General features: G+C 37.1%; 1 protein-coding gene across 2 annotated transcripts; it reads left to right on the top strand.

The window, feature by feature from the left end:
* Positions 1 to 27,909: 27,909 nt before the first annotated feature.
* Positions 27,910 to 71,240, top strand: ALDH1A1 (aldehyde dehydrogenase 1 family member A1). Of its 2 annotated transcripts, XM_010393066.3 has the most exons (15): positions 27,910 to 28,024; positions 40,043 to 40,116; positions 40,417 to 40,535; positions 47,737 to 47,841; positions 51,716 to 51,856; positions 54,879 to 55,008; positions 56,083 to 56,144; positions 58,159 to 58,287; positions 60,726 to 60,839; positions 62,460 to 62,562; positions 63,127 to 63,311; positions 64,798 to 64,962; positions 66,757 to 66,914; positions 68,409 to 68,483; positions 70,638 to 71,240. In XM_010393066.3, exons 3-15 carry the CDS (start codon positions 40,446 to 40,448, stop codon positions 70,708 to 70,710), a joined length of 1,530 nt encoding a protein of 509 aa, XP_010391368.1. In that variant the 5' UTR covers positions 27,910 to 28,024; positions 40,043 to 40,116; positions 40,417 to 40,445; the 3' UTR covers positions 70,711 to 71,240. The 2 variants fall into 2 exon arrangements, with proteins under 2 accessions (XP_010391368.1, XP_019137406.2); XM_019281861.3 differs by lacking the exons at positions 27,910 to 28,024; positions 40,043 to 40,116; positions 40,417 to 40,535 and adding an exon at positions 42,851 to 42,926.
* Positions 71,241 to 72,089: the final 849 nt, after the last annotated feature.

Here is a 72,089-nt window from a genome sequence, read left to right as displayed (position 1 = left end):
CAGCAGTAGTAATACCCACTTTCAGAAAGGCTTTGTCTCCCTCTAATACTGGGGGGTTTGTACTTCCTTCGGAATGAGTGGCTAGTGCGCACTTCACATTTTAACCACTTGAGTTTGAAACTAAGCACGTTCACCTAATGTCTATATACATGTATTTCACCAAACACCAAAACCTTTTCTTTTTAAAAGGCAACAAAAATAACACATGAGCCCACCTGAGGGAAAAATCTGCCAAGGATGCCGTATTTTAAACCACCAGCAAAAAGTGCTGTCCAGGCTGTTCAGTTTAAGGACAGCCATTACATATTTGATGATTCCCTTACACCTGAAGTACGACTTGTATTTATCAGAACTTGCATTTAAGGCCATTTAGATTGCTACAGAGAACCATGAGACTCTCCTCAGTAGAACCAGTCTGTTTAGCAAATTTATGTTGTTTACAGGAAGAGTTTGTTCCTTTCTAGTTTGAATGCCTCATCAGCTTTCTTTTACACAGATGTTCATAGATGCAGAAGAGTCTTCCAGGAAAAAACACTGCTGAATCTATAGGGACAAACTTTGATCAGACTGCAGAAGGATCAGATATTTGCTATGAGAAGTTAATTTGTGCACACCGTTTGTACTCTGACTTGCTACCAACAGTGTGTGTACCCTGAATAAATCCATTTTTGAAATGAGAGATATTTTAATAAAAGATTTATCTGTCACAACCCAGTACCATGGTTTTCCCACTTCATACTGCAGCAGGTGTCATTTAAGGAACAGAAAGGCTGACAAAAAACCGGCAACCTCACACAGGTAAATCTTGGCCAATCATAAGCACTAATAAATAATTGAACAGCATTCAAGCAGTTAAATTCTTGAATGGTGAGTTCTTTTGACACAGCTTTTCATTCTGGTATTGCAGCAGTAGACATGGCTGGCTGGAGCCTCTGACCTAGCCTCTTGTCTACCACCCTACCCATGCTTTTCATGAAGCAGGTTACAACTCAGTCCAGAGGTGTTTTTAAGATCTTATTTTACTTCTCGTTATCCTGCTCTGATTTTGTTAGCAATAAATTCAATTAACATCTCTAATTTGAATCTGTTTTGCCCATGATGGCATTAGATGAGTGATCTCTCCCAGTTCTTACCTCAATCCATGAACCCTTCATTATATTTTCTCTCCCCTGCTGAAGAAGGAAGTGAGAGAGCTGCTTTGGTGGGTGCTTGGCACTGAAGATTATATATTCAACATGCACCATGACATCCACTTTTTTACAAAATTTTTGTATGATGAACTTTGAATTCAGAGTTTTTCTACACATTTAAGTGTTTCATTCTTTAATGTAGAAACATTATCTTAGAGTAAACAAAGGTTTTCATCACACAGCCTAGTTCACACACGGGGCTGCACATGCAAAAAGATAGAAATAAATGCTAAAGAAAATGAATTGCTGCATCTATCAATGCAAAGCAAGGTACTAATTTGGCACAATTAAGAGCCCACAGTTAATTAAGGCATTCCTAAATGTCACAGTGTTTCTACTGAAAGCTGCCCTGACTGCCTGGGTGAAAGCCGTATTCCCAGGTGTACTGGACATCAAATCCTACCATGACCCTTCCAGATACTATGTCAGGTCATGATAAGTTTAATTTCATGCCTAGGCAAGATGTGATGGACTTTGGCCTCACCATTCCCAAGAAGCGTGATGACAATTGTATCTTCTAGATAGAAGTTCTGAACAGCTTCAGGAGAGATGAACAGAGCTGCATCACAGTATGTAAATATTTCCTGTCACAGTCTGTGACCAGTGCTAAAGGCATCAACAAGCAGGGGTTACAGTGATGCCTTAGGATTTTAGCTTTTATATTTTTCATGTATTTTTTATTCTGCAATTTTTTAGTGTATAACTCTAAACTCCATATAGACAGTGTTAGCTACTGCTCTCCCATTTTGGTCAGAAAAAACAGTTTCTCTCTAGGCCTGAAACTCAAGGGCACCTTGCTGTCTCAGGCCCCAAGAAATGTAAACAAAAGTGAGCTGGGGGGGAAACAAGCTTGGGGTAATGACTTAATTACCTGAAGTTGATATTGGAGGATTAACCCCTGATATGCAAATTGACCAAACTTACAAAAGTATGAAAAACCCATGACCTGTGGTCCATTTTTGGGTATAGCCCCTAGGTGGGCTTCATCTCCCCAAAGTGTGCCTGGAGGCCCTTCAATAAATATAATCACTTTTATTCTCCTAATTTTGTCTAGCCTCTGTTTTTAGGTAGTCCCAACAAGGCATCGACAGAAGCATTATGAATTTCTTTATCTGCAAGAGCAAGTTTTGCCATAGAACAAGTCATTCTCTGTATCTCATTGTTCCAACAGCAAAAAAGCTGGCTGTGGTTTGACAATGAAGGTGTGGCTATGAACATGAAATATTATCTGAAAGCTTTTAATGCTAGGCCATTTCATTCCTACTTTGAGCACATAGACTGATAATTCAAGGGAGCTCAAGCCTTTTTCCACCTTCTACGTTAAGCAAGTAGCGCTGTGGTATGCTTTCAATGGATACTGTTTCTGGAAATTAGGCTTTCCTCAGGTTTTCTGGCCAGGGAATGAGAAATGACAGAAAAGATCATTTTCAAAGCAAGCATTTCAGACTAAAGAGAATATAGAGGTTATGCAGGTGTTTCCTAAAAATGAACCTGTATTATTCACTTCTGCTGGAAAAATTGTTTTGCAGTATTTTTAAAATGAGGATGGTTCAGAAAAAAACAGAGGGAGTATTCTGAAATACATTCTGCACTTTTCCAGGTAACAATATTTAAGAGTAATTAAAGAAAAACATCTTTATTAATTCCTTATTTGTTTCCTAGTCCATGGAACTCACTTTCACGCAATACAGTTTCTATAAATACAGAAATCAATTTCAGATAATCAAAATTAATTATGTTAGATATATTTTATCTGAGTATAACAGAAAACAAGGAGATTACTCAAACCAAGAATATATCACAGATTTAAAAATAACTCTGTATGTATATATGCACATGATCTCGAGTGGAATAAGCAAGCAGAGAATAGACTATTGCCATGGTCTTCCTAGAGGTTCCTAACACAAGGATACATAAAACTTATATTTTAAAACTCCTTATTCCTTTGTTTTCTTGTTTGTCTTTGTCATTGATATTGTAATCTTTCTTCAGAGAACTGTATTTTTATGGAGTTTTTTCGGTTGGATGTTTGGTTTGTTTGGCTTTGGGGCTTTGGGTTTTTTTGTTTGACATTTTTGTGGGATTGTGGGTTCATTTCATTTCATTTCATTTCATTTTTTACTGATACACTTAGAGATCTATAATATCTATCGTTACAAGTGGAAATCCTTGATTTCCAAGTAGAAGATTCTCCCATACAGCTCCAGGGAAACACCTGGTTTGGTGCATATTGCTCAGGTTCTGCACAGAATAGAAAGGAAGTAATGGAGATGTCTTGTTAAATGTTTGGTTTGTCCACAGCTTGGAGGGTAAAACTGTACCAAAACCATGACTGTAGCAGATACAGTCTCTAAGGGAGAGCAAGGTAAAATTAGTAGTGGATCCTTGAAGATCCTAGGGATGCATAAGCAGCCCAAACATAACTTTGAATGCTCTGCAGTCACCTCTGGCTGGCTGTATAGTTGAACAATCCCTACCAGAAAGTCTGCTACAAGATATTTGAAAGTAGGAACAAGAAAAAGGAAGAAAGAGAACCTGACGTGGTGCCTTTGAAACGGGTCAATAGTAGGCAGAGGAGAGGTGTGGCCAGCATTTGGGTCATATTTTTATGTAATAATGACAGTATTTGGTTGTTGATTTTTATATATTTATACTGCTCAAAAAATATCCCTCCTGTAGGCCAATGCCTATGCAAATAGCCAGTAAACTACAGATGCCTATTTTATGTAATTTTTGCAGTAATCATAGAATTACGGAATGGCTTGTGTTGGAAGGGACGTCATTCCAACCCCTGTGCCTGCTGCTGTCATGGACAGGGACACCTCTCACTAGAGCAGGTTGTTCAAACTCCTGTCCAACCTGGCCATGAACACTTCAAGGGGTAGGGCATCCACAACTCTGTGCCAGTGCCTCACCACCCTCCCAGTAATCTGCTTCAGAATACTCTACACAGACACAGAACAGGAATACATCTCTGAATAAATGCATTTGGATTTTTTTATCTAATGTAATTTTAGAATATAAGCAAATAGATTCGTTGTCTCTGTTTAGGAAAAAAAAAAACCCATGTGCCTAAGACTCATCACTTTTTTCGTAGACCACAAGGAGGTGCAATTGATCTTTTTTTTTTTTTCCTTTTCTTTTTTTTTTTTTTTTTTTTTTTTTAATTTGAACTTCCGCATTTTATAGCAATTAATATCCTGTGAGCTTTGATGTTATTCTTTGGCATTTCGTACTTGGCTTTAAATGAAAACAGTACATATCCATTATTCTTGTTCTTTTGCTCTTACCTAAAGTATGACCTCTTCTTTGGATAGAACAGTTACAGTGTTTCTGTTTCCTTGCTAAACTCACCTCCTGTGTCCTGCTTGGGATGATGTAGGAAGAAAAATAGATCATGAGAAAATCCCTGAGCTACTGTCATGATACTGAGATGCTTTTGGCTTGCAGAAGGTGGGGAAGTTCCATTATGTAGGATTAGTAAACTTTAAGGATGAAGTTCCTGAGATATTTCTGCACTATATGGGGAGAGTGCTAGGTCAGTGTAAGGAGCATATCTGGCTGTTGGTTCCATTGAAATTATTAATAAAAATCTCCAATACATATTTTAGATCAATTGTCAGCCATCTTTCTTTTTGATAAAAAAGAAAAAAATATTTAAAGAATCTTTTCATTTGACCTTGGTAGCTTTCATCATCTCCATTATGCAATCAACTTCTGGTCTGATTTAGCACATTTGAACAGTACTTATATTTAAAAATCTTGTTGTAGCCTCCCAGACAAAATCAGTCATGTCAACTCACTTGCCATTTCTTCTCTCTGAAAAAGTAGTATTGCCTCCTTTCAACATGAACAGCTACCTAATCCTCCTGTTTCAGCAATTATTTGTTATTTTGCTCATGTTTTTCTGTAGATTGGAAACCTGAAGACAGAAAGAAACAGGACCCCTACAAAGGCATTCCTTGAGCGTATCTACAAAAGCTGCATGGATGCTCTGATCCCCTTAGAATTTAACTAATCATCCTTGTGCTCACAGTCCCTTCCTGCTTTTTGTCAGCACTTTATCCTGAATCTCTTTCTTACCTCTTCCTTTAAATGACATATTAACAACACTAATCTGACTGAGATGGTGATATGCTTGTCCCAAGCTCCCTTAAACAATGCCTTAGCCATTGCTTTTTTTTGCATCAGCATTTGGATCACATCACTCAGTTTCCCCTCACATCTCTTGCATGTTTGGTGCATGTTGCTTCCATTGTTTCAGCTATCTGTTTCCCCAACTGAGCTTTATTTTTTCTTCCATTTACTCTGTGTGAAAAGGCATGATTGTATTAACCTGTGACATTTCACTTAGCCTTTCTATACAATAAAGCTATATTTTCTTTTGTTCTTTTCATCTGTCATAAGTTGCTTATTCATAACCTTCTGGAAGTTAGTAGACTCTACTAATGTCTCCTCCCATGATGGGAAAATATTTGTAGTACCCTGCAGTTTTTAAATTTTATCTTTTGGTTAATAAAAAACTATGTAAAGCTGGTCACATTTTTCATTTTCTTATCCTTAAAAGACGAAAATGTACTTTGAAGAAATATGAATTTTTAATTGCATTTTTAAGCAGTATGTTGAGATTCTGGATGTAAAAAAAATTCATCATTTTTATGGTAAAGGTGGGACAAGAACTGAACTATTTCCATCTCAGTGTAACATTTTTCTCCCTGTCTCTCCATAAGAAATGCCACTCCGAAGACTTCTCTTATGGATATCATTTATTTATTCATTCTATTTCTAGGTAGTAATGCTGGATCCATCCTTATTACCTGCACTTGTATACAAGTTGAGTTGATTAATCTGTCTTAAAAATCAGTGCAAACCTTAGCTACTCCCTGACAGTGACAACTTCTAGTAATTATTGTAGTGATCACTTTGTCCTGCAGAGAAAAGACATCTCACCAGGTCTGTCTGCATTATTTTACTACTCCAGGAGCTGAAGATTAATTTATGTTTGTACTCAGTATCTCAGCAATTGGATCATCACCACAAAACAGCACATCTCCCACTTTCTTTCAGGAATTTTCTTGCAGTTCCTCCACTCAAAAGTGAACAACAAAAGTATCACCTTCAGCGAGATATGTAGCACAAGTTTTTTCAAGTGTTGTGAGGTTTTGGAGAATGCACATTCCAAATTACAGTCAGATTGTAAACCCTTTCTGTCAAGTGACCCGGAAGAAGAATGATTTCAAATGAGGCCCTGAGCAGTGACAAGCCTTGAGAAAATCAAACAGGAGGTAGTTCATGCTGTAGCCCTCTGGCCAGTCTGAACAGGGCAAGATGTAAAAAACATACTTTATACTGCATCTGAGGAGAGTGGCCCTACCTGGAGGCTCTGGCAGAAAACACCAGGAAACACTCAATGTTGACTTCTAGGTTTTTGGAGTCAGGCATAGAGAGGATCTGAATTCCTCTATAGTCCAGCTGAAAAGGAGATACTGGCAGCTTGTGAAAGTGTCTGAGCCACTTCAGAGGTGATGGGTACTGAAGTACAACTCCCCCTGGCACCCTGGTTACCCATGTTGGACGGGATGTTCAGAGGGAGGATCTCCTCTACACATCATGCATGCATACATACATACATATATCCTCTCCTACATACGTGGAGTAAGTAAGTCACACTGATCACACAACAAGCTTGGACAGGAAACCCCAGTTCTCCAGGAATCTCCAATCTTATCATGGACTGGCCAGAAGGCAAAGATTTTGGAATGCCACCAGAGAAGGTGGATATATATCTGAAGGGGCCCCACTATATAATAAATTACCAGAAAGTGATAAGCAATATGCCTTGTTTACTAATGGATCCTGCCATTTTGCGGGAAAGCACTGGAGATGGAAAGCAGCTGTGTGTAGGAGTCCCCTATGACAAGTCAAGAAACTGCTGAAGGAGAAGGTGAATTGAATCAGTTTGCAGAGATGAAAGCCATCCAGCTGGCCTTAGACATTGCTGAACAAGAGAAAGGGCTAATACTTTATGCTGATTCATGGATGGCAGCAACAAAGCTGGGGGTTGATTGCAACAAAGGAAGAAGAATAACTGGTAGCGTAGGAGTAAATCTGTCTGGTCTGCTGCATTTTGGCATGATATTGCTGCCTGGGTAGAGAACCTTGCTACAAAGATACATTGCAGAGGTGCTCATGTAACCAAGAGTCAGGCCACTGAAGAACGCTGGAACAACCAGCAGGTGGATTGGGAGGCTAGGACTGAAGTGGCTCAGCTGGATTTGGACTGACAAACAAGCATGAGTTATTCCTAGCTTGGTGGGCCCATGACACCTTGGGACATCAAGGAAGAGATGCAACATACAAATGGGGTTGTGATCCAGGGGTGGACCTAACCATGGACACTATCTCCCAGTTATGCATGATCATGAAATGTGCTGCAATAAAGCAGGGCCAAGTGGGTAAAACCTCTTTGGTATGGAGGACGATGGCTGAAATGTAAGTATATGGAGGTCTGGCAGACTGACTATGTCACACACCCCCAAAACCATGATGGCAAGAGCTATGTGCTTATGGTGGTGGAACCTAGCACTGGATGGCTAGAAACATATCCTGTGTCCCATGCCACTACCCAGAGCAGTATCCTAGGTCTTGAAAAGCAAGTCTTATGGCAACATGGTACTCCAGAAAGAATTTAATCAGACAATGGGACTCACTTCCGAAACATTTGGGCCAAAGAATGTGGCATTGAGTGGATGTACCTCATTCCCTATGATGCACCAGCCTCTGGCAAGATCAAATGATGTAATGGACTGCTAAAGACTACACTGAGAGCAATGGGTGGTGGGACATTCAAATGTTGGCATACATGTTTAGCAAAGGCCACAGGGTTTGTTAACACCAGAGGATCTGCCAATCAGGCTGGCCCTGCCCAATAAAAATTTTTACATACTGTAGAAGGGGATAAAATTCTTGTAGTACACATTAAAATCATGGTGGGGAAACTGTCTGCATTATTCCTGCCCCAGGTAAAGATAGAGCCATCTGTGGGATGGCGCTTTTGCTCAAGCTCCCAAATGCAGTTTTGTGGGTAATACGAGATGATGGGGAAGTCTAGGGTGTGCCCCAAGGGAATTTTATTTTGGGTGAGAATAGTCAATGAATTAAATTGCATTACGTTAATAACTACAACACTGTGTATTACCACTTCTGTGATGGCTACATGTGCATCACCTCACTGAGCACCTCATGGTATTGTTCTTAAAACCACAAGGCTTCAGGGTATCTGAGCCTGACTTCCCTCTGATCACACCAATGAAAAATTAACTTTGATAAAACTGAACAAGCACAGCAGTATTGGAATCAGAATTGACTTAAATGTTCAACCATCCCACACCTCACAACATTTTTACTGCCCAAAAGTTAACTAGAATGAAGGCCAAAGTCATGGGCTAAATGAATTCAACAACATTTTGTGGGAGTTTTTGATTGATTTTTTTGGTTTTGGTTTTGGTTTTGGTTTTGGTTTTGGTTTTGGTTTTGTTGCATTTTGTTGGGGGTTTTTTTGTGTGGACATTTTATGAACATTTGACAGAAGTGTTCCATAGACTAAGAGAATGATATGTATGTGTATATCTATCAAAACAGGTAAGTAGGGAAGGTGATGGGATATTGAGGAGAGTGGAACTTGGCATGACATGTATGGTATGGAATAAAAAGTGGCTCCTATCATTACTGTCCTGGTTTCAGGTGGGGTAGAGCTAATTTCTTCTCAGTAGCTGTTGCAGTGCTGTGTTTTAGATTCAGAATGAGAATGAAGTAGATAACACACTGATGTCTTGGCTTTTTGCTAAGCTGTGTTTATTCTAACTCAAGGACTTTTTTCCTTATCTGCCAGTAGGAGGTACACAAAAGATACTGGGAGAGAGCATAGCTAGGAAAGTCGGCCCAAACTGACCAAATGGATATTCCACACCACAGAACATCATGCCCAGTATATGAACTGGAGGAGTTACCTGAAGGATAAGCTGATCTGGCTTTGGGAAAGGGGGTCTGGCATTGATCAGTGGGTGGTGAGCAATTACATTGTGCAGCAGTTGCAGTTTTTTCCTTATTATTATTATTATTACTATTGTTATTCTTTTTCTTATTATTATTTACAATTATTACTGTATTTTACATTATTTTCAATTATTAAACTGTTCTTAACTCAACATACAAGTTTTACTTTGATTCTTCTCCCTATTCCATTGGGGTGAGGAGGGAAGAGAGGAGGGTTTGAGCAAGTGGCTGCATAGTTTTTCATCTCTAGTTCAGTTTAAAATCACAACAATCACTTATGGAGGCACATTCTGAGGAAAGGGTTGGGGAAGGAATTGGTACTTCTATCTCTTGCATTTGCCATTTGATCATTTTTCAGCTTGTTCAAATAGATACTAATTTTTGCTTCTCATTTAAAATTCAATGTGTGAGTGGCAATCAGTTCTTTTATAGACAAACAAAAACTAGAAGGATTAACCAGATCATGAAAAGTCCAGCTTTCAAGGTAAAATCATTCTGAGGCAGAGGTTTAATGTTTTGAAATAAGTCCTTCGGTGTCATATGAAAAAAAAAATAGGGTGAAAAATATGCGCTGAATTAGGACACATATGAAATTCATATTAAAGCAAATTTAGGAATATCAGTGGTTCAGAAAAAAGGACAATAAGGCGTCCGTGAGCCATCAGTGTGTCCAGATTGGCCAAGAAGGCCAATGGTATCCTGGGGTCCATCAGGAAGAGCATTGCCAGCAGCTTGAGGGAGGTGATCCTGCCCCTCTACTCAGCCCTGGTGAGGCACATCTGGAGTGCTGTGTCCAGCTCTGGGCTCCTCAGTACAGGAGAGACATGGAGCTCCTGAAGTGGATCCAGGGGAGGAGTATGAAGATGATTAAGGGAGTGGAGCATCTTTCTTACAAGGAAAGGCTGAGGGAGTTGGGCCCATTCAGCCTCAGGAAGAGACAGATGAGAGGGGCCTTATCAGTGTCTGCAGGTACCTGAAGGGAGGGTGCCAAGAGGATGGACCAGGCTCTTCTTGGTGGTGCTGAGCAATAGGACAAGAGGCAAAGGGCAGAAACTGATGCAGAGGAAGTTCCATGAGAACATAAAGGAATAACTTGTGTAGGGGACCATGCACTGGCACAGATTGCCCAGAGATGGGGTAGAGTCTCCCTCGCTGGAGATATTCAGGAACTATCTGGACACAACCCTGTGCAATGTGCTCTGGGATGACCCTGCTTGATCAGGGAGGTTAGACCAGAAGGTGGTCCCTTCCAGAATGACCCATTCTGTGATTGTGTCAAATTCTTTGGGCACAACTACACTGCCAATGATCTCTCTCATTTACTGGGAGATGCCAGGCCACTGTACTTGTTCAATTTGTTTTCAGTGTCTCTTGTGAAGCAAATTATTGAGCTGCTTCTGACAAAAAAAATCCAGCTGGGAATACATCCTTCAAGGGAAAACCTTGTAGGCTTTTCAAGAAACTGTGCTTTCTGCAAAATTCTAGCAGGCTTCTCTCCTTCTCAGCAGTTATCAGTGTTGCAGATACTCTAGAAGAGGAAAAAATCATGACATTATTTCAAGAAGTTTGGATTGAAAGGGTATGCTTAGAAAATGTCACCTTAAGGGCATGGGGGAACCAACCACAGGACATCTCAAACACCTCTGCTCTTTAAAGGCTAATCTTAAACAGTGTGGTCAAAACTCCCTCTGTATCATTCAGTCCCGGGGACCAGGATCTCTGGAATAGGTGTCATAACATAGCATGGTGCTAAGGAAAAGGAGGCTTGATGTTTTATGGATTGTATAATTCGGAAGTATAGTGTGAATTACTCTATTCTCTCTTCGGCCAGAAAAAACTATTGACTACAAATGGTAGACAGTGGGAAAAATAGAGGAAGGAGTGGGAATCCTTCAAATTCTCTACAAAACATATTAGTTAAACAGACAGACTAGCCTCCTGACTGAAGTTTTGGACTGAAGTCACAAGAACCAGAGTTTTCAGATTTTTAACAACCTTATATATTTTTTCAGCTTTTACAGGGGTTTTGGAGATTGAATCCATGGAGAAATTTCAGTACTGCAGCAAACTAACAATCAGGACTCCAGTCAGGATTTTAGTTTTCTTTTGCCTTCTAAAAGAACATTTTGATTTACATTCCTTCTTTTCCCATTCTTTCCCAAAAAAAAACCAAAAAACAAAACAAAACAAAACAAACAACAAAAAACAAAACAAACAAAAAAACCAAACAAAAAACAAAACAAAACAAAACAAAACCTTATTGGGCCAGTGTAGTGCTGTGGGAAGAACTCTCTAGCAGGAATTTCACCTCAGGCTAAATTCCAGCCCCTGAGCTAGAAATGTAACTCTAATACTTCCAAGGTCAGGGCGTACTTCTTCCTGTGTATTGAAAGCCCCATGTCAACTGTGACTCTGTTGCAGTGGGGATCCTGCAACACGCATATATCAAACCAGGAGTCCCGTGGAAAGGAAATATATATGGACAGACAGATTCTTGATAGCTGTTTCAGAGATGTTTATTTCTCCAGCCGCATGGCCGGAGCTCTGCCCAGGAACTGTTCCAGTCACGGGACCAAGGGTCCTTCTGCCCGCGCAGGGAACACAAACCAACCAATGGGAACGAGGCTGAGCAGGGGCAGGGAAACCCCGTGTCTGTGCCCTCAGGGCCCCTCTCCCAGGGCTACACGGCAGGGGAGGGACCCCAACACCTCACCCGTTTTATTTTAATAAAAGGAGAATGAAAACAACTGGATAAACATAACAAGAACAGTTTCAAAACAAAACAAGCCACCCTCCTGAGTCTTTAAATGTCCAATCAGATTCTGTGGAACATCTTAGGGCTGACAGAAGGGAGAGAGAACTCTGAGCATGCTTTGTGGGGAAACTGAGGCAGGAGAGGGTTTAACTTCTTCCCTCCCCCTTTTCATCCCCCACTCGGCATTGGAAAGGGATTTTTGGGGAAACAATTGGCAAAAGCATGGTTTTGTGAGGGAAACCATGGGTGAAAAAACGGATTGGGAATACACTGGGGGTAATAGGACATAGGGTAAAAGGGAAAGGTGGGATTAGGAAAGGGAGACTGTAGGGGGGTTTACAAGGGAGATATTGTCTAACATGACTACGATTTTTTGCATATATACTGCCTTTTACAGGAACACCATCAGGCCCAGTGACCTGCGATGCTTGTAACCCTTTTCTACCTTGTATAATTTTGAATTGCACCACCTCTCCATCTCCCAAGCTTGGGATGCATTTTTCAGGGTTATTCTTTTTAATAGCAGTTCTATGCACGAATATGTCTTGCTGGTTGTCACACCTTGTTATAAAACCATAATTTTGCTTAACATTATACCATTTTACTATCCCTAAGGTCTTAGTTACTATGATCTTTTCCTTTTTCCGAGTGGCTGCTGTTTTCTGTCTCGCTGCGTCTTTGCTCTCTCCTTCGGTCGCTCCCGTGTTGGAATTGTCGGGGCTGCTCATGCCTGCGCGCTCTTCCCGGGGTCGCGTTCGGGGCTGCACGGGCCGGGCCGGGCCGCGCCGCTCAGTTCTCCGTGCGTCGCCTCCTCTGGTCGCAGCTTCGCTGCCGCTGCCGGGCGCTGCACCCACGTCTCGGCCGGGCCAACGAGCGACGACTCCCCCGCGCTCCGCTCCAGCGCGCCTTTCGGCTGGGCGCGGCTCAGTTCCACCGCCACCGCCGCCAGCCGCCACCCGCGCGCGGCCCCTCTCGGCTGGGCATTCACGGGGCTCGCTCCGCCTGCGCACGGGAACTGCCTCGCTGCTGCTCGCAGAGCACTCGGTGCACGTGGCCTGGGCCGCACGGTCCCTGCGCCAGGCTTCCCTTAGCCAGGACACAGCTGACATTGCTCAACAGTCTCGGTAACTAAATAATATTCACGAAAATATTCTTCCATCGGCATATATTTTGACTCCAGTATTAACTGTGTCCAAACGGTTTTCCAAAAGCCCTTCATAAGAATTAAATCCCAAGAAACATAGAAAAAGTTCTTAAACAACCATGCCAGGAAGTGTTTCAGTTCTTTTTGAGCTTGAATCAAGCTAAAATTTACAAATCGTTGTTCAAGAATCATTTTAAGTTTAAGATAAATGTCCATATGCGGCTCTGAGAGCCAAGAGTCTTCCCACCGTTCCTCTATAGTTTAGATATGGAATAGCAAAGCAAAACCAAAAAGAGGAATCCAAAGTTTCCAGGGTTTACTCACACAAATCAGTCGCTTAGGGATCGGGGATCGTTCTGCTCTCAATTCTCCACCATTTGTTGCAGTGGGGATCTGCAACACGCATATATCAAACCAGGAGTCCCGTGGAAAGGAAATATATATGGACAGACAGATTCTTGGTAGATGTTTCAGAGATGTTTATTTCTCCAGCCGCATGGCCGGAGCTCTGCCCAGGAACTGTTCCAGTCACGGGACCAAGGGTCCTTCTGCCCGCGCAGGGAACACAAACCAACCAATGGGAACGAGGCTGAGCAGGGGCAGGGAAACCCCGTGTCTGTGCCCTCAGGGCCCCTCTCCCAGGGCTACACAGCGGGGAGAGGAGACCCCAACATGAGTCCTTTAGCCCTTACTCTGCATCTTTAAATATTACTATGCTACTGTGAATGAATGCTGGAAATGTTAGTAAATTATTTCTACTTAATTCTGCAGTCATCTTGGTAAAAAGAGCACAGTATGCTGTGTCACCTGGCCTTCATTGAGGTCTGCTCTAACACATCCTCTGTGAATGCATTCCAAGGTGTTCTTATTCTCTAACTAGTTCAAGTATGTCTAGTCATAGTGCACTTTTTCCTCACCCCAGTGCAATATAGATCACTGAAATGAAGCATTTCTTGCTCTCACATTCTGCTTACACTGAGCCACTATGCAAGAAAGTATAAAAATTCCTTATAGCCCTCTTAGCATCATTCCTGGAGAGAAGAAATAATCCAGCTGTCATATTTTTCCCTTTGAAATCAGCCATTCAAAGTAACCAAAGTCACTCCATTTCAGCAGTATTCAAAGAACAGACCTCAGGGTTGCATGACTGCATGTTAAAATAGTAGTAGATATTTAACTTTGCCTTTTAAGTACAGATTGTTTGAAATCTCTGGCAATGTCTTCAAAAAAACTGTGTTGCAGGAGTCTTAGTCTTTATTGACTTCTATGTATCTCATTATCTTAGTTTCTTATTTACTTTGCTCTGCCAGAGATCTCATCTAAAGTTTTGATTCTCTACAGTGTTACACTACTTTTTTACTGAATCCACCACAAAAATGGGTAACACAGTGATGCTATTAATGTATAATGAATTTTTAATTTCAAATTATTGAATAATATTATTATCAAGTCATTTAACACAAATAAAATATAAACACTCAGAAGGATTGTCCTGAGTTTGAGTCTGGAAATGCAACACCTTTTGAGCTGAAATTAGTGCAAAACTTTATATCTGCTACCTGTATAATAAAAAGCAAATACAGAACACAGTCCAGCAAGACAACTAAATCATTAACAGTCTGGGAAGTTGAAATTGCTTTATGAAAAGAATAAAGAACTTACAGACACTGATGAATAAAACACCAATACAATTTTACTCTTAGCAGATAAAGAACAAAGTTTGTTCTTATTTATATTTCACCTGATCTTAAATTGCAGTTAAATTCATCACACAACCACAACATCAGCATCACTTCACTGATCTATTGTTTATGTAAAGGTCTAGCTAAGAGCATGATTCCCAGATATCCCTGCTAAATACAGGCAGTGTTTAAGCCACACAACACACAGAAGTAGCTTTATAGTTTGTGATGTGGTTGTATACTCTTGAATAGGACTCTAGACATTTCTCATACAGATGTAATAAAGACAAGCCCAGTAAGAAACTATGAATAAACAAAAAAGAACCTGTTCAGATGAAGTCTCAAGGTAAAACTGACAGTAAAATCAACAATTTTACAGAAAAGATAGAAGATATTTTCAGTAACTGCCGCCTGGTCCATCTCTGTTCTGAACTTCTAGAAAAGAGTGTTTTAACAGCTCAGAAATACATTAATGTTCCTAAGATGGTTGAGCAAATTGAAGCTTATGAGAATTCCACAGTCAAGCTTCTTTTTCTGGAGCATGCTTGATCTGGTACCCATGAATTCAGAATCCAGACTGAACTTTTCCTTGGTTCTCTCTTCATTGCCTCCTTCATCGTTTCTCCTGCTGTGACTCCTTACAAAGGTAAGGATCTCATAATAATGAAAACCTGACCATTTTAAACAAATTTAAAAGCACAAATATGAGTGGTATGCTGCTCTGATGTGTAGGAACTTTTGTCAATGATGGGACAGTCCCCTTTCCTTCCTCTCTCAGTGAATTCTAGGAACCAACAACAATCAGAAGCATTGTTGCAAGCAATAGAAAAAGGTATCATAGGAGCACTTTTGACTGGAAAAATAGTAAATAACACAAACAGCCATAACTTGAAATCCCCAAATTATCCTTTATTTTTATCATGTTTGATTGCAGATATTAATTTTCTCACTTAACTTTTATCTTCCATACTGAGTAGAGAATGATTGTAAAAATTCAAACAATAACCTTCTAAATCAATCACAACAAAATATATGGCAATATGACTTTGGACAATCTTCAGAATTTTATGAACTATCCTCCTTAAGCACTATACATTATGTTTCAGGCAGGAAATCATAAAGAGAGACACCTGCATACAGCAGAGATGTCAGGTTTCTGTGCCCCAGAATTAAGGATTTCAGTATCAATAAGCTGAGGGTTGGAAGGAACAAGACACCCATTCAAAAGTGCTACTTCAGGGACTCAAGGATTATGGAGTTAGAAAAACTGAGAATATGTTATTCTTCAAGTTGTAGCGATGGCTGGGTGGGTGGAAATGGGAATTAGGAAACAGGTCTAGAAATCTTTTCTAACACTCTATGTCCCTGTCTCCCTGCCTTTGGTCATGAGAGCTGATACCACCTATCTACTTACATATGTTCAGAAAAACTCCACTTTCAGGCTAAATTAGCTTTGCCTGTGCTTTTTAATGAGATGGAAAGCCCATCAGTTATAGTGTGTCACATGCTTTAGTACATGGGAAGTTCTGAAAACAGAAAATGGTTAAACAGGAAGTAGTGTGCCTTAAAAGTGTGGATATACAAGTTTCATAGAATGAAATAAACATTATAACAAAAAAAAAAATCTTACTATAAATACAAAAATAGCCCCAAATGTGAATAAGAAGAAATTATAAATAAAAGCACAAGACATTCTAATACTAATTTTGAAAATAAAAGTAATCTGTCTGATAAAGCAATCACATTCTAGTTGCTGGTTATGTGTGAGGGTTACAGTGGGAAGAAAGAAAAGAGCAGAACTCTGGTAGTGCAAGCTACTCATTAAAGAGATAAATATTTTTAGGATATATTGGAACTTGAAGACAAATGTTGTTTCTAGGAACTAACCCCAAATTCTGCTGAATAGTTTAAGCAGCAAAACAAGCAAGAAAAGTCAGTTAAAATAGGTTGTTAATGTTTTTTCTACATTTTGCTATAAGAATTAGTTTTTCAGTTAAACACTGTGCAACTTTTATCAAAAGTACCTCAATGTCTCACTAGTTAAAGAAGATATGAGCAAGCCTTGCTTAAGCATTATTTATAGTGCAGAAACTGGAATAGCTCAATTTTTAAGTACAATATTAAACCTCACAGTAAGTTAAGCATTATTAGTCTTTCTGCAATAGCTCTTATTCTAAATTATATTCCATACTACAGCAAACTGACCTCTAGGTCCTGCTATTGGATGTGAAAAACAAGAACTTCTTTCAGGTTGTGTACATGCAACTGATTTTTTATAATATAGTTAATTTCTACTTTATTTTATACTAACAATTCTAAAACAACTATGGGATTTATCCTCCTGTGCTACTTTGGTTTTCTTTTTTCAATGCCTAGCTCTCACTCTCACTAATGAACACAGGCAGAGTTGTATACATCTACATCTATGTGTTTAAAGGAACCCATCAAGAATTCCCCTCAAGTTCAGTCAAGTGCTCGCATCAAACCCCCTAGCATCTCTTAATGGGCATGGTTGCACCTCGAGGAGCATGTGTGTGTTGGGGCAGTATCAGCTGAGGCCTCATCATCAGTGACAGTTTTACAAGTGTTGCACACAGGAGAGCTGGCAAGCTCCAGGAGCCATCCCGCTGGGAGGAGGGTGCTTTCACAGGTCCTGCGGCTCAGGAGAGCTCAGAGGGCTGCTCCCATAGGAGAGCTTGGACTGCTGATCATGGGGTTGCTTTAGTCACCTGTCAGTCTCCCTGCTGGCCAAAACCCAGGCTGGGGAGATAACTGGGCTTTTTCCCCAGACCGTCCAGTAATGGTGGTACCCTTCCACCTGGGCTACAATGTATTTTTCAAAAGATCTTGTAACACTGGCACCATTTCTCTTGGGTTACAATTAAGTAGGAGTACCACGAAACTAACTTTGCTAAAGCAATTGCTTTAGGAAATTCCTGCTAGCACAGTGTGATAGAACACAAAATAGTAGCCCAATGGAATATCTTGTGATCCAATGATTATTACAAAATTGAAGGTACTGTTTTTCATGCCAACTTGATTTTTAAAAGAAAGGTTAGATTTGTTATCTCCATAGCCTCAGCATTTGTAAAATACCACATTGGAGAGGGCATACTTCAGATACTGATTTTTTTCATGCTCTCTGAAAGCTCAGAGAGGTGCATATGCATACAGACTCACTGGGCTCCAGACTGCAGAATTTTCAGAACAATATTTTTTCTAGTAAAATGTAAAATCCAATGTGCATGTGCTTGCTGATGAATCAACATATCTATGGGATATTTCTTACCATGCAGTAAGGTACATGTTGAAGGCATTTTTCTATTATGATGGGGGGGCTTCAAAAATTGATTTCCAGATAAACTTTTAATACAGTTAGAATATTTATTGTCTTTTAAAAGGAAAATTTATTTCTGAATTTACTTGCCCAAGAAGTCTATGATAATTATTATGCAGAAAACATTAATGGCTTGACTTTGCACCTGTCTTCCCAAAACAAATGTTGATTCAATAACTTGATGATAATTGCAGACATTAAAAAATAATACTTTGATATGAATGAGAAGAATGAGAAATTCTTTATTATTCACTGGAAGTCAATCTTTAATGAGGGACTGCTACAGATAAGTGCGATACAAAGTTTTAATCTGATGTAACTTCACTGATATCAGCAACTCGAATTAAGTTTTTCATTATTTATACTGTGTGATATAAACATTTCCCTTTTTCTTCTATGTTAGGATTATAACAGAAGTCCACATTTTCACTTTTTTTTTTTTCCCCCTCTTTGGGTGTTGGATGTTATTTTGTGTAAGCTGATATTTGGGGCTTGCACCTACATACATTTTGGAAAACCTTTATTTCTCCAAGCAGTTGATTTTAATTTTTCTGCATTCATTCCCATTACTAAGTCAATTTGGAAAAGGAAACATTCCTTTTAGCAAGCAGCCTTGCAAAAGGTGCAAGTGGGAGCTGTATCCCGTCCTTATATGCTCAATCCATTTTCAGACTTCCTGAGAGCAAGACAGGTCAAATACTTGATGTCTAATCCTATGGCAATCTAGTTTCCAAAGTCTCACAGCAGTTGAAGAACTCCATTTCTGGCAGTTTTTTGTGCAAGATTATCCATGGTTAAAGCAGACTGTTACAGCTTCACTTAGCCAAAGAAGAGTTATACACTGGAGTAACCTCATGAGACAAGACTGTCTGCATTAGCTTTGTGTAAATATGTAGTGTAATATGTGTGTGTAACAGTCCTCCACAGAGCTTTGCCTATTTGTTCTGGGACTTTGGCCAAATCGTCATCACTTTTCCATTTTCTCCTGTTTTTTCATGGATGCAATTTTTCAGCTGTCATAAAAAATTCATCTGGATTTATGAATGAGTGCAAAAGTCTCTTTGATAAGGGGAAAAAAGATGATGCACACGGTAGAAAACCAATTTCAGAAAGATAGGTTAATTTAGAACTTTGTAAATTTGATGTTTCCCATTTACCTATGTGTGCACACAGGTGCAATACAGAAGGATTTGCCAATTAAAACTGACAAAAGCACAGAACAACTATTTTGGGTTTTTTGTGTTTTTAATGATTTCTGACCTGTGTATTTTCCAGTAAAAAGAGACAGGATGCTGTCATGTATGCGCAAATATCATATTCTAAATAATGGTGTCTAAAACTGGTAAAACAGTTGCCTTTTTGGTATCCTGCACCCAGCTGTCTTTGACTACAATCAGTGCTGTGTGCTAACCATGATATGGCTTCTGTAAAATATTAATCCCAAGTGTGAGATTGCATGATGAAATGCAGCAGCCTAAACCTACCCACTGGTACAATTTATTCTTGTACGTTTGAAATGTCACTGTGAGATGAAAGTCACAGAATCACAGAAGCACAGAAGGGATTCCACTGAGTTGGAAGGGGCCCATAAGGATCATTGAGTCCAACTCCTGGCCCTGCACAGGACACCCCAAGAGCAGCACCATAAGCCTGAGAGTATTGTTGAAGTGATCCTTGAACTCTGTCAGGCTTGGTGCTGTGACCACATTCCTGGGGAGTTTGTTCCAGTACCTAACAGCCCTCTGTGTGAAGAACCTTTTATTTAAGATCCAGTCTAAATCTCCCTGATGCAATTTCATGCCATTCCCTCAGGTCCTGCCACTGGTCACCAAACAGAAGGGATCATGGTTGGCCGTTCTTTGTTGCCAGGGCACTGCTGACTCACATTCAGCTTTCCACTGACCAGGACCTCCACAGCACTGCTCTCCAGCATCTCATTCCCCAGTTTATTAAACACAGCCAGGGTTGCTCCATCCCAGGTGCAGAATCTGGCACTTTCCCCTGTTGAACTTCATATGGTTGGTGATTGCCCAGCTCTCTAAGTTTTGAGGTCTCTCTGCAGGGCCTCCCTGCCTTTGAGGGAGTCAACAGCTCCTCCCAGATTTGTATCATCTGCAGGCTTGCTTAGTATCCCTTCCAGTTCTGCATCCAGGTCACTCGTGAAGAAGTTGAAGAGCACAGGGCCTAAGGTGGAGCCTGCAGAACCCCACTGGTGACAGGTCACCAGTCTGATGTCACCCCATTCACTATAACCTTTTGTGCCCCACTGCTGAGCCAGTTGCTCACCCATCCCATGATGTGTTTATCCAGCTGTGTGCTGCACATTTTGTCCAGAAGGATACTGGGAGAGACAGCATTGAAAGCTTTACTGAAGTCCAAAAAGATTACACAAACTGGTTTTCCTTTATCAGCTGGCTGGTTTACCTGATCACAAAAGGAAATCAGGTTTGATAAGCAGGACTTCCCTCTCATGAAGCCATGCTGGCTGTGACCACTGACTGTATTGTCCTTTAGGTGTTTTTCAACACCTTCCAGACTAATCTTCTCCATACCTTTACTGGGTACTGTTAGTGACACTAACAGGCCTGTAGCTTCCAAGGTCATCCTTTTTGCCATTTTTTGCCAAATTAGGAAAAAGTTAGCCTACTTCCAGTCAACTGGGACCTCTCCTCTCTCTTTGGGTCAAATCTACCTTACTCAGAACAAAAGTACAATCTACTGGCTTTGCATTAGCAAGAGAAATAAACTGTAGTAAATATGCTTTTTTTTCTCTTCAGTAATCATTCACAGAATATTCTGAGTCGGAAGGGACTCACAAGGATCATCTTGGCATTATTAGTACCATTCTCTAACTGAGTTAGTCTGTTCTCTCATTGTTTCCTTTTCTTTTAGGAAATTATGATAGCACAGAATGCAAAACACAATTGTTCTATACCTACACATGTACTCCTTCACATCTCTGTTGGCTAGCTTTTAAGCCTTGTAGCAGTACATCTGTAGTTCTCATGGGAGGAATTGTTCAAAGTAACCAGAATTTTCCCTCCATTACTTTAGATTTTAAAACTGCAATTCACACTCTTCCTTTTTATTTGCTTTGTTAAACAGCTAGTGTTACATGAAGGTTAAAATAGAACTGCTCTCCACATACTACAACAGCTTCTCCTAGAAGTCTTCAAGTGAGATATATTTGTAGGTAAGTAAATCCTCTGGCCCATGTGGATCTGGACATATACACATATCTGCAAAAAGAATATTCCCACAATTGCACTGTCTACAACATATTTTCTTATGATTATTATGGCCATACCTGTTCACCATTGCAGTATGTTAATTTCTATGCATGTCCAAAGTCACTTAGTGATTGCAAAGATACAAGTGCTTATATATGTATGGCACAGAAATCAGGCTGTTTTATCCCTTGCTTGTGTTGCAGAACATATTTCAAAAGCTAATTTTTGTATCTCTTTTACAGGACACCCCCTGCTCCCAGGAAAAACAGAACCTGAAAAAAAGACAAACAAAAACCCAAGCGAAAAAAACTACTCTGTTGTTAATGAGATGAAGATGTTGGAATTTTTAAAGTTCTTTTTCCCTCTGTGAAAAAAATGTGCCAAAAGTTTCCTTGAATAAAGAAAAAAATAATCTAAGAAAACCTTGGTGCAAAGTTCTGTCCTCCATTGGCTGAATTTGTAATTAAATTGCACTTGTGTTCAGTCTGAAACAAGGTGTTGTAGGACCCCTTTTCCCATCCTCCTTACCCAGCTCCTTCTCCCCAAGCCCAAGCCCAGGCTGTGTCCCAGCACCCTGCGCTCACACCGTCTCTCTCCTCGCTGTCCTGAGGATGTCCAGGGTGGTTAGGATTTGTCAGGTCACACCTCAGCCTGTCAGGATTTTGTGGCACGTCCTTTGCCCTGCTACAGCCCATTGCTTCATTCCATCTGCGCTCAGCCTGGCAACAACCTGGCCTTGTTAGATGCAAATAAACGCAGCCGGCCAAAACGAGCTGGCTATTTTCTTTCTGCTTACCTGTCACATGCCATGGCTTTTGCTAAACTCATCAGTGCTGCTATTAACCCCAGTTGGTCCACAGTAAAGAAGCAAGCACTACACACGTTTGTGCATGTGTGTATGCAGGCACACACAGGCACAGAGCCCAACAAGAGCCCCTGGTTCTGGGCTGAGTGGTGGGGGCTAAGCTACATCCCCAGCCATTGCGTCTCCCACCTCTCTCCTTTCCCCTCTTCCTTTCCCCTTAGCACATTGCCTCCTAAAACTCCTCCTCAGCCAGGTCCTCACTTTTTCAGCCTCTCTCACTGCTTTCCCAGTGTTTTCCTCATTTTCCTTATGTGAAAGTTTGACTGATTTGATCTCTTCCACTCCCTTGGTCTGACAATGTATTTTCTTCATGGCACTTCTTTCTTTCAACCTGATCTCCAGTGACTTCCCCCCACCAGCCTGCCCACCTCCCTGTCATGATCTGCTCTCCCCTTCTACCTCTACTTCTCACGTTACTTTCTACCCCTCTTTTCTCTGGCGCAGCCTGAATGAATGGAGCAGGGACATCCATTGAAAAGGTGAGGTCCCACTCCAGGCAGTCCTACAATCACAGCAAACACAGCAAACACAGCAAACACAGCAAACAGACTCCTGTTGTCCTCTCTGCCTCCTGCAGGCTCCCATCTTGGCCCCGAGAGAAAGGAGAACTCCGGCACACAAATGTGGGAGCTTTGGCCAGAGTCTTCCTCTGGGCCTGGGGCAAAAAGGTACTCTTCTAAGCGTGACATTTCACACAGTACGTGCACATCTGAAAATTGATTTTTACTTGCTTTTTCCCAAAACTGGTTTAATTACAGGCTGTGCTATCAAGCCCAGCAACTACTTACTGGTAACAGGAGAGTGAGAGTAGAACCAGGACAGCAGTGGGTGCTGAAGTAGTTTCTAAAAAGAGGCAAGAATCTAACATCAGTGAAATATTGGATTGCTTACATTTCTTTGGTGTTTTTGGAAGACATCTTTGCTTTTTGTTGGAAATAAAAGGCAAATCTGTTCTCAGGCAGTTGTCTCCCCTACTTTTCAGCCTTAATGTTATTTGCATATCCTCCCCCTTCTTCCTTTTTCTTTTCCTTTCTCCATCCTCTTTAAGTTGTAATTCAATCTCTTCCAACTCATGATCTCTTTTCTTTTTTTGGCACTCCCTCTACCCGCTCTCTCATTAGTTTGAGTTAATTAGGAATAGTAGGCAGCCCTCAATCTGTTATGTGTTAAAACAGAACAATCCAAAACAGAGGCACAGACACAACTACGTGATTTCATTGTTTAAGGGAGACAGAAAACCAGTGGGGATTCTCTTATCCAGACTAACATCTTCCCAATGGTTAATCTAACTGGCTTTAAAATGTTCCGCAAATGCAGACCTGGGATAACAATCTTTCCCTGTTTCCTTTCCTTTTTTTTCTTTTTTTTTTTTTCATTTCATCATTGGCAAGAATGAGTGAATTGGATTGACATGGAGGTGATAGAGGAAGAGAAATAGTCTACATGTCAAAATGACAATGTATATTACATGGTTAACAGAATGAGTGGTACGTGCAATGGCTGCGGGTATTTTCATCTGCTGTGTTGTACAATAAGGTCCTTTTTTTTTCCCAAGTGTATCATCAAGATCACTCCCAATTCAATGCAGATTGTTTGCTTGAAGGATCTCTTTCTAAGAGCAATATAATTTGATAAATGTCGAACTGAAACAAGAATCTAAGTATTCACTTGTTTCTATTACTGAACTGCGTATATGTAGAGGTCATGCCTGCTGTTTTGTCTGTAGTGCTGATCACAGACCTTAGGGCAGAGTGTGCTGTGGAAGTGAAATAACACATCTAAGAAATCAAGCCCTGATTCTGAAGGTAAGGCCTTACATTTTTTGACTGACTACATAACGGTGCTCTTTGGATGAAATGTATGCTTAGGAAAGACAGGTATAGATAGCTATGCAACTAATGCAAAAATACATGCCTGCATTAAACTTATATGTGAGTGCTTTTGAGTGTTTATGAGGCTGTTTATATATGTATATGTAAATGCATTAATATGTAAAATTTGAATCTTCAAAGATTGTTGTGCAAGATTCATGAATTATCGACAGCCACATTTATAATAATTGTTAATTAAATTGCTAATTTGGTATGTATGTGCCTGCATGCATATGAAGTTGTGTGGCAGTAATTTGTGTTAATAATTTATCCATTAATTAGCAATGCTAATGAAAAAAAGCTTTAAAGTTAAACAACTTTCTATGGTCTTTTTTGAAATCTGATATCCAGGATATAGAATGAAATATCTATTGGAAAAAAGGAAACAGAGACATTGGAAGTGCTGCCATCAAAATGTCATTATACATGTTAAGAAAAATTAATTTCCTTTCTGCCAGAAACATCTCTTTATGACAGAGAAGACATCAGACTAATGAGTCACAAAAGGAATGCTTCATGAATGACAAAGTATAAGCTTGATTATCAGAACATACCAGAGTGCTACAGCACTGAAGAAGATAATATCCCCTCAAAAAGACATCCTTGGAGGTTTTATTGGGGGGTAGGGGGGCAAGCCGTTTCTTGCTGAACATAGACAACATGAGGCCAAACATCTCCATAAGGAGATGTTGCAAGAAGTTTAGGAGATTTTTACAATTTATTTTTAATATACTATTTATTTCCCTAGCTATCGGTACAGTTCTGTGCAAACTTCATTAAATCCTGAGAGGAGACAGATTCGGCCCTTATAATGTTCCTCTGTTTGATCTTTTATTTCTATAGTAACACAAAAATGTAGTGATCGTTGTGGGTCTACTTTACACCACAGATGAAAAATTGTTCTTTTTTCACTCATGGAATTAAAAGAATTTACAGTAACTCCTCTATTTCAGTATTCATAATTAAGACTGTTTAATTTATACAATCTTTCTCTTTCTACATGTGTCTTAGATCACAATATAAGAGTGGTATAAGAAAAAGGTATAAACACATACTTTAATAAAAATCCAGGACTTTAAAAATCTCTCTACTAGATGACATTAAAAATTTTATAGAGTGATGACATTAAAAATTTTATAGAGTGATGACATTAATAGTTTTATTAAGTTTTGACATCTGAGACTATATCACTTCCAGTGCTACATGGAAGCCATAAAAATTGTATGAACTCATATAAATCCCTCATTTAGTCAAAAATTAAAACATATGGGGAAAATAGTAAAACTAAATTAATATAAAATCTATCGAAAAGGTGTCTAGAAAGTAAAAACTTTTAGAAAGGCAGGAAATAATTTATACTTTATCACATATATAGTAAACATACTGTTGATTCTTCAAGAGTAAAGATATTTATCCCTTCACATGCCCAGATTAGAACCATGGTTTCTATAATGTCTTGTAGCTTTCCAAATGTCAAATTGATACGCCAGCTCCTTAAATTCTTCCATGCCTAAAACTGCACAATTTTCTGTGCAATGCACATAAAATCCCTGACTTCTATCAACATATAAACGGTATGGCAAGAGAAGGAGAAAGATAGTGCTGTGGTCTAAGAAGTTTACGTTTTAGTACATAATAAACCAGGGAAATATTGTTAACAAGTTGAGAGAAATGACTAGAAGATTGTTGTGTAATGCAAAGCAGAATCTACGGTCCCAAGTGTTCTCAATTCACTTCTGTCTCTGAAGTTGAGTTCAGACACAGTTTTGACAGCAAGCTCAGTTTGAGACACACTCAGTATGACACTTTGTGAAAGCTTCAGAATGCAGGATAAGATAATAAACAGCTACAGAACCAAGAGAAATACAACTTTTAAAGTGCACAGGTAATGCAAAGGTGTCTGTGTCCTGTAGGTGTTAGTGGCACATGGCAGTTCATACATGTGGTTGTCTAACCTAAGATATTACAAAACCTTAAAGCCAATGGTTTTACAAATTATCCTTTAAGAGACACTGCTTCTAGTGGATTAACAATTTTGATACTAAAAACTGCTCTAAATCAGTTTGGCACGAGGATAGTTTATCATGTGCTACTAATGCTTATGCTTGCATTGCAGTTGATTTTGACTTACTCTTGAGACATATAGAGATAGATTCACAGAAATAAATATACTTGTAGGATGAAACAGTGGCACTTTGACACTTGAAACAATGGTCTTTTTGGAATTGATATAGTACTTAAATTCACCTCAGAATTAAAACTCAGACTAAGAATTATTTAAAAATTCATTGCTTATATGTTTAGACAAATTGCTAAAAAGTACATAAAAGCAAATACTGCTAGCTAAAAAAACATATCCAAGAAAACAGAAAAGAGGTAATGAAAGCATAAAGGCAATGAAGCACGTAATGTTTGACCTGTAGCAGTAGAATTTGTGAACTCAAAGAATTTGTTTAGGTTACATATAGAAAAATACTAACTATGATCAACCAGAATCATCTTGTGCACAGGAACATGCAGAATATTAATTGGATTGCTAATTTCCTCAGAAGCCAGAGGTTCAGTAGGAAAATTTGATGATTAATAAACCTTAATCTGTTAATAGTGGTGCTGGAAAAAGATTTAGATAGTGAGTAAAGCTTGATGTATACAGAAATTTTTGCATCTTCATATAGCAGCATAAAAATCTATACAGAAATTCCTTTCATCTTTCATCAAGAGATATTTGAATGCTTTTCTATTTTAATCATGAAGAGAGATAACTGGTATTATTAGGACAAAAGTAGGCATATTCTTACTGTAATGGAGTTAACCACCCAAATATCCTTTCTGTTTTTGAACCCTGACCATCCTTTTTACAAACACTTCCTTTTTAATTCACTGCATGACATTACACAGACTCCAGGCTTCTGCAAATGCTCACCATCAGGCAAAGTACTTTCTATCATTAATAGCCATGCTGAATTATCCATATTGGTGGTACAGCTACAGGCACAAACCTATTTGAAAAAATGTCTTAATACTCAGGTTAGTATCTTTTCTTGGTTGCTCGTGTACTGCTTAAGCCTTAATTTGCGTCAATGAATTTGTTTTTTAACTTCCATTAGCATTAATATTTATTCCAAAATTAGTAAAGACCATTTAGAGCCCTGAGAAGTAATATGTTTTTAGTGCAAAGGAAGCAGCTTTTCTTATTTTGTGGTCAGGTCTGGGGAAAAACGAAAAATAACTCGGAGAACTTTTATTTGGAGGTATTTGTGAAGTTATGACGTTCTTGTGTGTTTGAAATTTTAAAACTTTTTCTGAAAGAAATTGCTATGACTAATTTTAAGAACTATACCTTGTGGTATTTGTATAAACTGAACTATGGAATATTGTACAAAAGTACATAGCCTTCAGAATATGTTGTCAGTGTATATTATTTAACTAATTCTATACTTCCGTTCATGATAGAATTAGGGATTGGGTAGGACAAAAGGGGATGGACTTGAAATGCCTTATTGAAACTTCACCCTTATTCACTTTTGCAGTTGCCACAGAGGTAGCATGGGAAGACAGCTATTTCTCTACCCTCATAAAAAACTGTTAGTGGATCAGATGTTGGCTTGTATTGAAATGCTTTATTTGTACCACTGTAGCTACGCTAAAACAAGACTTTATAGTCCAATAGAATAAAATGTTCATATTGTTTTGCTTTACATGCTATCACAAAGAAAAGAAATGGGAAAATAAATAATGAGAAAAATATTATCAAAGCAACTTTTGCATTTTGTCTTTCAGAACTTCTTAAACTGGTTGTCCTTCCATCCAAAAACTGCTGCCTATGATTAAATAGTTGTGATTGCATTAAGTGAACTGAAAATGCAATTCCTCAAGCACTGAACATTTCTGAACTGTGAGTACTAAAAATATTGATAAATTTACTTCCATCCTGTGAAAATTTAATATTTGACTTTATATGAACTTACTTGACTTTTCTAGCTAGATAAACTTGTTCTCATTTTAAAATTTTTCTTCCTCTCCACTGAAAATTACAGCACTTGAATGTCACATAATTTCTCCTCATTGAACAGCCATTCTGCAGTTTTTCTCAGAACACTCCTGACTAGCGTTTTGAGAAAAACTACTGAGTAGAAATTTTCCTCTCTTGTAGCAGAAATATGACAGTATTATTTTCCATCATTAAGTGCCCTTGGCAACGAAGGATAATTTGCAAAGGAATGTTTAGAGAGGTTTGAGTTTCTAAGAACTTACAATGCTGGAAAATATTACACAGGTATCACACAGGTACTACATAATTATTGCAAGTACATTTTAATTCTTTTTTTAAATTTTATTTCTCACAAGAATTTAGCTATGTGGATTTTGCTGAAAGGGTTATTATTGATGAAAGAATATAAAAGGAAAGTTAATCTTGGGAAAAATAGACAAGAAATTGTAAGGATTTATAGACAGTAGACTCCAAACTGATACTGCCATTTCATCAGTGCAACAGTTACTTGTGAGAGAAGAACATATTCTAGTGTGCTGTGTATCTAGCTGTCAGTTTTACCACTTAACACTTCTAGTGTACTGCAATGATTTTAAACAAGACATAGGGAAAGCAGACTTGTCAAGGAACGGTGAATGAAAAACTGAGAATTTTCAGTGTTAGAAAAGAGACTGAGTGCCCCTGTATGCCCCCAGCTACTGTGATTAAGTGACTAGAGTGCAATGGAAGAAAATGTACTCTGCCCAGAAAAAAAACCTGTCTCTGCACAGAAAAGTGGAACTGCAGTTTGAGCTCCAACTTCCAGCAGTTGAAAAATTGTAGAATTGCTTTGGGAACCTTTCTCTTCAAAAGGCACATCACAGAGGTATGGATGTTTATCCACTGCAAACAAACATAATTTCTGTGCTTTTGCTCTCACTGAGGTGGCAAAACAAGGATTTAGCCATCATTAAGCTAGAATGGAAAAATACTCAAGAGTCCGAACTACAAAACCAGTTTCCTATTGAGACCTTTCCTAATAAGTTTGCTTACATTCACTCAGCTTGTTTAGCTAGATCAATATATACAATTCTCTTTTTTCTAATTCATATCCTAGCCCGCAGGAGCTAAATCTTCATCTCATCAAAAGTTTATTTATTCATTAGTGTTCTAAGTTTTAGCTTGTATGTAGCTTGGCAATCTCTCCTTCCTCTGCTGCTTCTCCCTTCAATCTCTCCTTTTTTTACCTTCTGGTTTGGTAAAAGTTTTCATACTTGCCTACGCAAAATTAATACAAAATTTCAGGGGTCATTTTGAGAAAACACCAGAATTTTACTTAGTTTTAAGATGAAATTTTAAATCTTTCTTGACAATGATAGTAAAGGAGTAGTTTTATGTAAACCTTATCCTGAGCAAAACAATTGTGAATTTATGTTGATTATGAAAGATTAAATACTGTCTTGCACTGACTGCAAAACCTCTGTGTCAGTGGAGTCTGGCAAACTAACCAAATAAGAAAGAGAAGTAATAGCTTAATTTTTCAAGCCAGATGTATGACTTTAGCTATATGCCGCTTGTTTTTCATTTAAAAATTATAAGGAATAAACAGTAACTCTTCTTTTGACCAATGTCTCCTGCCTTTGATTTATTTTTGCATCTGATTTCTCCAGCATGATGTGCTGATCATCAAGTAAATTTCAGTTTATTCCTAGCATTATCACCTCAGAATACAGCTATCATCCAGGCAATGTATAATTCAAAGAACTTTTTCAGTAGTTAGTAGAATTATTCTGCATAACACCTAGCATTCTCACTACCTGGCAATATGCCGGATAGTATATATTTGGCACGCTTCAGCAACATCTCAAAAAATGCACTAAAATGTTATCAACATACTTATTTTTCTCAGAAATGGGAAACCTTGATGTTCTCAGCTCTCATAGTTTTTTCCTATACAAATTAAAAGAAACAAGGAGGTTTTAAATTATTCTACTGCCCTGTAATTGGTGCAGTTAAATCAAAATAGATATAATTTAATTTAGTTTTTTAAAAATATATGTAGCTCCTTAGAGATTTGCTTTAAAGGTCTGAACTTGAGTCTTTTCTTAGGACACTTCAGCAGCAGATGATGTTACACAAAAAGAATTTTAAAAAGAGGTTTACTTGCATTCTTAATTACCTGGATTACCAGGGCTGCATCCACAGATGATCCGAACATTAACTTAAAGAGGAAAAGTACTCTGAGACTATAAGGTTTAATGTGTTTACGGGAAGAGAAGCAGAACACACCCCACACTTCTTGGACAAAAAAAAAAGTTACTCCTGTTTTCTCAGAAATTCTGTAACAATCAAAAATTATTTGCAGGCATTTTTTTTCCTCAGAATTACAGTAAATCTGTTAAGTACTGTAACATTTTATTGGACTGCAGTGTTCCCATTTCAAAGATTCTTTCTCCTTTGAGCAAGAATTTTCTTTCTTTTCTAATTTTCTTTTTAGAAGAGAAATGAAATATATTTATTGAATCAGTCTCAAAAAGCAAATCTGGTTCTATCTATATCTGCAATAAAAACCAAATACATACCCAGGTAGCACACCCCTAAAACATACTTTTAATTTTAGATGAAAAGTGAATAATGCCACACACCACATACAGGGTTATGGTTTTCGCTGTAAGTATGGCTCCTTCTGAGATTTTGTGTTGCTGGGTTTACATTTGTAATTGTGGTGGCTAACATGTTTCTGTAGCAAAGCAGAAGATTAGTTCCCAAAGTGCATGTTATTAACCTCGTTTCCTATACTAGATTGTTATTATCTGTTGGATGATATGAAATGTGAAATATGATTCTGAAATGCATTCAAGGGATCTTACAGAAACTACTAATATATTTCAAATTTGTCACAATTCCTATTCCTGTTTAAATGCAATTATTTAATTAGATGACTACCAGGATTTAAAACTACTCCTTCTGAAGATTCGCAAGACAATGGGAAAGCTCTTGACAACGTTCAGTGGATGCTAGACTGATCACATCATCTTTTTAAAAGTCCTAGTCAACTGCTTTAAGCTGTTAGTTCTCATTCACCAGTGATGCTAATGAGTACCATACACACAGTAGCACAATATTTCTACCAACAAACACATGACAACTGGATTATAACCATTTGGACATTAGGAAGTTCTTCACAGAAAGGACAATTGGGCATTGGAATGGGCTGCCCAGGGAGGTGGTGGAATCACTGTCCCCAGAGGTGTTTAAGAAAAGCCTGGATGGGGCCTTGGTCTGGTTGAAAAGGTGTTGTTAGGTCACAGGTTGGGCTTGATGATCTCAAAGGTCTTTTCCAACCAAGCAGATCCTGTGATTCTGTGATTCTGTAACCATGACAAAGTAGAGAAAAATGGGAATAACAAATTACAAGCTAATGTGGCCAACTCACTACATCTAAACTTGAAATTAAGATTTTAACCACAGAACAGGGAATAACATTAATCTTACTAATTATCTTTAAAAGAGAGTAGATTCTATCAACTGAAAAACAAAGACTCTTCATAATGTGCTGCAAAAGTTTTATTCTAATTGGAATTTGAGTTCTGAGTCATAGCCCTCCAGACCAGAGATGCACAGACTTACAATCTGGTTAAAGTTCACTTTTCATTACAAGCAGCAATCTCTGACAGCATCCACAGAAACCTCCCTGAAATTTGCAAACAAAGGCAGGTCTTGCTTCATATAATTTGTTTGTTTGTTTAAGTTAAACTAAAAAGTTGGGAAACAGAGGAGTTGGAAATCCATTGAAATCCTCCATTGAGATTACAATACAAGGAAAGTACTTGAGTGTCACAGTCAATCTGGAAATGCTGTGTGATTAATTAAAACTTGTGCCAAGTTTTTTTATTCCTAATAAGTCACTTTCCTACTGCAAATACGGTTCTTTCTTAGCATTTCTCATTATACTTCAAGTGTTATAAAGAGGAGTTTTGACCTCAAGATTATTTACCTGATGCATGGTTTCTAGCCAGCTCTGTAGGAACTTCCTGGAAATAACAGTATAAATAAGAAATAGCAAGTTAGAGTGGGGAGTGGGGGGACAGGATGACAAAAATGAATAATCATGGACTTCATAAAAGTTTTACATCAGTTCAGTTGCAACTTCAGTAGACATCCTTTTGATGCGTTCTATTAACTGCAAGTTTCAAATCCTGTTCTAGCAGCTAACTACTATGATGTATGGAAAAGGCACTCAACTCTAGTAAAGAGATTTGGATTTTTTTCACTGCAGAGAATTCAGGACCCAATACACCCTATATCAAAACACACAAAAATATACCTTTCAAAACCACTGTAGTTATGAAGATGTTGATAATTAATATAACATGAAGATAATTAGAACTGATTAAAAGAAAATAAGGACTATTCATTCAGAGAATTGTTTCTAAATATCAAAGAAAGAGGTAGATGTTAAATATACCTCTGACATTTTTTCATTTTAGCTGTACAGAAACTTCTTTTAGATGTTCTTCAAAACTTTAAAATTAGAAAGAAGGTTATTTTCACGTGTGAGTCTTTCATAGCTGAAGAACACAATTACTACACAGAGGCTTAAAAAGCACACATAGCAATTATGTAAAATCAGTTGAGGCTGTCTAAAACTTGGCTTTGAAACAAAGGTTCATGGAGGAAATGCTGAAAATTACTTGGCAGTAATTGTTGCTAACAATGTAGGTTAATAACTAGTGTTGGGTCTGATTCTGATCTAACCCTGACCAGTTTTGCCTTTGCACTCTATTGATTTGCATCAAATTATTCATGAAGTTCACTGATAAGAGCTTTTACTGTGACCTGTGTCATAAAATCTTTCTCCTTATTCGTTATCAATTATTTGAGAAGCCTTCAAACTATGCACTACTTATTACTTGCTCCCTCATTTGAACTGTGTACCAAAAAATGGTTTAAAAAATTAGTTTAATTTTTAACAGGAAAAACAAGAATAACATTTTTTGGATCACAAAAAGATACTCTAAATATAAGTCATTCTATGCTGCCAAGACTGGAATTGTAGTCTATAATAAAACTGCACTTGTTTATTAACTAATGTATTGTTGTGATAATACTGTTCTATTAAGCGTTCTCATTTTCTCAGCCCAGATAATCTGTCCAGTATTGCAAAAGAAATATAAATGTTGACTAACTTTTATCATAAAATTAGAAAAGCAATTGATATTTATTTATTAACTATTGTCCTGTGGACAAGAAAACTAATTAAGCCTAATTGAAAAACCTATACTTTTGTCATATGATAACTTATTAATTGACTCTTTCCAAGACCTTATGGAAAATATTTGATGTCAGGATTGAATAATAATCAGGAATTAGGAGAGTACAAAAAATTCTATTGATATGAGTAAAATAGGATTGATTATATTCCATGTTTTAGGGCAAATGTTGAGACAGACTTTTACAAGCCAGTTATGGTTTTTTCCAGGTTTATCCCAGTTTTGTGAGAATTTCCTTCTTTCTCTAGAAATATAGATATATTTTTGTGGCATCAGAATATACTGAGTTCTTTTTATTTGTGTTTTGCTTGATTGCCTTTTTCACAGACTGTTACACCTTTTACTTTTGTATGATTTTTTTTATGATAAACTAAAGACAAGAAACAAAACAATTACAATTCATTTCAATTTAAGGAAGGAAAATATACTGCACTCTACTAAATAGTCCTACAACTATTAAGGAATGCTGCAATGATGACATAGATAGCCTTCTAATTTATATTATGAAGAATATTACTTCCTGTAACTGAAATGTGTTCTATCGATAAATACTTTTTAAAATGGTGTAATAATTCCTGAACCACTAGTCATTCTCTCATTGTCCCATAATATATACAGTTCCTTTTATTTTATTTTGGTGATTTTATGATCATATTTTAGTCATTATTTTATGTGTCAATTGTCCTATATACAAAAATAAAACATCTGCTCCCAAAAATCTATATATATTATGATGCATGCTACAAAAAAAAATAGACTACAATGAGCAGATAGATGTCCAACTAGCAGAAGAAAATAAATAATTCTAAAATGCATTTAGCATCATAGAATGATAGAATTATTTGGGTTGGAAGGGACCTTAAGTATCATCTAATTCTAAGCCCCTGCCATGGGCCGGGACACTTTCCACAAGACCAGGTTGCTCAGAGCCTCATCCAGCCTGGCCTTGAACACTTCCAGGGATGAGGCAGCCACATCTTATGTGGGCAACCTGTTCCAGTGCCTCACCACCATCACAGTAAAGAATTTCTTCCTAATATCTAATCTCTACCTGCCCGTTTTCAGTTCGACCCATTACCTCTTGTCACTACGTGTCCTCATAAAAATTCACTCTTCCATCTTTCTTGTGCCAGGCTCCCCCTTCTGACGGCTGCTGTAAGGTCTCCCCAGACCCTTTTCTTCAAGCAGAACAGCCTCAACTCTCTCAGCCTGTTTCCAGACAGGAGCTGCTCCAGACCTCTGAGCATCTGCGTGGACTTGTTCCAACAGGTCCATGTCCTTCTTATGCTGGGAACCCCAGAGCTGAATGCAATGCTTCAGGCAGGGTGTCATGAGTGCAGAGTAGAGGGACAGAAACACCTCCCTTGACCTGATGACCTCATTTCTAATTATGCAGCCCAAGATACAGTTAACCTTCTGAGCTGCCAGTGCAAATTGTCAAAACTGTTGATTTTCTCATCCACCAACACACCCAAGTCCTTCTCCTTAGGGCTGCTCTCAATCTACTCTTTGCCAACAGTTTTTGTGCTTTTTTTTTTTTTTTTTGTGCCCCAATCCACATGCAGAACTCTTGAAGTTTGTGAGGTTCTCACAGGTAAGCCTGACCAAGTCCCTCTGGATGGCATTCCTTCCCTCCAAAATGCATGATGAAATGCAGCAGCCTAAACCTACCCACTGGTACAATTTATTCTTGTACTTTTGACATGTCATTGTGAGATGAAAGTCACAGAATCATGGAAGCACAGAAGGGATTCCACTGAGTTGGAAGGGGCCCATAAGGATCATTGAGTCCAACTCCTGGCCCTGCACAGGACACCCCAAGAGCAACACCATAAGCCTAAGAGCATTGTCCAAATGATTCTTGAAGTCTGTCAGGCTTGGTGCTGTGACCACTTCCCTGGGGAGTCTGTTCCAGTGTCCAGCCACCCTCAGGGTGAAAAACCTTTTCCTGATATCCAACGTAAACCTCCCCTGACTCAGCTTCCTGTCGTTTCCTTGAATCCTGTTGCTTCTCATGAGAGTGAAGAGAATTCCAAGAAATTTCTTTGTACACAGTTATTGTCCATGTTGCAAAACGGAAAGACTTTTCACTAACAGAGTTCAAATTTCAAACTCAGATATGCATCTCTCTACTGCCTCACTCCATGAGTATATATCTCACAGAAATTTCATAATGACTGAAGAACTGCTAGTTGTGCTCAGAGATACTGGTAATTATATTAAAGGAACACTTGGATTTTCAGAAATGCAGGATAGTCAGCGTGCTGCAAAAGCCAAAGGAATTTGCTCTGTAGCCTTGAAAATGTTGTCATTTTGACTTCAGTGCTTTGCAATTAAAGTTATGAGAACTTGCACATCCCACCCAAATTTGAGATCTCAATTTAGATGGGAAAAAAACGTGAATTTCACACCAGTTCTGCTTCATTTCTGATGTGTCTGCCTTTCCACATCACACTAAAAAATGACCACTGTTTCTGTTCTACTGCCACTAATACGATATCATAAGGAAGATCACTAAAGAGCATAAAGAATTTCAGAACAAGAATCCAGTGGTTTCTCAAATCTCAGTGATTTCCACTTTTAAACCATATATTGGTTGTTTTCACCCTTAGATCTTTCACTCTTTACTTAATGCTCATTTCTATCAGTACTAATGGGGGATCTGCTCAAATCCCTGAATAATTCCCTTTCTGAACTCCATGTATAATTCCCTTTCTGAACTCCCTGTATATTCTGATTTGGAAGACATGTTTCAGTTAATCAGGATTTTTAGTTAACAGTGATATTGTCTAACAGATATTGTCCAGGGTTTTTTTTAATTGTGAGGTTTTATAAAGTGTAGGCATGTACTTCAGCATTCAAGACTCAGTCTAAATTCAGCACAGATGATAAAATACAGCTACCAAACGGTGGAGTGCAGCAGTGTATCTTGTGCAGCTCCTACCCCAGAGAACTTTGGACAGTATGGTATTAGTCCCCATGGAAGATTATTTACCTTCAATGTTTTAAATTATAGCAACTTTGTAGAGGTTACTTAGGTAGTTTTGTCCCCTTTTACAGGGGATAATAGTTGTGGAAGGTGTAATTCTGATTGATCATCAGGTGAGAGAGATATTCAATATGAAATGTTTCCAGAGCTGTAGGTGACAAAACCTAAAGGCAGAGAACATCTACTGTCTACCTGCAAAAAAATGCTTGCATTATCCAACATTAGGGGTGGTTCAAGCTAAAGAAATGCAGTCTTATCTGATCTATGTAGCTTTGAGCATCTCTACAACAAAATAAGTATTAGATTTCTTTAATGATCAAATGTATGAAGGCCAAGGGATTTTTTCCCTAGAAACCTAAGGACCAGATTTTCTTACTGCTATGATTACAACTTCAGCTTTATAAAAATATTAAGTCAACTGTCCCCTGTTGGAGAATAGAGTCACCTGGACTGTGGGAACTTGGAAAGTAGTTTGGCATTCGTTAAAAAAAAAAGGAAAAAGAAAGGAAATTGAAAAAACAACTGTTTAGAAAAAAGAAAAGCTTGTGCCTATGTTTGAGGTGTAAAATCCCAACAGTTTATGGCCTTTAGAAAAATCAAAGTAATTTCTGGATAAACGAAATTCCCAGAATAATCTTCTTCTACAGTACAAAGTAAATATTTCTCTATTTAGTGCTTGAAGGGCATAGAACAAAATAATGTCTTTCAGACAGTATTAACTCAGCATACACTAACATAAAAATGCCAAGGAGACTCAAAAGTTGCTCCTGGACCTATATCTCAGGGCAGCTAGGAAAGCCCAGGGCATTACAGATGGTACTAACACTGTGTTTAGGGACAAGAATCCAGTCACAGATCACATCTGGCTTGTTCTTCTGACACACTGGTTTCATCAGTTGGATTGACAGCTAGCTCAAATAGAAACTCTGCCTTCATCTGTACATTTCTGGTTCTTGAATTACATCTTATATAATGAATATGGGGTTGCAACAAACCTCAGTATAGGCCCAGTAGTTTGCCTACCTAGACTACAATGAACTCAACAAGAATGTTACAACATTGTTGATATCCCACTGTATGGTCACATGCGAGGAGGACTTGTAATACGGTATGCTGTGTTTGGTTATTAATTATCTTTTTTTAAATCTTTGAGAAGAGACACATAGACAAACTATTTACAACTTTTTTCTAGCATAAAGCTTTTACATAGCTTCCTGACGCAGGGTGGCATGAGTCAGACCTAAAGTTCATGCAGCCATTGCTCTTGTGTTTTACCACTGCCAGTGCCATTCAGTAAGGCATATAACAGCTTAAACACAACTTGCACAGTAGACCTCTACTCTTGTTCCTCCCTGAACTTGTATTAAACAGGGAACTCAGTAGTTTTGAACTGGAATAAATGTTATGCTTTGGAGTATAGAAAGCACTATCATGAAGTCAGAAAATACGTCACATAGTTCGCCAGGGTGTGGAGTAACTGGGTTTCCTTCCTTTAGTAGTGAAAAGATAACAAGTAAGAATCAAATTATTGTCCAAAAGAAAGGAAAAAATTAGCTAGAATACAACATTCCCAAGAAAACATTAACAACAAAACTATGTAATCTTCAATAGCTGTAATATCCAAGTGCACTACTTGAAATAATAATACAATCCTATAAATAGTTATAGTTCTTGAATTGCTCATCATTATTTAGGTGAAATGTGAAAGGATGTCACTCAGGATGGGGAAAAAGGTCCTAGAATGAAAATAGCAGAAAGGTACAATAAACAGGAACACGGCATATGAGGAAAATTAAGTAATTTCTGCACTAGGCTAAAAGCATTCCTAGGCTGAAAATAAATAGAAAAGTGAAAGTGATTCATGAAACCCAGGAGTGAAAGAGGGAAACAGAAAGAGAAAAGAGTTTGTCTTAAATGAAGAAATGGTGCGGAGAACAAAGCAGTGATTACCAGCATGTTTGGAAAAGTTGAAACTTTTCATCCAGGGCAGCATCTTTAAAGCTTACCTGCACAGATTTCAGGCTGTCCTTTATAGACAGGAAAAGAAGATAAATGCTAACATTTTCATAAGAAACTATAACAATGAACTTCTAGATTAAATCGTTTTTTTAAAAATTGGGAATGTAATGGTAACTAAATATGAGAATGCATTTAGAACACTCTCAACTGCGAGAAAGATCTTTTGCTCTACTTGAAACCAGAGAAACCCACTGATCTCCATTTTGCAAATCTGAGCAATTGGCAGGTAAGTTGACTAGAGACAAACTGTTTGTTGTTAATGGAGAAATTAGTGGCAAGAAGTTTATTAGAGTAGACTTTAGTGTCTAAATCAGAAAATTACATGGAAAAAAAAAACAGAAAAAAGATTGCTACACAAAGATAGTTAAAAAATTTATATTCCAAATAAAAATGAACAAACCCTATTTAGACATTCTGGGTTTTGCATGAGACGAGAGACTCAAAGACATTCCTTACAGGCAAATACTGTAACCCAAAATGTTAAAGTCTGAAAATGCTCAAAAAACTTTCAAATGTACTGTTCTATGTTCACATGTCTTCAGCCAGACCTCTGGCAGCTAAGGCAGAAAAGCTGACAGATGCATCCAAAAGTACGTAAGCGAGCAGGTATCCTTCAATATCACAGTGTTTTTAGCAATGGAAATGGGTTCCCTTCATTCACAGGACAAGTTGAATGGCTGAAACTTGTTTCAGTCCACACAGCTCTTTACATCTCACTGAGAGACGACTATTTTGAGAATAGAATTCTCTGTTACACAGAAATAACTTGAACTTTTCTAAATTTCAGAAACTCTTGCTCAAACCATATGTCCAAACACAAAAATCATTAATAATAATTATGGCATGCACTTTAATTCAGAAAGCATGTGAAATAGAATTAATGCATGGTAAGATTAAGCTCATGATATGTCCTGCCTCATCTGTCAGTTAAAGGTCCTACATTGACAGATGATTTAGATGATACCTCATATTAATTAATTAACTGTGAGCAGGGAGTTCTCCAAGAACTCATGTTGTCTTAATGAAAGCAATAAGATAATTTCTTTCTATTTCTATGGCATGGATCCAGTGTGCATTTTTCAGAAGCCTAACATATAAAAACAAGTTCTGTGATACCACTAATCAGAAAAGGTAGGACTTCATGAAGAAAGGAGTTTCTTGTATCTTATAAAAAATAAAAAAAAAAATTATTTGTCTGTGCAAGATATATATTTTTCATTGAATAATCAAAACAGGAAAGTGGGTTCTACCCAGAGTAGAAAACCCTTGTCTATTGAACAATTTGTTTTGGACTCAGATATTCCAAAGGACACTGTGGTAAAAACTTTGTCCTTAAATTTGTGGTGCTATCTAGAAGAAAAAAACAACAAGCTTTTTCTTAGTTCTACCCAGAGATTTTTTTTTCTGGATTGATCAGTTTTCTCCTACCTTCACATTTCTTGAAAAACCCACAAAGGATTTTGTATCACCCTGTTTCTCTTTGATGTGCAAAACAGACATTAATTACAGTACTTCTAATGCACTGTGGACATATTAAAATGTAACCTAAGGTGGCTTGTTTTTTAATGCATGGTTTCTAGCTCTGGTAATTATTCTCATCGACCTTCTAGTAAGAAGGGCTTAGTTTGTTTTCAGAGCTAACAAGTCTGTCTTTACCTTCAGACCTGCCTTCAAGTACATGAAGAATTTCCTTTAGAATTTGGACACCTGCCTGCTGAGAGAAAGCAATATTACAGGTGAGATGAGGAGGCCTTAAACTCTGCTCCCCAGTGAGGAATTCAGAGCCTCTGCCTCAGCAGTTTGTTTCAGCAGCATGTGCTTCACTGAGGTCTCAGCTCACTGAAAAGGCTGTTGCTTTTGGTCATAAAAATAAGTAGTGTCATTTTCTCTTTGCAATAAATTCTTTCATCCAATCGTATTCCTGTATGCAAATATACCATGGCTGGTTCAGATAAAAAAGCACAAATAAAGCCAAGAGCTCAGTCAGGGCAAAAATCACCGTATTCCCTTTATACCTTTTTTCACCTGTGTTTCAGGAACATCCTCAAACTTCTCAGCTGAAGACATGAAGAAGCACGGGTCAGACAGCAATCCTGCTCTGGTTACGCCAGCACTGCCAGAACCATTAAAAGATCTGAAAATTAAGTACACCAAGGTTAGTAACATTTGCTTTTCTTAATCTTTCTTATGCATTCACTTCAGACAGTAGGATGTGCTCATTTTAACCTTATATGAACTGTGGAAACCACTGTAAACCAGTGCTTAAAATGTTTATTCTGGCTGAATTCTGATTTTACACATAGCAAGTGATCTGCAGTGATCCTTTTAACCTAAGTTAAAGCACTTGTATGTGCAAGCATGATAGAATGGTTCTATATTTCACATGGTGTGGATGTTGTTTTTCTCCTGAAACAAATTTTCAGCAGTGATAAGTTTACCAGAAAGTATAAATGGAGCAAAGAAAGGTTTCTATTATATCATTTTTCAAAACAGTGACAACAAATTAAAATGTTAGCATATTGCATTGCGTTATAATCAGATTCAAACAATTATGCCAGATAAGCTTACATAGAAAGGGATGTGTGAAAATGAAACTAAAAATAAAATTAATTCTGTCACATATTTACATTAGAGAAAATGAATCTGGCTTTGAATTTTTTTTTAGCTAAACAAGTTGCTAATAAACTAGATAGAGTCTAACTATGAAACTAACTATGAAATATTACTTCAAACTTCTTGAAATAGAAAATTCTTTCTATATAGAGTTAAAAATATACAGATAAAGAAGGCTTGAATCCAGACTTGTGTTTCAAGCTTTAAAAGACTCTTTGCCAGTTTTATATCATAATATTATATCATAACACACAGATATCTGCTAGAACTTCTTTGGCAGAAGCTTTGCCCTCTGAAACATCCAGGTAGAACTATTGATCAGAAAGGACCTCTTATCTTTGGAAATTCTTGGTTACTGTTCTTTTCTTTCTTTCTTGATACCATTGCAAGGGAAATAATTTTATTTTCCAGAATGACTGTTTAGTTTCTTTTCCAAAAGCAGGCATTCATCTAAATTAGTCCTTTTAAATTCCATTCTATCTTTTTTTTCTAATGGAAAAACTTAACCACGTTCCAGTACATGTCTTTCTTGAATAAATCATGCAGGATCTTACTTTGTAAATATTTAACAGGAAAGATATGTAGTTCTTCCATGTGATAGCCTGCCACTGCTCTTCCTGTCTCAAAAAAAGCCCAAAACATTTTTCTATTTGATTTTTTTGTTTTCCAAAGGAAAACAACTAATATGAGAAAAACACCAAATGATGTAACTGAATATGCAAGACACAAATTCCTGTAAATATTGCCATCCTTCTAAAATATTTAATTAGCAAAAATCTATTCTGTTAGTACAAAAAGGCAACTGGGAGAGAGCCAGCATCATTGAAAAGCCTAGTTTGTAGTGTGCAATCAAGGAGAGTGTCACATAGCAAATGTTTCTTTTGCCTTGACAATAGATACCATTTCCTTGAAAGCTGCTTAATGATTCCAACTGTGTAGAAATGCAATGCACTTGTTTGCAAAATCCAGCACACCTCTGTGGAGGCTTGATTTTTGCAATGCTGTACTCATATCTTCAAATATCACATAGGATTGTCTGAAAGCCCCAGCAGTGTACTGAGGGAGTTGGGATAATAGAAATGTCACCCCATACACAACACTCATCCCACAATTTAGTAAAGCCTTTGCATTCTTGTGTTCTTACCCATCCCATTCCTCTCCTGTCCCATACAAGCTAGAACATTGGGTGTGGGTGACTAGTTACACTGGAAGATGAGGGAAGCACTAATTTCTACTGATGTATTAACCTTTCTGTCCAAAGCACCTAGAGCCAGATCCTTCATCTTCATAAGCTCCAATTTCTCTTTTTCTACCATTGCATAATACCAACAGTCATCACAAAAGGATCTGAAGAAAGATCTGCAGATGTTCTAAGGACTCTCTTTACTTATCAGTCTCTCTATTTTATCTCTATTTTATTTTCTATGTGTGAGATCATTTGTGGCTTTTCACATAGTTCACTTAACTAAATGATCTATAGATTGGTATAGCTACATGTCAGAGTAAGCCTTTTACATATTGTATAACACTGAACACTCTTCATGAAATTTTACTTTCAGCTATCAAATCAAATGTATTTTAAGCACTGAAATTGGCTTGTATTTTGAACCATAAAGTAATCTTGAATTGGTTTCATATATGAATCTCCTTTAAAGATATTTCCATGAGCCCAGTGAGTTTTGGTAGCTAGTTAAAAATGTGCTAGTAAATATTTTACTTAGCCAACACTGAGGAATTAGACAATGATTAGACAATGTGGAGTCACAAATGCTTTCTGTCATGAGGCTTTCACATACACTAAGCCCTGTGGTACTCCTTTAATCAGAGAAACTCAGATTAGTTAATTATTAGGTTGCCAAATTACATGAAGGGGAGAAAAGGTCTGAACATTCTCTTGCTAAGCTGCATGTGGAACATCAGAAAATGTGGAAGGGTAAGACACTCTGAGTAAAGAAAAATTATAGCTAAGCGTTAAACTGTTGCAGTGACTAGCTTCAAAAACAAAGGTGAGGCATAAAACCACAAAAATGTAATTGGCATAGCTGGGGAAAGGTAATCAGCTAGAAAGCTACTACAGAAACTTTCTAAGATCAACTCACTTTGTAGACACATAGTAACTGAAAAATAATAAAAAAATTGTATAAATACTTAATAGAAAACATACGTTTTCAGATAATTAGTCTATTGCATGTAATTCCTACCTCAATAATAGCCTATAAGTCCAAGGGAGAGAAAAAAAATTACATGAAATATTAGCCATATATAAACTTCTTGTAAGAAAAAACCTGAGGGGGAGAAAAGAAAAGGATTTTACAGCAGTATCTATGTTGACGAATTTGTTTAAAGCTTACATTTTCCTTCTTTAGTAGTTCCTTAAGAAATGTCATATATTTTAATTTTATTGCTCAAAGAACACAGTGAGATTCCATTACATATTTTGAGACTAGTAAATTAGAACTTTCAGCACTTGAAATGAGCCTCCTCTCAGGCCACAAAATTTTAAGGCTTAAGTGTATCTGTAAAATTTACTGCCAAGTAAATTTTTAGTGAATTACTGTACTCAAGGATACCTGAATGGCTGTCACAATCTATATAAGCAGGTCTGAAGAGGTGCAACAGTTATTCAGCACTCTGCACCACCTCACATAAGTGATGCTGAACTGCCTCCAGCACGCGTCCAGCCTCAGCCTTGGTGTCTCTTCCTTGTTCCTTGCCTGTAAAAACGTGTTGTTTGTGTAATTCCCTGCTTCATAGTCTACTCAAAGAAGCTCGAGAGCAGTCAAATGAGCAAGGGTTCAAATCTGGTGAACACTTTTATCTCTGTGAAACAGGAAGCTGGGCTCATTTGAAGAGTATTTTCAAGAAAAACTTTGTTAAGAGATTTAAGGCAGATTTAAGGTGGGAAAAGGCTTTGCTTTTTCTTGTACTGTAAGTTTGGAAGAGTTTCTGAAATCTAAACAGAAGAGAGCTTAGACCTTTACTTCTGTATTTAAAAAACTATCCTTAATGGCTAAGTTAGGGACGGTTCACATTTTAGTTAGTTTCGTTACGTTTCTTGACTACATCTCTGTATGAATTATAATGTAAATCAATAATAGCAAATTATATAAAAATTTGTCCCTAGCAAACAGTAAGTTTATAGATAGATGCTGAATATGGGATCAATGCAACAGCAGAAATTTTCTTTTTAAGCTGGCCTTTTAAGTTATTTTGCAGAAGCATTAAAGCCTGAAACCATGTACAGACTGTACAATATTGAGCCCACAAACAAGGAGATCCTTATTCTAAGGAAGATTAAGCAAAAAGTTATGTTTCATGAGGTGATGACACCTAAGTAAAGACCCTAAAATTTCTTTGAGCAGAGGTATGGTGTTCATCTGAGACAAAGACGTACAGAGTCAAATGCTTTTTTCTCGCGTGCAGCACAGACACAAATATGGCACTTCCCATCTAGCAAATACTTAAAAATGAATTCACAGTTCTTTCAAAATACTCCAGAGCTGAAGGAAAAGAACCCACTGGGATGGCAGAAAAAAACCCAAAGCTCAGGTCTTGTCTCTCCATTCTCTGCTGAGGTCATCTGAATGACTAAATCAACTGTGTAAACAAGGACAGAAATACTGCAGTCTTCCACGTAACTTCAACACCAAACAGTGGATGGTATTAGATCATTTGAACTGAAATCAAGCATTTCAGAGAAGCAAGATTTTACTGTACTATGACACTGAGGAATAAAGACAATCAGATGGTTTTTGACTGCCAGTTGCCTGGGCTTTATTTAAAACACTAAGCTCTAACAGTATACAGTCTCATATACTAGAAATCTGTATTTCCAGTTCTACTGCAAAGAAATCTGAATAGTCACCAATTCTTTGTGTTGTTGAAATTAAAAAAAAAAAAATTCTCTCCTAAAATTCCTGTGAAGTAACAGTTAAAAACACCTGTAACAGTATTTCTAAATTTTTTGCAGAAAAATACACTTGTAGCTCTAAACCTCATGGGGCCTAGTCAGTCACCACAGATAACCCACTGCACAGCACTTGACACAAAAGGGTAGGTCCTTTGCATTTGTGTCTGAAGAGCTGTCAGTGGAGTTCTGACTCACTGAAAAAACACTGTAACCTATTGGAAGATGATCCCAATCATTGTTTTCCTCAGCAGGTCAAGGTTGTTGTTAGAGGCTGCTGTTAGCTGGCACTTCAGTGCTGCCTGGATTTAGAGATCCACATCCTGCGTGTAGTAAATACTCCACAGCATTTTATGGGCATGGCTGCATGCACGTTAATGAGTACAGCTGCCTGAAATGTGTTAATACAGCTTACATGGAGAGTTTTGACTTCTTCCTTTCCTGTCTTTCTTACTTCCAGTTGCAAGGCTGCTATCTAGCTTATGAAAGACATCTGGGTAACTCTGATACAGTATCATAAATATATTTAATATAATTAAGTTATGTTTTAAACAGGAATGATATTAGAAACATTAATAAAAAATATATTCTAAACTAATATTATAGGTGATATTGAGTGCTGCAATAAATGTAGTTTTTAAACAAGCACTTTAAATATTTCCAAATATGGTATGTCTTTCTATTATTCCTTTCACAGACAGATATGAATTTGGCATACTGTAACATCATAGCAGTGTTATGTTAATATTTATCTTTTACTTTTTCTCTTCTCTTGGCAATGGCTTTTTTTCATATTAACCATTTAACTCCTGTCTTTGTCCTTTCACCACTGTTGGGATTTTGTGTGGATATTCTTACAACTTGCTTCATCGCCTATCAGAAGTTTCCATGAACTTAGATACTTATTTCACAGACAGCTTTTGTTAAATCAGGAGTTCGGTGGTCAGTCCTGATGGTCAGAGGTGGCAATGACACTCTGTATAAGGTACCCAGGTAAAGACAAGCAAAAACATACAGAACTGTATTAATCTAATACAGGAATGCATTAATATATTAACAGATTGTTGCCATATCCATTTAGAGATAATAATTTAATCAATCTTGATAGTTATTTATAAATTACTCACCAGTTATTAACAACTACTCAACTAGTTTTAATACTATGCAGAAAATGTATTCCCTGAAATCTGTCACATTTTCATAGCATATGTGGTTGAGGTGGAAGGATTTAGTCCTCAGGTTTCTGTGAAAAAAAGCATTTATCCCGCGGTTCCGGTGTCTCGATATTGTCTTGACCTGAGTCAACCACTGTCTACTTTGCCAATCCCAAAGTATTTTCTAGGTTTCTATTTCTAAGTTCCTGCTACTCTAAGCAGCAACACTAGGTTCTTTGTCCTAATGGAGAGGAGGCAAGAATCACATCTTTCCTGCTAGCTAGTCTCACAGCTAGATTCCAGTGAGTAAAGGTGAGGCAAGATGACCTGATTCTAGAAAGAAACAAAATTTGAGCTCAAAATACGTGGTACAGTCATTCAGAGCCTGACATGGCCGCAGAGGTGAGTACAAAAAAGATCTCATATTCATGCCTGCAACACAATGGCACTGGAAGACAGGGAGAAAGGAGGGCACCAGCCCACCAGCATCAGGAAGGTGGGCTCAGATGCTGGGAAGACAACTTAGCATGGCACCCCAATTTCAGTCCTGACCTGAACCCAGAGAACACAGAGAGGGTCAGGCAGGGAAGGTCAGGTACTGTTAAGTTTGGACTGTATACTTTATCATGTCCACTTCAAGAAGCAACCTTCAAATCACTTATTAGCAACTTATCCTCCTCTTTTCAACAGCTGTGCATTTATCAGGTCTTTCCAATGAGCATTTCCTTTCTGTTTCGAGGTTAACCTACAGTTAAAACAAAATTAAACCACTTTGACCATTTTACCAACAGTACCTCAGAGACAGCAGGCTGTAGAGTAGTACAGGTCTTGTGCACCCACAGGTAAGACCCAGGATCTGTTTTGCATTTGTGAACAGAGATAAGTACCTCAAATTTCACACAGAAGTCCGTATGCCTGGCCTAAGCACACAGAACCATCTGGGTACAATTCTGTGCACTGTGCCCTAGTATAACCCTACTTGAGCAGGGTGATTGGACCATATGACCCCAGTGTGGTCTCTTCCAACCTTACATATTCCATGATTCTGTAATTCATTCAATTGACTATGACAGGGTTTTTTTCAGTCTCAGATTTAATTTCAAAAAATTGTATTATTGGTTTTGTTTGTTTGGGGGGTTTGTTTTGGTTCTGGTTGGGATTCTCTTTTTTTGGCAGGAGAGAGTGAAGAGAAATCAAAGCAAAGCTAAATACAACAGTGGTATCCCAGATATTCTTAATATACTACACTGACTAAATCCAAGGACTGTGTTTTCTTCTGTGAGGCTGTGTAACAGAAAAGCCCTTCATTTTTACCAACCCTGTGAGCCCAGGAAACTCAGGCCATTTTCCATAGGTCATTTAGGGCTTCCCTATTACTTCACAGAGTGGAAGGACCCCTATGTAACAGCATATTTTTATGACATGAAACAAAGTAAAAATACAGTGTAGGGAAAATTTGCCTCTCCAAAGGAAGTCAATTTTAAAAAGCTGATCCTGGTTGAGTGCATGTGTGATTACTCATCTCTTTAGAGTAACATAGAAACAGCTATCCAGTTTTAGTTCAGGCCTCTATCAATCCGGCAGCTCTCAGCTATGAAAGATATGTTTATTCACTAAAACATGTAACAGACAACAGCTATGTATGCATTACTAATATTGTTGCACTCTTTCTTCCCCTGCAGATATTTATAAACAATGAATGGCATGATTCAGTCAGTGGTAAAAAATTTGCAGTCTTTAACCCCGCAACTGAAGAGAAAATCTGTGAGGTTGAAGAAGGTGACAAGGTAGGGTTTTCTTTCTTGAACTTAACTGTAACTTTAATTTCAGTGGATCTTAAAAGCAGGAAAGCAAGCAGCCATTTGTGTGATGTAAAACATCACCTCAGATGTACCTGATTCATCCTGTATACCTTCTTCCACAAATAAAATGCTTAGCCCTTTTTTACTAAGCCATAATATTTTTTTGTAAAGAGACACTGAAAAACTGCTTTACCTTGGGCTCATATGAGAAAAGTTCTGAAGAAATATTTTTGCTGATTTGTTTTACTAATATTATTGATTCTTTTTCTTATCTGTCATGAGTGATATCTAAAAATACAGTTGGGATTTTATTTTTTCTGTTTTTTTTTCTTTACATGTAATATAATCATTTATATAAGGCTTTTCCTTATAGATAAAATAAAGAGAACAAATACTTATAATTTCCCGCAGACTTCGTGAAGATGATCACTAACATCAGTATTTTTAGTTATATGTCTTCTCAGCACTGCCCCCTTCAAATATCTTGTTTTGTGAAAAACATACTGGAACACAGTCCTAAAAATTACAGTGAAGCTGAAGGTGGCCTATCAAATAGTCACTAATTCCTCCAAATTTGATCAAATTAAAGCATGTTGAATCAATGAGTGTTCAGCAAAGGACTAAAAAACTTGTGGAAAACTGTAAAGAAATATTTTTAAAAATATATTTATGAGATTCTGTAGTGGAAAGTTTCGGATAGATGACATGTAATCAAAGATATAATGAAAACCTAAGACCTAATCTCGGTATTTTTGTTGCATTATGTGTTTTTCTTACAAACAGGACTTGTCTAGTGCATACGGTTTAAATGTAAGTAAAGGGGTAGTTTTTTAAATAGGACGGGCAATGTTCTTAACAGAATTAAAGTTCTGACCAAAGAAAGGGTTTTTTTATAAATTCTTAGAAAGTAAATACAAGAAGTGAAGGTTTTATTTCCAATTCGCAAGATGACTGTAACTGGAAAGAAAACTGATTTTAATATTACTGGTTTTGTTCTTGTACATATTTATTTAATTTTCTATGCTGTCCTGTCAAAGTTAATCTTGCATCCAAAGGGGAATTTTTTTCATTTTTCTCACAAAATGATACATTAATTTTAGTCAAGAAAGATGCATATTTAGAATGTTTTGTATAACAAGCTTTTTTTTAAGCTCAGCATAATAATGTTAATTAAACACCTTTTTATCCTGTAGAAATAATGTAAAACTTGTTTGTCTGTATTATAAGTTCACCAGAAGTTTACTGCCAATATAATAAGCACATACTTTTCCAGAATTATTTATTTACTGTAGAGAAATTCACACTGAAATAAAATTCTCTTTTGAGAAATACATTCAGAATCATCTTCTCATTAAATCTTTGTTACTCTGATCTGTAATTTCATCCTAATAATCTTTGTCTCTAGTGTTGTCTAGCATTTCAGCAATAGTGACCACCAATTTCCCAGAAGGTCATAATGAAGACACATTTTAAACATTTTCTTAGAAAAACATGGCTGAGAAAGTCTGGCTTTTAATTATTTCATATATTTAGCCTGGAGTTTTTCAAAGGTTTTGCTTTTCTTTAATACCAGCTACCTATACATAGTGCTGAGACTCTGATATTTGATCATCTTCAAATTAAATTACTCATAACCTGCAACTGTTCAGTTACCATTTAGAATTTTTGTAGCTTTCTTTCCTTACAAGCTCTCTAACAACTCATTGAATAAAGAGATAATACTATTCAACATACAGGGTTGTTTTCTCTTCAATAATTTTGCAAACTGATGTGTGATGACAACTGCTATTAACTAAATTGCCTAGTGAATTGCACAGATCTAGTAAATTACACAGCCATTATGAACCTAATATGCAAGAGGCTAGACTTCAGATAACGAGCCAAGAGATTTTAGGAACTTAATTTGTGCTTACAATAGGGTTGACAAAGGGCTGTCCACTGCCTTGCAGTGGTATTTTAGAAAACAAGAGGAGGTTACAAAGCACAGACATATATGTGGGTGGGAATTGTTTTCTTCCAGTTTGATGGCTCTTTCAAAATACATTCCTAATCCTAAAGGCCCCTAGTAATAATAAAGCAGCTCACCAAATTGTCAGCACACATAAAGTAAATGTACTTCTGTAAAAAATCTAAACAGAATCAGAAAGAATTCTTCATACTCACAGTGTAGATTTATGTAATGAAATTAGATTTCATACAGTTGAAGAACAATCTTTTTTTAATTATTTTTCATTCACAGCCCTATATTATTCTTTTATGATTTTTCTTGGTTTTAATTATTTCTGCACTTCTAGTAGAAAGAACACTGGGCAATGTAGTTTTAATTTACATGATTCATATTCATATGACTTTTTTTCCCCTTATCCTTTTCCATTTAAGGCCAAGCCACAGCCCTTGAGTCCTATTGCAAAGATGTAGAAAATTTATTATAGGGGTCACAGGTAGTGATGAGCTGTTTGACAGCATGCTGACAGATTCTGAAGAAAAGCAATTCTTCTTAATTTGGTAGATTTCAGCTACCTGGTGTAGGTGACTGGTCAGTATTAGCCTATAGTAATGTCTATGCCATTCATATAGTTCCTTCCTATCTTCTCCCAAATTTCCTAGAAAAAACTTTTGGAAGTTCTGTGGCCTTCTGCCTAAGAAGTCTGTGCTGGGCTTTCCAAGCCACTAACACACCCCACTCACAGCGTCCTAAAATTAGTTGATGGCTACCAACACCAGTTAAAGATTCAAGATCTGGTTCACATTTAAAACAATTGACCTTGGTGTTGACTTAGTTGAATTTGCTGATTTAGTCAACCTTGATAATGATTTCCTTGAAGGAGATTTTAGCAAAGAGCAGCACAAAAAATGTTTGAAAGAAATCCTTTCAATATTGCATGCAAATTTCTCTGGCAAATGTGGCATATAAAGAAACTTCTTTTTTTCTTTTTTTTTCCTCAGAATTTCTCATTTCCGATTAAAAACTAGGATAAACCTCCTTTTTATGTCACTGTTTTCATTGGTAAATTTTACAAGAATTATGAAATGCAGAAGAATTCCAAATACTAAAAGCCTTTTTTCAAGAGATTGCAATTGGTTTTTTTGGATCCTGGAGCACCCTTTGCACAGAATTGTTTCACTGTAGATTTTTCTTCCAAAGTGAAAGCTAAATGATAAATAATAAAATATGCTATAAAAAACATTAATGGACTGAAAAAATAGCTGCATATGCAAAGACAGTGCTTAGACTTTAAAATATTTAGGCTTAGCATTTTAAACCTGGCTTATTTTTAGTTTTTGAAATAATTTTATACATAAATATTTCTTGAAACTTTCAAAAATAAATTTATTGATTTGTCTTCCTTAATAATAAATTTGTGTTCATTTTATGAAGGATCCTAAGGAACATCCTAAGGAGTTTTTCTAACCTGGTCTTCATTACACTGTGAGGTACTTTCAGATGATGAGCAATTAAGCATTTAACTTACAGACGTGGCATCTCTTTGTAAATGAATGAGATTAAATTGTATCATCAGTGTAAGTGCTTGGTGTACAGAAAGGGCTTAAAAATCTAAATTTTAAAAATAGAGTTATTTTCTATATTTTTATTTTAGAAGCCTGGAGAACCTATCTGTTTCTCATACAATTTCACATTGCTGATATAGCAAGGGAAGTGTTTGAAAGAAAATAACCCACGTATTTAACATTACTGTTACTAATTTTGATTATATTGGGGTTGTTCCTCTTATTTAAACTTTATGTTAAGCTTATGCTAAACTTTACTTGTTTAACAGCAAAAAAGGATGATGGCAGAACCAATTATTGATGGCAGAACCAACCACTGATTATGTAAGTTTTTTTGTTTTCCCCACAGGCGGATGTAGACAAGGCAGTTAAAGCAGCTAGAAAGGCTTTTGAGCTTGGGTCAACCTGGCGTACAATGGACGCTTCAGAGCGAGGAAGGCTCCTGAATAAACTAGCTGACTTAGTGGAAAGAGACCGTCTGATTTTAGCTGTGAGTATGATATGTGAACATAGGGACGAGGAGAAAAGGCCTGATTTTAAAAGAAAGGTGCAAGCAAGTTTAACATGCCTCATCTTTTGAAAGCCAGGCTGTCTCAACACATGGTTTTCTTCTCTCTAGCAAATGGACATCACTAAGCTGGCTTGCACTCGGGTCTATTAACACCCTATATCCACAAAGTAGTTGATTATTTGATTAGCTTTAAAGTGATACTTAAACTATCTACTATCACAGTAATTTGAATTGCTGATTCTTAAGGACACACAAACATAGATCACATGGTTAATGCTTGTCTAAACCAAAGACTGAATTGAGGCCCAAACTCAAGTCAAAGCCTGAATCAAGGCCTAAACTCAAAACTTGGCTCAGTGTTTATAGATGATACAAGTCAGAACTGGGAGAAACTTTGAATTTCAGGGCTCTGTAGCTTCTTATCGCTGGTCCTTCATTAACTCCAGCTTGCAACTAGCAATGAGGGATAAAGCTTAACCAGAATCAAAGGGAACAATGGATTATTTTAAGAAGAACAATAACATGAGCATTGGGGAATGATGTCCTCTCTTAAAGAACTACTGTGTACTGCCTATTTTACCACACTTAACAGAAGACCCATAACTCGTAATGTTCTCACCTACAGATTGTGAACTAAGGCAAGAAAAGACATGTAAAATAGAAATGCACCACCAATTTGATAAAGGCTGGTATCCTTTCCTCACTGTTTTAAACTCCACATATGGTACTATTATTAAGGTGATTTCTCTGCTACTTCAAGCACATTCTGGAATTAAAATTTAGGTGGGGTAACTGTTTGTGCTGAATATGAATCCTGGTTTTCTGCCAATTGCATAAAAAAATTTAAAGAGAAGGAGGAGTATCCAGCATTCAGGATCATCACTCAGACTGATCTAGTTACAGTTTAAAGTATTTAGCCATTCGCCACAAAACACACTGTAGATAAGCTCATAAAATTTAAACCTTCAAATATGTAAAATCTGCAAAGCATCTGCTGCCCATTATATGTCCTTACAACTATAGAAGAGTTTCTCAGCAGAAGCCTTGGGCGAGTGGAACTTACACCCTTTAAAATGCTAGATTTGAGTTGAGAGAGACAAAATTTGAAGAGAGGTATATTTTTAATAGAGAAGTATGCTCTCTTGTCCATTAAATAATTGGATAAGCTGGCATTTATTTCTTTATTGCATTATTTATTTATATTATTTACTGCTTTATTTGCATTACAATTGCAAAGAGGATGAAGATACCATTTTTTTTTCCACAGGAAGGATGACACATTGAATTAGTTTTTGTTCCCATTTGCCATTTTCATAATATGAAAGAATTGCTTTTCTCTGGGGCCCCTCCCAACTTTCTATTTTACTGACTTTATTTCTATTTCCTACAGCTTAGTCACATTATTAACTATTTCCCTTTTCAGAAAAGGTATGTATGAGTGAAGTGCTTTCCAGACTTTGATGAAGAGAGATTTTCTCCACTCACAGTTTATTCTACCAGTAAAACTAGTACTATAGAGTAACACATACTCCTGTGCACTAGAAATCAAAATAGATGTCCAAAGCTAATTGCAAAGTTATTTTCCTGTGTTCATGCATTTGACCAGGATGAAAATTATTCCATTTCAGTGCTTTGTTATGCTTCAGAGGCTCAGCACACCTGTAGATAGGCAACTGAAAAAATAAGTCAAAGCAAGGTACTGAAAGAGCCGCTGAGAATTGTGTTTCTTAGGTTTCAACCTGTTGTGATGCTGAAAGCTAAAGAATTCATAAGTTTGAGGCCAGGGAATAATTTTCTCCCGTGTCCAAACAGAAAAATAAAAGCACCAGATACATCAGTTTCTTGCTGCTAAGAGCCATGAAGCATTGCTATCTTCTCTCTTTGTTCTGTTCTCTTCCCAAGTATGATATCTGAAATGTGCCCAGTTAACTAAAATTGTGGACTTCACAGGGGAGTTGCTGGTGAAAAACTGTTCTTGAAGATCAGTCTGTTGATCCAACCTGAAATAATAAAGAATGCCAATGTGATTAGATCTTAAAACCACAGTTTAGATCTTAGAACTATAGTTTAGGCTCCCCGTCCTGAATATTGTAACAGGATTGTTCATAAAATTGAAGGTCCTTGGTTTCTCTGTTTTGGAAAAGTTGAGAAAAATGTTCTTGAAGTGTCAAAAATATGCTGACACTATTTAAGAACTGCTCATGATCTTTATGTCCCAATAGTAAGGGGCATGGAAATTAGTCCAAACCACACTCCTTAGATTTGGCTGGAAAGCAACCCTATTTAGAGCTGGTGTCTCTGTGGGTGGAACAGAATTGCTCAGCCAAAAAGTTGTATATCTTGAATGAATATTTACAGATCGTTAAAAGTTTATATCTACCTGGCATGGAGTGTCAGGCCATCTGCTGTTGTCTTCAAATAAGACCAGTTAGTTCACTCAATTACTAGTTAGCTAATAAAAGAGAGTCTCTTCTCTATAAGCATTTATTCTTCATACTGAATTTTTCTCACTTAAGAGTCCTAGATGGGTCAGTTCTTTCCTTTGCACATCAAACACTCAAGGTGTATTTAGGGTATTTTATTACAAGATTTGAGTCTTCTTGCTGGTGTTTGAGGAAAACCACTGATTTTATTTGCATCAGTTATTTGCATCAGTTTCCTACCTGATCTCTTGATCTGTGCTTGCAGAATATTTAATATAAACTAGAACTGTGTAATTGATTCATAGGGGAGAGATGTTTTCTGAGTAAATCTTACCATTACAAACATGTCATGATCATGCTATCTGCATAGCTCAATACAAATAAACCATCATGAAAATTTCTCACGTGTAAATTGCTACATTCAGTTTTTCAAAATGTGTCCTTCACAGGGGAATTCATCTAATGCTTGTTCTAAAGCTGAAATCCTCAGAGTTAACTACCAAAAGCTAAATTACAAAGTACAAGCAAAAGAACCGTTATCAGTATTTGATATTTTTTTGAATTGCTGTTGTCTGCAGACAATGGAAACCATTGATGGTGGGAAGCTCTTTTCCATGGCCTACCTAATGGACTTGGGTGCCTGTATCAAAACTTTACGCTACTGTGCAGGCTGGGCTGATAAAATCCATGGACGTACCGTTCCAGTGGGTGAGTAGTTCTGAGATAACAAAATTGGAGAACTGAAGCCAACGCAAGCTGTAGATAACTGCCTTTTATCTAAAAGTTGTGCAACATAGAAAATATCTCAAATGGAAAATATTTTAGAAAAGGTTTAAGATGGGTTATTAAAGATTTATTATAGTTCTCAGTTTAAACATTTAGTGTAGGTCTTCACATTTATTTCTTGTTCTATACACTACTAACAAGAGTTGTTTATGGACCGAAAAAATTAAGCTGTGTGTACATCTAAGAAATGTGGTAAGCTACTTTTGCATAGCATTGTATAGTTTATACAAGACTACAGTAGTGGGACCTGGGTGTCTGGGTATTTAAGCAAAGATTAGCACAAAGCAGTAATATTTATTTCAGTGATTGGATAATCTATTAGGAAGAGTAAGTACTAAGAGATAGGAATGAGGAAAGAGTATTTGCTAAGATTTCATTCCATTCCCTTTCCCATTAAGCAGCTCTAGGAAAACATTGTCTCTCTAGCTACCTTCTCTCAGGAAGACAAAGAAAAGGATGGTAATAAAGAAGGAATTAAGGGAAAGGTAATAAAGAAGGAGTTAAGGAAAACTAGAGTGATAAATACTTCCAACTTTTTTCCTCATGTAGACCTCTATGCTAGGTTTAATGGAACACATATTTATTTGAATCAAAGAGAATTTTATATTTAATGGATTTGATTTAAGCTAAGATCTAATATTAAAAAATGTCTGATATGTACGTAGGATTTAAAAGAGAACTTTCTGAAAGAAAAAAAAGGTGATAAAAGAAATGAGGAATGCTTGTTGGTGTGCTGTGCATACCATATTGAGAAGCAGGGTTATCACTGCAAAAAGTCAGTCAGACTGGAAAAATCAAACCTTGGAGCTATGAAGAAAGTAGACATTGAATCCAGATGTATTTTATGGCTTTTTGCATAGTTAAGATTTTGAAAATATCATTTATAAGTAAAATCGTATCCAGTTAAGTTTGGTACCCAACTTTATCATTTTTCTGATCTAACTGTTTCTCACAAATGCTTTGTCTGAATGCCTAATTTTTTTCTTTTTCCCATAGATGGAAACTTTTTTACATTTACAAGACATGAGCCTATTGGTGTTTGTGGCCAAATTATTCCTGTAAGTTGGAACTATTTATGCAAAACACAAATGTTCCTTGTTACAAATGAAAATGCTTTTGAAATTTTACCTCTGCAAGTGCATTTGTGAAACATCCCTAGGCAGAAATTTTCAGGTCCTGAAAGACAGAAACCATCCTGAGTACTGTAATTCTGATTCATCAGTTTGTGATAAGTCAGTTTGGTCCAACCTTGCCCTCTCCTTGCTGTATATGGAGAGAAAATAAATATCAAAAGTTTGACTTATAAAATAATTTGAAAGATGGAATTTTGTTTCATAGAAACTGAAAGAATTAGAAACAAACATATAAGAGAGTGTAATATTACAATCTATAATGTTTAAGCCTATAAGCCTGTAAACAATAAGTTCTTTAAGACCCAGAATATCTGTTCTGCTCCATACAGCATTCAGACAGCTGGATCTTTATGGCTAAGACTCATTCACCATCGCAGTGGTACAAGTTACAATACAAGGAATGTGTCCAATAAAGCTCCTATTTGTCCCATCTAAATTCCCAGTTTTGAAGTCACTCATTTTAACTGTTGCAAAAGGCCTCCCTGAGTCTGATCACTCAAAACACTAGAGGACCTCAAGTTCTAAATTTATTTGTGAAGTCTGCATAATTTTGGTGGGTGCCTGTAAAAACAGTTGTATGCACTAGGCACTCCTAATCCACTCACCCCCTTGCACATGGCAGTTACGAGCAGCCTCACCTGACCTTCTTGGCAACTCAACAGATTCTGAAAAAGTCATCTTGTCTATAAGGTCTGCGCGGACATGTGGGTCCTGCCTGATGTCTTTAAGTTGATCTTGAACATTTGCTATATCTTTAGACCACCACATTGATTTGGAGAACATTGCTCAAATATGTTTGTATCCAGTGTCCAGGAGAGCTCGGGAAACTGCTGGTTTAGATCCTCTTGTATGTCAGACACAAGACATTTCAAGTAAAACACTCAGTCAAGATATGCTAAAGAGCTAGAAACACTAGATGTGGCCATTTAAAATAGAATTATCTCCTGGAAATATAAGCAGCCGTTAGTACAAACACTGACCTCCCTTATAAAATGTTAAGTATTTCTGAGTTCATTTTCTCTCTATCAAAATATATAAATAAATATATAAATAAATAAAATATAAACACAGCTGTAGGTTTCTACAAAAAACAAAACTGTGAGGACTATGTGTATGTTACAAACCACTTTTGATAGCTCACCATTTCCTCTTTCTTTCACTTACTCAGTTCCACTTTAACAATGAATATGCAGAAAACCCTGTAATCCCTCACTTTAAGTTATTTATGCTCCTATTATTTTTGGGGCTGGCATGAGACTGAAAGGAGACAAGGAGAGAAAAAAAGGAGTGTTGCATGTATTTTCCTCCTAGCCTTTCTGACATGATAGGTAACTACCTATCTCTACTGCCTTTTTTCCCATTTCTAATAAGGTGTCTGTTGAGCCGAGGCTCATGGCCTCAATGCTTCCCAAACTATTGTCAATATTCTCAAAAGGGAAAAGTTGTTTTCCCCTGGTCATGTTGTCTCTCACACTGCAGAACATGTGATCCAAAGCAGGCAGCTGCCTTTCAATCTGTCTGAACTGCCCACAACAGACAGATGCCAGCGAAATCTCCAGGGCAGGGGCAGCATTATGTGTTATTACCTTGTCTCCCTTAGAAAAGTTAATTGATGATGGATGTGACCATTTAAGATAGAAAAGCTCCCAACTGCACCACTAATCCAACAACTCTGTACTACTTTGTTAAAGGAGTACACCTATTGTCTCTTGAGGTTTTAACTAAAACCTTGAATCCCCTGGGCTTGTATATATACAAAAATCACTGGTCTTTGAATTACATGGCTTGCCAGTTGTTTTTTCAAAACATCTTCATTCTGAAAGGAATTCAACAAAAAGTTCAACCACCCAGTTGACAACTTGCACTATTATAATAGAAAAAGCCGAGGCATTTTGGTGATGTATTAGAAATAGGATACACTTTCTGGTCTGTCTTTCAGTGGAACTTCCCATTGGTTATGTTCATCTGGAAGATTGCTGCTGCCCTTTGTTGTGGAAACACAGTGGTTGTCAAACCAGCAGAACAAACTCCACTCAGTGCCCTTTACATGGGATCCTTAATTAAAGAGGTAAGTCACCAACAACAGAGTTATTTGCTCCTCTCAGAAGTGTAAGAGTATACTGCAGCTGAAATGCCACAAAGGTAATATAAGCCAGGCTCATTGCATGCCTAGCCTTGCACTGTGGAACTTACCTTGCTGTAAACCAGGAAAGCCAAACCAGAGCAAAAGCATGCATATCTTTCACCCCAGCAGACACACACAAAACCCCACAACAACAATTTAATAAACTTCATTCGTTAACAAATATATTTGTATTACAAAAGCACAGTACCTTTCAAAGTCAAAAGTAAACAAGGAGTCAAGTGCAGAGTACTCGGAGGTGAATGGCAATGACTTTATTAGCATAGTTATCACAGAAAAGAACCTGTTTGTACAGCTTTGCTTTTTTTTTTCCAACTGAACAAAGTTTTCATCCACCTGAGTTTATTAACAGGGAGCTGTAAAATCAAACTGGTGACTGCTGCCAAACCTGTGAACTCTCTTCACACAGTAACTGCAAGAAGGCACTCTGTACTCCTAAACAAGGAGTGTGCCAGTTTCTTCTGAAAGTTAGTATCTTCAAAGCTAACTATTATGCCCAGTTGAGAAAACACCCAAAGACAACAGTAAAATAGTTTTGATTTCTTCCCAATAAAATCAACAAATGTATTCTAAGATGTTTCAAAAGTTGGCAAAGATGTCAATAATCGCCAGTGCAGTAACCTTGCAGAGCTCTAGTGGAAATGACTAGGCACATTTTATTATTCTGCTTCAAAACAGCGGTTCACCAGAGTATACTGACTGGTTGTGAGTTAATATTACACAGAAACTAAACGATTATCAGGGTGGAACCAAGACTTGCTGTTATTGCATCACATAGTAAATGTTATTAGATAATACTGGGGAGGAGTAATAGCTTTAAAAAATATCAGAGAAACCTTCTCTATTAATTTTTAACAGTAAGTATCAGAAAGTGTATTTCTCTGAAAAAAGTAACTTCACAGAGAACGTAATCAATTCTGCTGTGATCTAATGAAATATCCATTCTAATGTTCTGATTTCCTAAAAGGAAAGCTCATAAGTGGGAACATGATCAGTATCCAGAATATCCAAAAAATGTTGGAGCCCAAATCCCTGCCAGTGATTACTTCAATAGCTGCTTTAGACTTGTGAAAATATCTGAAGGTCTAATTCAACTTTCTAGTTCCCAAGTGTCCACATTCAAAGAAAAAAAAATATATATATAGTCACTTTTGGTAACTTTCACTATCCTTCTTTATAGCACTCACAAGGCTCCCTTGCTAATATATAGAGAAGAGCTCCTAAAACAAACACAGAAATTAAATGTTCAAAGTGAGACTTTTCTGTACAAATTAAGTGTGTAACACAATGCTAAGCAAATGGAAAGAACCTCATTGTCTCATCAATTTCAGGGTAAATATTTATCTGGAAAATTAAATGAGCTTAACAAGGATTGACAGACTGTATCTGAGCATGAAACTGTAAAGAATAAAAGTTGCTTGAATAAAAGTAACAACCTGATATATAAAATGCAGGACATGAGTTATAGCAGCTCTAACTTACCACCTAAAATTCACCATTTTCCAAACAAAAGTGGAACTTTTGCATGTAATTCCAAAGTCCTATTTAACGCTATAAAGAAACTTATTAAAATGATAATGCAGGATATGAATCTTTTTGGTATTTTAATTCTATGTTGTTCTGAAAGTGCCATTGAGATTGCACAGCTGCTTCACAAACCAACAAAAATTCCATCTACTCTTTACATATCCTTGAGTTTGCCTGACAACCTGCTGGAAGAAAATAGCTTATTTTGCTGTGAATGGAACATATCTAATACAGGATTTATGAGAAGAAATACATTTGTTTTGAGCCATAAAAAAAGCTTATTTGCATAAAAAATGTGCAAGATATTAAAACTGCGCATGTCTCAGCCAGCTTTTTCTCACTTGGTAGCTGACATGCCTCTTTTTTGCTGTAAACTTTCAACCTACATCCAGAGTTCCATGGTTTTTCTTAATAAAATTTCAGTCAGTGGATCATTAATTAAATTCCATCTAGCATGGTTATTAATATGCTCAAGCCAGCAAGTACATATGTTGATCCAAACAGCTTTAATGAAGCAGATATGAAAGTAAGCAATGTTTTTTTATACATCTGAGTGAGAAAATAAATAAAAATATTTCTTTGGAAATGTACTCACAAAGAACTAAAGTAATATGTTCTTTAAAAAAAAAAAAAGAGGTAGTTCAATAACCTAAAAGACAGGTGAAAGAAAGTGTAAATCACGTGAGAATGAAATCTTTTGGGCCTCTAGGGCTGAGAATAAGTGTATGGCTGAGAAAAGGTGACCAGAGAACTGAAAACAGAAGTAAGACTGTGTGACACATGTTCGTCTAGTTATTATCCTTCCTCAAATTTATGCATTCCTTCTTCCAATTCAGGCAGGATTTCCACCTGGAGTTGTGAACGTTGTTCCAGGCTTTGGACCCACTGCTGGAGCAGCAATTTCTCACCACATGGATATAGATAAAGTAGCTTTCACAGGCTCCACAGAGGTACTATAATGAATGCAAGAGAATATAAGCAGGAAATGTGCCCCTCTGATTCCCAGCAATGATTTAATGTCTAACTTATTCTATGTAATTATTTTAACTCTCTTCTTTCTTATGGCTGTGGGTGTGTTAAACAAAGTCTGTTTAATGATTTGTTGGTTATCATTAACTTTAAACATATTTAAACAATGTTTGTATTGCTGGAAAGCCCTTCAAACAAAGACAGTCCATGAGATACAGTAGGTTCTAGTATACCAAGGCTATTTTAAGTCTTACTCATTCAAACCAAAACTTTTTCATAACATAGTTTACATCTTTTCTTAAGAAGTTCTGTTATTTTTAAGTTTAATAACAACAGGATGGCAGGAAGGTACCTAAGAAATCTCATTCTTTGGTCTGCACATGCTTAGGTGAGGTGACAGCTTTTTGGTATTACAGTGATACTTAGGACCATCTGGGTGGTCTTAGAAGAGTGTTTGAATATGTATTTGTTTAAAAGGAAGGTCACTTTTAATTTTCCCTCACTGTCACTCTGAAGAACTGGGAGCACTATAAATGAAGATTTCTCTTTGCAGGCTATATATAGAATTAAGGATTAGCAATATCCTTGATACAGCTCTTTATATTGTCTGACTGCATGCATGCTAAATGGAAAAGCTGCCATCTGGTCTTTTAACTTCTTGGATGTAAACTGCAAAGATAAATATCATTGCCTTATGTCAGGGATCAGTACACACTGAATGCAAGAGCTATGTTTTCTCTCAGAAACCTTCAGCTCTACAGTAATGGGAAAAGAAAACAACCCAAAACCCTGACATCTGAGAAATATCCCACAGATGTTACCAATAGACAGTGACAACTACTGTTCCCAGTGCCCAGTGACCCACCAAAGGCAGATGGACCAGAGGGTGTATTCATAGAGTTTGGTGACAGTTCTCTTCTAGCAGTATAATTTAGCAAAGAGAAATGGTGACAGGAAGGCTGATAGAGGGAGGAAGTTTCCCTGATGGTTGCTACGCACAGGCAGTTACAGACAAAAGCCATGAGAGCTGCAAGCAGACTTTTCCTTCACAGTTTTTCCAGGGCAATTCATAATAAGTAGTTCCTTTAATTATGTCACCAGTAGATAAAAACGGGGTAGGGGTTCTACCTTGCAGTGTCCATTTCCTCCTCTTCATTCATCTAAGGGAGAAATTGAAATAAGGAAGAGTGTCCATGCAGCCAATGTAGATTGTATCATAAACTTTGTGCATTAAAGCACTTTCTCACACATAAAACAGAGAATTTTAACCTAATGGGAGTAACTGGTGGAGCAGCAACCTGTGCCTGCTATAGATTACAGATACATGCAAGAAGAGTGGTGGTAACCAAAAAAGCACCATGTATCTTTGGCAGTTGAATGGGTACAGGGAGAAACTCTTCTAGAAAACATTTCTAGGTCATAGGGTACAAGTGCCCTGCACCCCGACTCCTTTCATTTGTTTTATTTTAACTTATATTTCATTTTATTACTGGGATTATAGACACCTCTGAACTGATTTGCACTTTTGAGGAAATCAGAAAAGTATTATAGAGGTCATTAAAAACTTTTTGACATGAGGCTGTCCTCTCCCTTACTTTTAGGTTGGCAAGTTGATTAAAGAAGCAGCAGGGAAGAGCAACTTGAAGAGAGTTACCTTGGAACTTGGAGGAAAAAGTCCTAACATTATATTCGCAGATGCAGACTGTTAGTAGCAATCTTATTATATAAACTACTACTACTGCTAATCCAATGCTCTTTTTCTTTTCTTATCAGTAAATGATTTGAACCTTTTCAATAAAGGAATACTTTTTAATGTTTTCTGGTCATGCCATAATTTAAGTTAGATTGCCACCAAAACCGATGGCTCCTAAGTAGATGTGGACCTCTGACAACCTGTTCACTCTTAATGTAATTTATGATCATCCTAATGAAACAAGAATGAAGAACGAAAAGTGGATAGATGGATCTTATACAGGTTTATTAAATTTCTGCCTGAATATTCTGCTTGGCACTCCTGACAGGGCAAAAAATGTTAAATCTAAATTTCCCGTAGAACATCTAAATGTGTGTTCAGCTTGGTGTACCATGATGCTCTAGATAAGGGTAGTTTGGACATAAGTAAATGGTTGTATATCTGTTTTTAAAGGGCCATTAAAAAAAAAAAAAAGGTACTACAAAGGGAAATTAGATGGGTGACAAAGGTTAGTAAAGATTTTATGATGTGACAATTCAGGTTTAGGATCTGATGAACCCCGCATTTCTTTGCAGTGGACGCTGCTGTGGAATTTGCCCATATTGGTCTGTTCTATCACCAGGGACAGTGTTGTATAGCAGGATCTAGGATTTTTGTGGAAGAGCCTATTTATGATGAGTTTGTGCGTCGGAGCATTGAAAGAGCAAAGAAGTACACTCTTGGGAATCCTTTAATGCCTGGTGTACAGCAAGGCCCTCAAGTGAGTAATATTACATGTTTCCAGCATAATTCTGTCATGACATCACAATTTAATATATTTCTAAACCTACAGTTGCAGTAGGTTTCAAAGCTAAGAACAGTTTTCTGGTGGTTAGTCTGGAGTACAATTGTTTGTGCCAACATCATTGGCCTAAGGTGTCTTTCTCTTTTCTAGTTCTTTTTATTATTGAAGTGGAAAAATTGTAATAAATTCAAATGCTTTGAGAAAGCTCCTATACAACAGCTGTGAAAGTGCAAGTACAATCACCCATATCATGTTAGCTTGCTAACTTTACATTCAGATAGTGCCACTGCAACTGCCTATCTTAAAAAAATGAGAGTTTCAATATCTTTTCCCCTTTTTCAAGGCGCTAGACTTTCATTATGCTGCTCTCAGTTTTAGAATACTACACAATTAAAATGCAAGAGTTTGGGTTTTTTCCCTGCTTTTGTTAAAAGATTATGCCAACAGCATTCCCATCAAATGAATGTTAAAATGAAGCATTTAGAGGTATAGCTATCACAAATCTGTGAATTCAATGGAGCACTTCAGAGCACTGTTACAATAGTTCTCATCTAGTCTTATTCCCATACCATCTTATACTGCAGGATATGGAATAAAAGCACTGTAGTAGAAACAAATAAAAGGCAGGAGACAAAATCACTCCCACGCATTTGATAGAGTAATGTGTTCCTTATTGGTTATCACAGTATTTTTGTGTAATAAAAGACACCCAGTAAATTGGAAAAAATGCACTCCAAGCCACAGAAGATTTGGGCAATTTGAAAATAATTTTTGGACATCCTGGAACATGTTTTGATACAAGATAATAAATTCAGCTGAATAAATTTAAAAGACAAAGGGCAGAAAGATTCAGAAAAGTAAACTCCAGGCGTCTGGTGTACAGCTAATATAAAATTAACAGACATTCTCTCTCATGTTATTGTGGCTTTTTTTCATGAGTTTGAATTTCATGTTAACAATTTAAAAGAGAGAAGTAAATACATTTCTACTAAAAAAATAAGGATGTTAAACATGTGAAGAAGCAATAATGAAAGTATTTGGATGAGCATAAAGACTCTTTTCTCCTCTAGTCTCATAATTTGCCTTTTTTGACTTATTTTTTCTCCTTAGCAAGCTTTAGCCAACACTTAACTATTTTACAGATTAGCAAAGTTACTCCTTTTAGAACTGGTATGATCCCATTTAAAGGAAAATTGTGATCATGGGATGTAGCTGCATTTCTTTTGTGGCAATTATGTGAAAAATCTCTCTTTGTCCTCAAATCCCTTGTTATGTTTTGAATAATTCTTTCTAGAGACAAAAAATGATAGCCTGTATCAGCTCTGTTCACTGTGGTCTATTGCCACAGAGAAAAAGCCATATTTTGCTCCACCTCAAAGGGCTACAGGTTTAAGTTAACTGCTAGAAGATCAACGCCTGTCAGTGTGTGTTGTTTTCATCCTTGAAATATCTTTCCATTTAGATTGATAAGGAGCAGTTTGAAAAAATACTGGATCTAATAGAGAGTGGCAAAAAAGAAGGAGCCAAACTGGAATGTGGAGGAGGTCCATGGGGAGACAAGGGTTACTTCATCCAGCCCACAGTTTTTTCTAATGTCACAGATGATATGCGCATCGCCAAAGAAGAGGTAAATAAATTTTCAGTGGTCTCTTCTCTCACTGAAAGTCGTCTCTTTAAATGTCTGTACAAAATATCCAGTTAGAAGGTCAAGTGACTATATGAAAATTCTCTCAGTAAACCTGTTGTTCCATCCTGGTGGTGTTTAAAGGGCTTTTATTGGTTTCTGGTGCCCATTTCACCAGCCTGCTCAAGGAGGGAGCGGATTATGAGGCTGCCCTGCCAACAAAGGCTTCTGCAGTAGATAAATACTGAGGTTTGGATTGTTTTCATTGCTCCATACTGTCCATGTCTCTGATATAAAAGTCACAATGACCTGTAACAGAGATGCAAACCTTGGAGGCACAACTTGTGAACACTTTGCACTGCCTAAGGAACCACTTACTTGGTGCTTGTATGCACCAGGCAGCTATTTTGCAATATGAGAAACTAGCTGGATTGTGCTTCCAGAGGCCTTTTGTTTGTGGCAGTTCTTTTTGCCTCATGGGGTTTTTTTACTTACATCAGTTTGCAGATTTATCTACACATCATTGCAGAATCTGCTACTGTTCCAACTAAGATGACTGTGCTAGGGTATCAGTGATTGTCTGCAAGGAAACAGAGACACTTAGGAGTGCTGAGCTGCCATGTCAGCTAGTTCTCTGAACAAAGACTCAAAGTCCAGTCATGACCTCTTCGCTGTGTTTCTTTTTTTACGTTCATCTTAATTAATATCTGCTGCAATTGGTGTCCATTATACTTCTTCATACTAGAAAGCTAATGTGGTCTGCTAAACATACTTACTACACCCAGCAAGAGTCAACAGCCTGAGTTAAAATGAACATCACAGCATTTAGAATTAGTTGTGACAGGGAGAGAGCTGTAAAACATGATAGAGATGAATGAGACAGAATTTGGATTGTTTCCACCATTGTATGAGTCTAGTAGAAAACAGCACAGAGTTATGATTTTTTCACAGTTCTATTAGTTACACTTTGGTCAGCAGTATAAGAGCTGCTTCTCACATTATTTTAAGTGTAATGAACAATGAAGCCCCAGATAGCCAAGACAGTTTAAAGAATGTAAAAGTTTTGAAGCTCACGGCTTGAACAGCATGGGAATGTTAAGCGGTTTTCTGATCTATATAAATCCTTACAACTCCATTTATAAACCAGCAGTAAAAATTCAGTCAAGTAGAAAGCTCACAATCTATGGAAATAGAATTAGTTAGATGTTGTAATGCGCCCCCAGCCTGCACAGTCTTGGTATTGAGGGATAGGCATGGGCACCTCTGGCTGAGAACACTGGACAATGGTAGCAGGAAAGCCAAACCTGAGGGACTATTCCCTTACCTGACACCCATATGAAAAACAGAATTAGTTGTTTCACCTGCTGCAGTTGTGCAGCTACCTGCAGGCATAAAAGTCTAATAGAAAATTTAGGTGATGGAAAAACCGAATGTCTTTCCTGACTTTAAAAATGGAGCTTGTCCAGAAAACACGAGTTTGTTGGTAACCAGTATAGATAGGTAGCATGCTGTGACATCATGTTAACTACCTTTATGGTGTGTGCCTTCTAATTGCTATTTATTTGTTTTCATTATTTATTGATTTTTTATTAATTATTTACAATAGACTTCCTCAACGTGCTTCATATTATAAAAATCTTTATGTGAATTTATAGTATTTTTTAGAACTTTATTCGCTCTTCGCTGAATGGATTCGGGAATAAGGCCATCTGACAGAAATAAACTTAAAATATGTAAATTACTTCAAATAGTAAGTTACTCTAGTTCACTTCATATGTTTGCATGTGTTTAATACAGATATTTGGACCTGTTCAACAAATCATGAAGTTTAAAACCATAGACGAAGTTATCAAGAGGGCAAATAATACTACCTATGGCTTAGCAGCAGCAGTTTTTACCAAAGACATTGATAAAGCACTGACATTTGCAACTGCTCTTCAGGCTGGAACAGTATGGTAAGTAATGTTTTTTTTAAATTCTTCCTTTAGATCTGCAGATGTCAATGGCACTAATTGGAAGACACAGTCACAGTATTTTGGGTGGTGTTTTTAAAATGTTCATTCCTTGTCATCTTTATAGAGGTCTCTTCTGTTTATCTTTCCTGCATGTTTCCCTATTTAATGTGTTACTAAATAATTACTTCTTGTAAGTCTTCACACAATTTTCCCATAAACTTTGTCTAAAAACAGGATATTTACTTGCTAAAAAGAAAAGGAAACAAAAGATAATATGGTGAGAGTGCCCTTTTCTTTTACTTCAGGATCTGGGGATAGCCCAATACATAATTTATGAGATTAGTTTTGGTGTTTTGTAAAGACATTAATTACCCGAAGTTCAGTGGCCCTTAGCCTGGGCAGTACACCCATCTGTAATGGGAAAGATTGATTAAATGTGATTGAATAAAGAAAGGAAATACAAGCTGGGAGAATGACTGCAAGGCAACTCTTTCCAGCAATGGAAAAGAAGAGGCAACCTACATGGAACTGAAAAAGAAAAAGCTAAGAGATGAAAGAGTGAAAGCTTGGAGGCATAGCAGGGTCTAATGACTATCACTGACAAAGACCTGCATTTCCCTACAGTTATTTCAATGCATCAGAAGGAGAACAACCAATTTTACTTGAACACAAAACCTGTGTCCAATTTACATTTTATCTGAAAGCACTCACAACCAGCACAAATTCCTGCCCAGGTCCTGTGATCAAAGAACATATGCTTTCTAAAAACAAGTTAGCTGTCTTGACTTAGGAGTTGGTATTCTTTATATGGAAGAAAGTTTAGAAGTGGAATATTTGGGATTTGCTCTTATGTGATTGGTGGTCTAGGAATCCTTAACCATGAAGAGAATCTCTGCTGTTGAAACCAGTAGACTAGCAGGAGGATAGATTATAAGATAAGAAAATAGAGAATATTTGATTTGACAAGGTTGAAAGACAAAAAGAGCTTCTCCGCTAGGAAGCGGGGTGCACATTCTGCCAATATTATTCATACCTAAAAATTTGCCTGTGAAATTCCTTTCTTACTCATTATTGTGTCTTTGTTCTCAACCACAATGCAAAATAAGGTTTAACTGAATAGAACCAAACAAAATTTCCTAAATATGTAATGAAGCTGTCCTGAGTTTATCTATCAGAAATGTACCTACAGAACATTTAGCTGTGGATAACCTTTTGTGGGAGAGCTTATGTACGAGTTAGGAATTCTATTGCAACTATCAGAGAAAGATATGACTGTCTCTCTGCTTGAAGACCCTTGCTGAGTGTTAGTAACCTGGTAATAACTGTAGTTGCTTTTGATGCTTCATTTTTCTGAACTTCAAACTACATATATTTTTGCAAATACTTTACTCAGATACCATTTGTAGGCTTTTTAGAGGTGACAGAAAACCACTGATTTTTCAGAGGTTAAAAAATTGTTTCACACTGTCAAAAGTAATTTTCCTGTTCTTCCAGGGTTAATTGCTACAGTGCATTGTCTGCTCAGTGTCCCTTTGGAGGTTTTAAGATGTCAGGAAATGGACGAGAAATGTAAGTAAATATTTTTAAAATAGTAGATTCACAGGAAATTCAAAATGAAATTCCAAGTCCTGACTTTAAATATGCATAACTAGAATATCCAGTTTTAGATTTTGTCAAATTAGTCTTTAGAGTGCTTAGAGGCATCATGTTGTCAGAGGTAATGTCAACCAAAAATTCCTCTTCAAAATAAATAAGAAAATTGCTTAGATGCACACTTTTTCAATCTGAGCAGTTTGCAGTCTACTGTGGTTGCAGTATATTCGTAAGCAAAACTGACCATTGTGTTTATGGTTTACAGTTTTTGCATATATAGAGAAACTGTCATTTTCATGAAGATAAATCCGTGGGTAGTTTGTGAAACCCCCTTTAAATGTTAGGTTTGAAAGCACAAGACTTTTCAAAATCCTTCATTTAAGCAAGATTTAAGCAAGTTTAAAAGTTTGTGAAACCAATGATTTTACAGTGTGTGCCAGCTAGGTCAAAAGTTATGATGAAAATAATCCTCTGTAGTCTTCGGACCTTTGTTTTTTCCCAAACTAGAAGCAGAGTAGCATGCAAATGTTATAAACTAATCAAAAGTCTTCAAACTTCTAAGTTTTAATCCAGTTTCCCTTGAATCATATCCTGTCTTACTTGTATTCATTCTTAGTTTAAAATGTAGTATATATGAGAACAAACTATTTTTAAAGAAATTAATAAAAATTAGTGCATGTAAGCTTTCTTTTTTATTAAGACAAATACATGACACTTCTACTGGACAATGGAAGTGATTAAAAAATTTATGTGAAAGTGAGGAGCTTCAGAGCTTCTTTTCATGTAGTTTTTTCAGAGTTAAAGACTAGTGTTTTTATACTTGCTCATCACTGGAGACAATCTGCTTCTAATGGCAAAGCTCCCGCTGACTTCAAAGGAAACAGTCAAGCCAATGCTGAGAGCTTTAGAAAACTGGAAGTTGAAACCTCCCAATAATTTAGGCCATTATAATCCAAGACAGCTTTGCCTTTGCTGGATGCCAAAAATTGGGAGATAATCAATTCTGAATCACAGCCTTTTTCAGAAATATTTTTTTGTTATATTTGCTGGAAATAACAGACACTCAAAAATGTTCTCTATAACAATACATTTTGAAGGAGTTAAGCTTTTGTTCTAAGAAAGTTTTCTGGTTCACAGTCACAATTATCAGACAAATAAAAATATTCCCACTAAAGGACAAGGAAAGAATCATCACCAGATAGATGTCTGTCATGAGAAAATTTGCAAATATTGTACAAACGTTTTTAGGAGATGTGGAAATATGTGAAAGACCTGCACTGAAAAAATTAGGATGTGGTTCTGTTAAGCCACTGACTTCCTTGAACCCCAGAATAAAATGCTCTGCATAATTCTTGGAGTGATAATACCATTATGAATTAAACTACCAACTGTCATATACTAACGAAATGCCTCTCCAAAAATGAAGGGAATCAGTAAACATTCTCACCCAGCACAAGTGTTCTGAGCACAGACTTCTCCTTTGCTTATGTATCTCTTTAATGAGACAGCAGTAAGAACTGTGTAACATTATACTGTAGTAAATGCTTGTTCCATAGAACAATCAGTTTTGTCTTATGTAGTTTGACTGCATTGGATATCAAATATTTAGGAATACAAACAAGCTTCATCTCGTCACTGAAATCATACAGGTGAAACAATGCTCGTAAGATATCAAAGATTTCAACTCTTTTTCACTGTCTGGGAGTTTTCATCATGGAATAATTTTGTCCCCCCCTTTACTTGAGGTGAAGTGTCTGTTCTTTGACTCTAGAGAAAACTCTAGACATCAGAAGAAGATCTATATAAATAACTTGCTGAACATGCTTGTGAAGATCTAGCATGTTCTTGATCTGCTGTACAGAAATGCAGTTTAGAAATGCTCTAAATTAAACACCACTCTTTTGCACAGAAATAAAATTACTCTCTGTCCCATTTTTCTCAGGAGACTGTTGCTGTAGCTTTTCAGAAGGTTTCCAGCATCACTCTAGCTGCACAGCTGTCTTCCAAATATGTCCAGTGTACTTGTTACATATCTGGCCAATTGCACAGTACCACTGAAAATCCCATCCAGAACAAAACTCATATAAAAAGCATTAGCATAACTATTGCTCTTGGTTCTCTTTTATCTAGGGGAGAATATGGACTTCATGAATACACAGAAGTAAAGACTGTCACAATCAAAATCCCTCAAAAGAACTCATAATGCTGTTTGAAATGCAGAATTTAACACCTTCGAATGAATCTGAAAAGGCTATCTGAATTCTTAAGTGTTTAGTTTTCCAAGTGATTCATTAACCTGTCTGCTTTCTGGCTGTATAAGAGGTACCTTCTATCATTAACAATATAAGGAATAGCATAGGAAAAGTTAATGTGATTAATTATGAAAAGAAATCTTTAATGTCTGGTTCACAGCTAACTCATTTTAAAATTCATGTTCAAAAATATCTACTCTTGTTTGCAGTTGTAGTTCTCTGTAGTTCTATGAAAATTTTCCTTTTTCAGTATATTCTACAAGTACAGTTTGAATTTATGGGCTCTTGTCAGTGTTAGATGGCAAGTTCTCCTTGCATTTTCTTTGTGGCCTTAAAAAAAGCACTTATGAGTAGTTAGCTGATACTCTTCTCTATGTTTCTCTAGATATATTTCTTAGACTATTAAAGTTCTTCATCATGCTACCTGAATGTAATCTGTACAAAATTTTAAAATATTAAAATTCACCTTCAAAAGCTAGAACTTCTCCCTTCATTAGTCTTTTCTATTACACTGGTTAACCACTGGCCAATATGTAGCACAGAAGCACCACGAGTGTGTTCAGGACACCAGACGTAAACTACATCTGCTATATGGAGGCTAAAGTCCCCAGTATTTTGCCAGTATTTCTAACTGGAAAAGCATGAACACACAGAACAATAGACAATTCGCAAAGAGCCAGCACTTGGCTTTGCAGTGGTGTGTGCATAACAAATCTTCACAGACATATGAACAAGAAATAGTGAAGAGAGAGGAGGGGAGAGGAGAGGAGGGGCAATAGGAGAATTTGCACAGTATTGAAAGGAAAGAGCGTTCTGTTTGTTTGGATACACTGGACACTTTTTAATTATTTTTATTTTTAATAATACAGCTAAAACAAAATACAGGTCAGACTTCTACCTTATTAGTCTAAGGATGCCTTTTTCCATGAAGAACTGGGCATAAAATTTGTGGCATAGGTATTTTTCTCCACAGCCCCTACATTATCTATTCTCGAAAGGTATCCATTCCAAATCCCATATTTGTGCCTCTAAAATAACTTCATTAGACATAATTTTCAAACAAATTGAATTCTGGTTCCAGATAAGAAACAGAAGACTAATAGAAGAAGGAAAAGAAGGAAGAATGAATCAAAAGTAAGAGTGTACTGTGAAATAATTAGCAGAGATTTTTCTGCAGAGGATAGTAGACAGAAGAAAGCAGAGAAATAAAAATGAATGCCAAATAAAGGCAAAAGAAAAAAATCTTAAAAAATAAGCTGCAGATAAGAAAAGAATGGCAAAACTATCTGGAAGTCTTTAAAAGTGGAAATGAACACAGTGTTAGTGAAAA

Source organism: Corvus cornix, chromosome Z (genome assembly GCF_000738735.6).
Source record: "Corvus cornix cornix isolate S_Up_H32 chromosome Z, ASM73873v5, whole genome shotgun sequence".
NCBI lineage: Eukaryota > Metazoa > Chordata > Aves > Passeriformes > Corvidae > Corvus > Corvus cornix.
The sequence above is the reverse complement of the archived record's forward strand: the minus strand, read 5'-3'. Positions and strand labels throughout refer to the sequence as shown.

What these genes read in the sequence shown, in the direction of transcription:
- ALDH1A1 (XM_010393066.3), top strand. Translation starts at nt 40,446, where the DNA reads ATGAAGAAGCACGGGTCAGACAGCAATCCTGCTCTGGTTACGCCAGCA. An exon ending in CTTTCACAGGCTCCACAGAG is followed by an intron (nt 60,840 to 62,459) that starts GTACTATAATGA and finishes CCTTACTTTTAG; the next exon opens with GTTGGCAAGTTGATTAAAGA. An exon ending in CTTCAGGCTGGAACAGTATG is followed by an intron (nt 66,915 to 68,408) that starts GTAAGTAATGTT and finishes CTGTTCTTCCAG; the next exon opens with GGTTAATTGCTACAGTGCAT.